Source organism: Parasteatoda tepidariorum, chromosome X1 (assembly GCF_043381705.1).
Source record: "Parasteatoda tepidariorum isolate YZ-2023 chromosome X1, CAS_Ptep_4.0, whole genome shotgun sequence".
NCBI lineage: Eukaryota > Metazoa > Arthropoda > Arachnida > Araneae > Theridiidae > Parasteatoda > Parasteatoda tepidariorum.
Window position 1 is genome coordinate 33741636 of NC_092214.1, and position 72089 is coordinate 33813724.

The following is a 72089-nucleotide window of genomic DNA, read 5'->3' on the forward strand; positions in this document are numbered from 1 at the left end:
TTAAGTTGGTTAATTTCTTAATACCTTCGCTGTTCTTCGAGTAATGCAGTTAGAAAAAGTTATTTAAAGATGGCTAAAAAGAAAGTTAATTTAGAAATTATTGCAATGAGATGATTTTTGTTTTTCTGTGCTTCAGAATTTGGGATTTGAATAATATGCTCCACCTATATTAGTTAAGTATAAACTTTCGTTTTTTTGTAGTTGTCTAGCGCAACTGATGACCACTTGACAATAGAGATAACAGAACATTCCAGATATTAGTCAATATATCAATTTACTGTTTATTATTATATATGTTTATTTTATATATTTATTTGAAAAACATTCTCAAAATTTGTTAATAAGTTAGGCCGTATAAAAGAAAATCTTGGCGTTTTTTATTACATCTGAATAATTATAACACAATTTTATAATGCATTTTGTTATTTCAATTTAATTTCCTACCCTAATATTAGAAAATGAGTTTAACAACTGGATAAAAACTTCAGAGTTGAAAATAAAAATTAAAAGATATCTTAAGTTCAAAGAAGGTGAAATGAATTCATATACAAAATTTTAGAGAATTTAAAATTTTATTATTTTGTCATGAAATTTCCAAGCATTTAAGAAGTAATAAATGTAATAATATATAATTCTACAGTATATATTAAAAATAGTATATAATTAAGGCGACAAGGGACTTTCAAATGAGCGCAAACTTGTCAAAAAAATTACTTTTCTTTTATGTTTTTGAAATCTAGATATTTAGCTGAACTCTTTTAAGGAAAAACTTTTTGAACAGGAGCAAAATTGATGAATTTATGGGAATTTCTATTTTTCCACGTCCCTTAGTTTACATTTACTTGTCTCCATCTAGCTGTTAAATTTCGTTTCGTTTTTCACCAATTCTTTTCGTTTTTTAAATTTTAAAAGTATTTTAAGTATTATTATTTCAGTGATAATGCTGTCAACATGATTATTAACTAAGGCTGTATCGATCTTGAATTGATTGTTTGCTTACCAATCTATATATTATTAGATAATAAGAATCAACAAAAAATGAAAAAGTACAAAAAGAGATCTGTGAATAAAGCAAATAAAAAGAAAGGACATATTCTGGCAATGCATTTTATCTTGTTTGCAGATTGCCCTTGAGTTTGTGCCAATATGAATTGCTTTTAGAAGTTTTAAGTATTTATTGATATAATAAGACTATGTTGAAAATTTCAAATATAATTCTTGTTTTCCCAAATATGCTTCTGCTTGTTTTTTTAAACTTTTGCTTATTTATTTATTTATTTTGAATTTCGAAGCATCTAATTATTTAACTAGTTCATAACATCATATTTATAGTTATTTACGTATGTCAAAAAAAGGAAATATTTGTTCAAAAGTAGATTTTGCAATAAATAACTTATAAAAGCCATTTTTCTCCAAATTTTCTTTTTGACAAATTTATGAATTTAAAACAGTTCTAGGGAAATGAATTTTCATTATATTGAAAACTTTTATGCTATATACTTATGAACGATATTAAAATTTTGTTGGAAAAGTTTTTTTTAGTTTAGTAAGTAGTATTATATTTATCTATGATATTTTATCACGATCTGAGGATTTTTTTTTCGAAAATGCTGGTGTCTTACTATTATTTGTTTCGATGGTAAACAATATAAAAAGTACTTCCGACAATTATTTTTAAGTTACCTAAAATGTATATTTTGACAGAATTTTGTTATTTCAACAATATTTCATACACGAGGAATGATATAAAGAAACATTATAAATATTTTAAATTTAATAATATATTTTAAATTTAAAAATATCCTCTTGAAATTTTGTATGTAAGTTGTTTTTAACTATATAAACTTTTACTGAAAATTTCAAACCAATCACTTCTTAATTTCTGAAAAAAAACTTAAGTGCTTTGTCGCCTTAAGTTTAAAATTTTATTTCTCAAGTTTTAGAACCACTGGGAACTGAAATATTGACGTATCTTTTTCTTCCCATGTTATATTAATGTAAAACGTAGAGCACGTTTACGTAAATAAAGTTTAAGCTTTTATATCTCAAGTTTTAAAGCCCATATTGATTGAAATATTGTCATACCTTGACAAGTATTAAATTTGTTTCTTTAAATCTCATACTATTAATTCAAAAAGTTGAACGTGTTTGTGATTAATTATCCATGTTTAAGCTCTAATTTCTCAAATTTTAGAACCAGTAGGGATTGAAATTTTGTCTGATCTTCAAAATGAATAAATTTGCCGATTTGAATGCAGTACTTTCAATGCAAAAAGTAGAACACGTTTACATACGCACATATATCTAAATAAACAAGAAGTTTTAGCCACGTTTATTTAGTTTGAAAATCTGCCAAACTTGATTAGAATACTGGAAAACATTTTTTTACATCTACATTGCAATGCATTTTACAGGAAATAACAGTAATTTTTAATGCATATTTCTCCATTTCCCGTAAACTTTATCCTACTCATCGTTAAATGTATTCTGTAATTAACGGTATTAACATTTGAGAAATTTTAATTATTCAAGTATTGTATGGCACGTATTTAGCTTTGCTTGGTACAAAAACTAATCTGTAATTTTTCGTTACGGTTTAGTACCTAAGGTAGGGGAACAAATCAACTTATCTAGTGCGTGCTACTTATGTTTATTCTGGCACGAATATCAGAAAATAATTTAAAGATCACGTAAACATTGAAAGAAATATACATCGTAGTTATACGCTTCCTTTGCTGCTTTATTTGTAAATACTTGAAAGAAGAATTATTTATGTCTAATATAGATGGAGTTCGTAAAAAAACACGCAATAGAAGCCGTGTTATTCCCATCAAAATAAACAAATACTGGAAGTGGATTTTACTGTCCGAATTATTAAAGATGGCTTAGAGTACCGCCTAACAACGAAATGCTGTTATATATTTATTTAGCTTTCACGAGTCATTGAATAAACCAGGTCAAACTTCTCTCGATTACTATTGTAAATACTAAATTCATTTATTAAATAGGAGGATTTATTCCTAAAATATAAAGTTTCGCTTTATCTAGTATGTGTTTGTCTTTTTCTGTGATATTTTGAGATAATGAACAAAGTCCAGGAAAAAAAGTTCTATTAAAAAACAAAATCGATAAAAGTCAGTACATAGTATGCAATTGTTTGAATCGATAAGGATTTTCATTAAAGGCTCTGCTGCCATAAAAAAAACTTTTTTAGTGAATAATTAGCTATTTTTATTGATATTTTAAGTTTCTTATACAGTTATTTATAATCATGAATGTTAAGTTAGGTTTTGTTCAGCTTTAGTCAGCTCGTTTTGTGCCATGCATGTAAATGACGTTAAATACCAAAATAGAAAAAAAATCCATAGCTTTCTGAAAATGAAAAGCGTTTTTAATCCTGCTTTTTTATATTTGAATTGGCTCTTCAAAACTGCAATCTTTGGATTTGCCAAACATAAAAAGATTTGGATGATTTTCATCGAGGTGGGAAAGTCCAACCAGTAAAACCAATAGTTGCAGGTTTGAATCCCACTCAGGGCCTGGATGGTTCTTTCTGTGCGTTATCATCTGTTGTGTGATGGATGAATGTGGCCCAAACATGAACAGGTGTCCATGGCGGTAAGGCGTGGGTAATGTTGCTCGCATCCATGACTGGAATAACGTTAAATATGAGGACAAGATCGGATAACGTTAAATGAGCACGAAAGTACAAGAAGTTCAGAGCCTGCAGTTAAGAAACAAATCTGTGTGGAGAAATGTCGCATACTAATTTAAAGTTTAAGAATAAATATAAAAATCAGTTGTAATTAGTGCATTATAAAAACATAAAAAATAATACACTAACGCATCTATACTAACTCGATGTAAACAATTTTTCTTTTCGTAGCAAATATTTTACATCTAAACTGTCGGAGTATTTGGAGAAATGAATGAAGCTTTTAAATCTGATGTTATTTTTTTCGTGTAAAATTTAGATCGACCAAATTAAGGAAAGAGAGCAATTGACTTCTTTCTAGCTTTGAAATTAGCAAATTTTTAAATCATTATATACGATTGAAATATTTATATAAGAATGCTTTTTTAATTATATTGGTATTGAAAAGGAAAGGAGCTTTTAACTTCATCCGCTAATATTGGTCGTATAAATGCATAAAATGGACAACATTTCTAAAAGCCTCAACCATAATCTTTCGAATTGTGCTAATAGTTTTGCCATGTGAAATCTTCCAAAATAATTTACCACTAAATTTATTTTTACATAGAATTCGTGTAGAAGTAATTTCATTTTTTTTAACAACCCATGTGTTTTACCCTCAAACTTTCAAAAAAAAGCATTATAATGCCTTAAAATCTGTGTTATTATTTTTAAAAGAAAAACAGCATCTTTACAAAAATCGAAAGCGTTGTAGCATTTTAATCTTTTTCTAAAATCTTTAATAAATGTTAAAAGCACCATGGCTAATTGTTGGTATTGACTAAAAAATTGAATCTAAAAAAAAAAAAAAGAAAAAAACTTTTATGATATATGGAGAAATTTTAAAAATTTACGTGATTTTCAACCTCAGAATTTTTTTTTACAAAAATGTAAATAATTCGAATCGGAAATGTATACTTTTATTTGAGCAGAATTGGGATATTAATTCGCATAAATATTTAAAATATTTGAAAGGAAGAAAGTCTCAGTAACATATTAAGTGGGAAAAAGTTAACATTTTAGTATTTAGAAAAATTAGGTTACAATTATTTCTTAACGAAAACAATGTACATTTAACTTGGAAAAAATATTTAATTTTCTAGCATTATAAAGTTTTAAGTTTGCTTAGGATTGTTGTAAAGATTATGCAAAATGAATCAATAAGAAATATTTTACAAGCTATTGTACAGACTCAGTTTGTAAATACTATTGTAATACTATTGTAAATACTATTGTTTGTATACAAGCTATTGTACAGACTCAAAACGGAGAATATTTTAAAACTAAATATTTTCTAAAAATATTCTATATATATCATAATAAATCAAGTCAAATTATTTTCAATTTAAGCCAAAAATAAAAATGAAAATCTGTTTCAGAACACATTAAGCGTAATGAACAAAACAAAATATTCTTACATTAACTATTGATTATAATTTGACGACTCAAGGAATTCTCGTTTATTTTAAGAAATCGCCTTAAACTTTTACTATTACCTTTGCTTTTAAGAACATAGAATATGGTTTTGAACTAATTTGTTCCCATGTGGTTAAAATTGATGAAAATGAGGTTAAAAGTTTATTATTATAAAAAACGCTAATGGAAGGTACAGAAGAATGTTTAGTTATGTAAATACTAATTGAAGAGTCTTACAAATGTAATAAGATAGTGCTATTCCCTTAATTCAAAATATCTTGAGATTATATATATATATTTTAACACCATTCCTTGACATCATACACCGCAAAAAATTCCGGATCAATTTACGCTAAAATCTTCCGGCAATCAGAGTGCAAGTACTTTTTTTTACCGGATCCATTTTTTCCGGAACATGTTAGGGTACAAAAAAATCTAATGTACTGTAATTTTTACAGTAATAATTATCATTTAAAAATGAAATCACTCGCATAATTGCCGTAATCTCACGTAATTACCGTAAAAATTACGGTATAATATTTTACGGTAAAATGGAATTTACAGATGTTGCTCCCAAAGTGCTGGTACTGTATACCGTAATTTGTTTTATGAATTTTTTTACAATGTAGTAGATTAAATCAAACTACTTTTAGTTCAAGTCAAAATAAAACCCGAGCATTTATTTTAGAATCATATAAAAATTTCAATAAAACAGACTATGCAAAATATTCTAGTATTGTAAATTATCGATCATACTTTTACGATAAGAGTTCTGTTTAGTATAAGAAATAGACTTATATTTCTACCATTACCTTCAATTTCAAGATCTTAAAATACAGTTTTGCATAATGTGTTAAGCCTTCGAATATGGCTGAACATTCGGTAAAAATTGTTCATGAAAATGAGGTTAAATGCATCTTATGAAAAAAAAAATGCACTTGGAAGGTACCAAACTCGTAGTTATGTAATAATTAATCTATGAGTCTTACGTTTCTTACGAATGTAGAAAATTTTAGTTCGAGTTCTGAAAATTCTAAGTGCTAAGTCCCCTTAACTAAAAATATTTTTAGACCATATTTTTAAAACCTTCCTCTTATATCACAGTAGATTAAGGCATATTACTTTTAGTTTAAGTCAGAATAAAACTCGGACACATTGTAAAGAAAATTTCAGATCAAATTACAGTATAAAGTCACTTCAAATGCATGGTCCGTTAAATCAATTTTACTGTAACATGTTCAGTAAAAAGAGACTTTATTGTGAAATTTGTCGATACTATTTACAGTAATTTGATCCAGTATTTTTTGCGGTGCATCTGCTTTAGAATCATATAAATTTAAATGATCAGACTATACATAATATTCGTTTTTGTTTAAAATCGAAAATCCCACCAACATTGTCTTTGACAGTTTTCGAATATCTAGTTCACTTTTTTAGGGTCTCTTGATGGAGCTTTAAATAATATTATAAAGCAAATGCTAATCATTTTATTCTACTCTACCTAGACGCCATTTTTTACAACAACTTTCACTTTAACCATTCAATTTCAGTAAGTCGTACTTTAAGTCAGAATAAAACCCGAACATCAGCTACAGAATCATATAAACATTTTAAATGCAACAGATAATACAAAATAATCTTGTATTGTTAACTATTGATTATACTTTTACGATAAAAAAGTTCCGCTTAGTGTAAGAACTCGCCTTGAATTTCTACCATTACTTTTACTTTCAAGAACTCAGAATACAGTTTTGGCCTAATTTGTTAAGCTTTCGAATATGGATGATCAGGTCGTCCCATCAGACGAATAACCTAATGCAAACATTGAACAAATTACTTTATGAAGGTAAGATGTATGATAACTCGGGGAACATTAGGAATATGCAGAATTGTATATCATCTAGGAGAGAGCGTCGTCTAGCCCGAATGACACAAAGCTTATAATACTACCAAATTTTACAGTTATTTAGGGAGCAATAAAAGGACGTAACTTAAAATTTATAGCAGAGTTCCGGAAATAAGTTCCATCGCTGTCGAAGGAACTCATTAAGTGGCTCACCCGAAAGAAAATTTATGTTTTACATTCCTAGAAATCGTTATAAAAACTTCCTTTTGCGGATCTCTTAAGATTCCATAATCGAAGGTTGAATAAAAGTTGAAGCACCGAGAAAGACAATTTATGTTTCGCAAGGTTGAGCGTCAGTTAGCTAGCCTAAAAAAGACGTAAGGAGAGTTTTTTATAGTTCGAAGTGAAGTGTGTATTTTTAACGAGACGCAGCCATAGAATAATGGTTATTGATTTTGAGTTTAAGTGACGTAACGGTCTAAAATTAAAACGAGAATGACACGAGTTTTCATTTTTTGACATCAATATTTTACGAAACCGTGAAGGAACACATTTTAGAAGTTAGCGATACATTTGTAAGATGAAAATTGGTTTCCATTAGCAGTTTTTAAAGTAGTCAGTTACTTTTAAATATTGATTTTGACATATATAATATTTATTTTGAATTAAGGGGCTATATATTTGTCTTAAATGTCCACACTAATTTCCTATTTCATATGCAATTAATTTTAAAATTTTGAGGATTTCTTAATATACTAGTGAGATATATTTATATACCTTGTTTCTAAAAAGGCCAATAACATACATAGAAAACACTGCCTGCATTTAAAGTTAAACTGAATGTAATATATGACCATTTGCATGTAATGAATGTAATATTTTAAATAAAAATTGAATCATTCAATACATCAAGACGTTGTTTTATACTTAGTTACATTGTAATGTAATTTTAACTACATTGCAATTTATACTTTAAGTGCCAATCCTAATTCACGAATTTCATATTTCATCTTCAATTAATTTTAAAGTCTTGTGTATTTCTTAATATACTAGAAAGATATATTTCTATATATTATTTCAAAAACGGCTAAATTTCATAATTCACAGACTAGAAATTAAAACAATAATTGACTCTAAAATATAGCCTTTATTACAGTAAAAATTGCCAATAGAGACTTTTGCTTAATGCAAAGGATATTTCTATGATCCAACAAAGAGTTGAAACTAATTGTATAATACACTGAAAATATTGTCTTCATTTTAAAGTTAAACTGAGAGGGATATTTGATCAATTGAATGTAATGAAAATTTTATATTTTTTGAAATAAAATTGAATCATTAAATACTTTAAGACGTTATTTTATACTTAGTTACATATTAATATTTAAACATAATTTTCTTCAGGGAATTCAATACTCTAAGGATGCATTGTATTTTCCTTTTGCAGAAACTTCTTTTGTTAGAGTTTTTATATTAAAGAAAAAAAAATCAATTTTTGAAAGCTTTATCAGAAATTACAATGGCTTGGACAAAATATTTTTAAAATTATTTGAACTTGAAAACCAGATACTTTTCTTTTGGAGAAAGTTCAATGCCCGACTTTAATTTACTCTTTCAAAAGAAAACTCTCGCGACTTATTCATTTTGTATTTTCAACAAAAGTGAAACCAATGTTGAGTCCAATCTGATGTATTACATGGACAACATTTCGTGATTTTCTCCGCTAACCTTGCTTTCATCTAGCCTTATTTTTTTCCATTATTTCTGTTTTCAAATCTTTCCACCTATTTTTTTCTTCCTTTTTCAGTATAACACGAATTGAAAATATAAAAATACCAGCTGCTAGGTAAATAGAAAGGATGAATAAAAAGACTAAATAAAAAAAGTCAAAAAACGCCAAAAAGCCAAAAAAGTCTTCCCCACACTCCCGGCAGTGTCTTGTAGGAAGAAAAAAAGTAGTCATTGTATTCTTCACAAGTTTGAACATCTCAAAATCTGGGACGTGGCAAGCTGTTTCTCAGTCAGCAACATGGAACAATACTAAACGAAGAGCAATTCCAAAAAACTAGATAAAAAAGTATCGAAACAAAAACAGATCCCTCAGTCCTTTTTCTGGAAATAACTGCATTCGAAGCGATTGATGCAATCTCGGCCTAGTCCGATCGAATTCTGCAGAGCGAACCTCTGGGTGCCTGAGGGAGATAAAAAGTTCACGAATCAAGGGATGTTTCTGATCTCTCTTAAACCGCCAAAGCAAAGAGAAGAGACGAGCAAAAATCCTTTACCCAACATTTTTTTCTTATAAACAAAAGAAATAACTTGATTTGGCTTTCTAGCTCTGAACCGGAATTTAGATTTAGGGATCTCCAGTATCTCATCTAAAGATAACTTTTTGTGAAGTGGACAATTCTAACTGGCTGCATTAAATAACATGCCTAGTCCTGATAGATTACTTGGAAACAGTGATCCACGGAATAAATATGCCGTGTAGTATAACCGCATAGTTGTTTTGCAATTCACCCATAAAGATTCTCTTCGGTTACTGCTCATTTAACGCGCGCCATTTTAAAGTTATATATTATTTTATTTCAAAAAAATTATCATATTATAACTCTTTAAAAATGTTTGTATTTTCTGGAAATAACTTGCATAGGCACCTTGGAAGAATTTGGAGGGATACTCTGAATAAAACCATCCCATCATTAAGCCAGAAAAATTGTGCATGGGTGCCAGTTTGATGTAACATTAATAACGTCTTAAATTTAATCATGTTTTCGTTTAATTTGTATATTTCATAGTGTAATCAAACTAATATGGTTTTACTTGAATGGTATAGTGGCTCCGTGGTATCGCAGTCGGTTAGGTGTCGCTCACACCGCTGGTTTGGGAACTAGGAATAGTGTCGATTCTGGAGGCCCACAAAACACCCAACGTGCATATGCAGCAAGATGCACGTTAAATTTGTTGTGGCTGAAAATCCTCTCTATGGTTCTGGTTAGAAAGTTTGGAGAGACAGGTAATAGCCCAGAAGTAGGACATTCCTACCTCGGCCTTAAAAAATAGATCCCTAAAAATTGGGCTTTGTGCTTGGCCGTAGTTGGGTAATGTTTGTGAATAGTATGGTACAATATGACATCGTATACGAAGTTGCAGCATATTTAAACAATGTTGCGGTTCAAGAAGCTGTAAAACTTCTCACACCATAAATTAAATTTTAAATTGGTACTCATGTGGATTTTATTGAGCAGCAAATTTATACAACAGTGTAGTATAACACGCTGCCAAATTTCTAACTATATATATTTGGATCAATTCATAATTAGTATTGCTATATTTTATTTTTATTACTAAATGTCATTTTGTACTGCTAAATGTCATTTTGTACAACTAGATTTCCTTTTAAACGTCTAAATCTCTTTATACTACTATATTATATTTTGAAATAACGGGAAAGTCTTATTTTCTACGCTTGTTAAGACTTTTTTCAATTAAAACGCCGATCTCAAGAAACCTTGCAAAAAACGATTTTGAAGAAATCTCAACTTTGGAAAAATTTAACAAAATGTTTAATTGTTAAAAAATTACGTTACATTAAAATTGAGCTCATGTTTTCTCAGGCCATGCCAACACTCATATAATTTATCACATTCGTACATTTTTACTACTACAGATTTTAAGCTTGAGTTTATTCAGGACATTTTCTAGTTACTGAGACGACCTAGATTTTTATCCTGAAAAATATACAATTTTATAAAATTTAAAGAAAGACAAATTGTTTATTGTTTCCATTTCAAAAATTCAAATATAAAGGTTTAAGTTTGTAGAATTTAAAAAGAATTTATTTAATCTTCTGCTCGGATAATAGAATAGCTAAGTAAATAATAAAATGTGAAAACCTCCGGCAAAGAGCTGAAAAGATAATGATTTATTCCGGTACTAGATGAAACTCGGACCAAATGTGTAGAATTAATTTTGAGGTTTCGAAGACAATCATAGAAACGCGAGATCAATTTTGCTCCATTAAAACTGTTTTTTGTTATTTTTAACTATATGCAATTATCAAAAATTTATTGCATAAAGTTAATTGCTTCAAATTCCATAATGAGCTCTCTCTAAAGCTATTCATTAACGAGAGCTTGAAAAATACTTTTTTTTATACTTTTGCTGTTGCATAAATTTGCATTCCATGCCTTTAAGAAGCGCACTAGTTCTTCTGTTATGTTAATCATTACTTTCAAGTTAGAGTGTTTTGGAATTTCATTATTCTGCAAGATTGTTTAAGAAAATGCGCTCTTCATAATGGGACTCGGGTGAAAAATAGCAACTAATTGTTCTTAAAGTTCAACTAACATTTCTAAAGCAGCAAGAATAAGTTTTTGAGTTCTTGCTTTCGCTTCAGTTGTAACGGTACTTCGTGTAATTGTACTTTAAGTTTAACCAGCATGAGCGGAAATTAGTATAGTTAATCTAAGTCAGTAATTCATTATAAAATATAAAATTCTCATTAAGTTTTAGAAGATTATTTTATAGTTTGAAAGTACTAAGTAATTCTGCGATTGCTTAGAATTGTAAACATATAATTTGATTTCACAGTAATACAAAAATTCTTTAGCAATTTTTTATATACTGGGACATAAATTGATTACTTTTTCTGAAGAATGGTAATTCAATTAATCGTTAAAATATTTTGCAAAATTTTTATCTGCTGCCTTTAAAAAACTTATCGTACAAAGATAAAGCCAGTAAAGATATTTTTAAATGTGAAGACAAACACGCAGTCTCTAGATTATACTATGACTTTTTTTTTTTTTGCTGTGGAAAATTTCTTCTCCAGGCTGCAATTTTTAATATGATATTTTTAGTCTATTTTTGTCAAAATGTACAAGTTTGAAACGTTATATGTAGCAGTTGGTCACGTAAATGCTGCATCATCAGGATAAAAATTTCATAGAAATCCATCCCTGAAATATCACGATAACTTTAGAACTAGAGAACTGATTAAATGAAACTTGGTAATATGATAGTTTAATACAATACAAATGAAAAAAAAATTATTAAACAGCTCTTATGCACGTGCTCCAAAAATTGAAAAGTTTGGAACAGAAATTACAAAATCGAACCAAAGAAATAGGCTATTGCTGGGTTTGGTCTCCTTTTAGTTAATTTTCGATGTCATACATACCTTGACCTAGCATTATGAATTCATACAGGAAATAAGCCAATTTTGTTATGCATGTATCAATTGCTCCGTTTTGTTCAGTAACATTGTTTTCCTGACCAGGATGCTTGTCAGAAGGGTAAAAGTTGAAACTGCCATCTTTAGAGNCAAAGTGCAGAGAAAATTCGTGATGTTCAACATCTCAGGGAACGAATAGTCAATTGTGTGGCAACCGTCCCCCCAGACATGCTCGCCAGGACATGGGAAGAGGTAGAATACCGTTTAGACGTCTGCCGTGCCACTAACGGGGCTCATATAGAACTTAACTAAGTGTTAAAAAAAACTTGATAATGTAAGCTTTTCGGTCATGTATAAAACATGTATGTATGTTTTTTATTTCATTAAAATATTTTGCCTCAAAGCCCCGGAGTTCTTTTATAGACACCCTGTATATAACATTTTTAAACTTCAAAATTTCGACAAAAATAGACTAAAAATGGAATTTAAAAAAATCTGTAGCTTTAGAAGCAAATATTATTTCAGATTTGAATTTCTCAATCTCGAATTGGGAAGGATCAAGAATTTCTATGAACGCAAAAAAAAATTTATTTCAGTGCTATGGAAAATTTTTTTGCAATTTTAGCAAAAGTCTACTACGTCCATACTTTAAAATATACAGGATACTTAATAACGGTTGTCACCAGGCTTCTTCACTTTCAAACTGCAGAATCTATATTACCAAAGGTGAGGCTCAGGTAAAATAAAATTGCTATGAACTGCAACATGAAACCCTTCATGTTTTCAGCCGTTGGAAAACCATGGAGTTAATTTCCCAATTTTGAAGATGGTATAGTACGGGAGAAAAAGTTGGAAACTTGGAAAAAAATATCGTTTTAGTACGAACAGACACTTTGTGGTCATAAATGATAAGAAAATAACGATGAAAAAATTTGTTTTTTTGCTCGTTATTTATTTTACACTGCCAAGTAATGAATGGAAAAAAAACTAGTTATTGCAAGATATCTTTAGTTTTGATTGACAAAGATTTAAAGAGCCGACCAGGTGGCCGAGTGGTTAGCGTGTCTGACCGCGGAGCCATTGGCCGCGGTTTTGAATCCTGCTCAGGTCATGGGTGTTTCTTTCTCTCTCTCTCTCTGTTCTATGTCCTTTCTCCTTTGTGTGAATGTGACCCGCCCTATAAACGGGTTTGTGGTTGTGCGACGTGGGCGACGCTGATCCACCGCCGTGGCTTCGCCACAGGTGGCCACTGGGTAACGAGAAAAGGGTAGCAGTTCCTGTGGCCACTAGGACAATCCTCCAGGGCCCGCCATTAAAAAACAAGATTTAAAGAAGATTGAGCATCAGCAACTAGGGTAAATTGTGACAACATGTTACTTTGGTTTCTTTCTAAGATCGTATCATCAAGTCAAGGCGTAAGAAATCACGAACCTTAAATATACGTCTTAAGTGAACTTTTTTAAGCATTCATGACCTTGGTGTCATGACCTCGTATGAAATCGATGATAATTTCTTCAACTTTTTAATACGTTTTACTCTTTATATCGCACCATTTTTGATTTAGTAAGACTGATCGTACATTTTTCCGTAAGGTAGCTCTGTATTAGTTCATAGTAACTTTGTTATATCTTACTATACTATACTTTATACTTCAGTGCATAGTCACATTATACCATTCGCTTTAGATGTAGCCAAAGATTTTCGAAAGATTAGAAGCGGGTAAGAACTAGTGAACATTCCATATAGTATTCCAATACGGAAAAGCTAATGAACTAGTATTCAAAATTCAGAAAATTTTCGTAATATCACGATAACTTTAGAACTAGAGAACTGATTAAATGAAACTTGGTAATATGATAGTTTAATACAATACAAATGAAAAAAAAATTATTAAACAGCTCTTATGCAAGTGCTCCAAAAATTGATAAGTTTGGAACAGAAATTACAAAATCGAACAAAAGGAATAGGCTAATGCTGGGTTTGGTCTCCTTTTAGTTAATTTTCGATGACATACATACCTTGACCTAACATTATGAATTCATACAGGAAATAAGCCAATTTTGTTATGCATGAATCAATTGCTCCGTTTTGTTCAGTAACATTGTTTTCCTGACCAGGATGCTTGTCGGAAGGGTAAAAGTTGAAACTGCCATCTTTAGAGCATCCCTGACCTAGTTTATAAGATTGAGATTTATAGAGACTTAGCAAGTCTTAGTCTTAACTCTTTAACATCTAAGCAAATGAGCGCTATGTAGCATGCGTGGTCATGCGTTAAAATGAACACAGCGTCACTTGTCTCCTCTGAAAGGGCAAAGGTAGGGTACTTAGATCTTACACCAGCCACAGCGTCCCATTCAAAAACATGAAAGGGTATCCAATACAATACCTGTCCAGACCATCAAGGCGTCGCTGCCATAATTTTCGACATCTCGAATGTTGGAGGTTAGGACGCAGGTCTTTGGTTGTCTTTGGCTAGCTGCACATAAAAGTATAAACTAGGGACCCATTATCTACCCTTCAATATTTGATAAAAGATAGACTGGCTGGAATAAGAATAAGAGGAAAGCAAGCAATTCCAATAAATAAATGAATAAGAACTGTAAAGAATCGAAATGAAAATCTCAAAGAACAGAATGTCAAATTCCCAGAACAAGTTGTACTAAACTCAAAGCATAAGCATAATCAGCTTGTTTGCAATGTTATAAAACATCAACCCAAGCCTCCGATTTTTCAAAAAGTAAAATCATAAATTTGATTTATAAAAATAACTGAAGTTAAACATCTAACTGAGCAAGTTATTAGCAAAACACAGATATATCAGACGAAATTGAAGAGGCGGTGGTAAAAATGATTTCTTGCCATTAGAGAAAGGAATACCAAAGAATACCAAACAAGTTAATATAGATCCAAATTTAATAATTTGAAGTAAATGAAAATCGATGGAAAACAGCATCAAGATAGAAATAAAGAAAACCTTCTTCAAATATTATATCTTGAGCTTTTTACCTTCAAATACGTATAGATTAAAATTCGATTGTTAAAGAAAGTGACACATCATGTATCTTTTTGAGGTGATCAATTTTTGCAAAAAGAATCATTTCAACTCCAAGAGCTGAAATGATTCTTGAACCGTTCATTTATTTAAACAAAAAATATCAATGAAATCAGTTAAAAATTATTCGCTTCGTTTTTTCCAATTCAATAAAATTTTTCTGTAATAAATAATTAAAATGCAACCAATACAAAAATTTATATTGCTGTTAGTTCTGATTATATCCACACCCAATTACCGCTAGAATCTCATTTCCAACTGTCAGGCTATTCTAACTGCACTTTTTATGCCACCAGAGAACATTCAACGTAGTCTTCAGGCATTAGAATTCGCAAACCTCATCCTGCAAACGTTCGGAAATATTTAGTATTGAACTAGACAAGACAACAATAAATATGATGTGCTTAATTAACTCTTGAATCAAAAGAAATTCTACTTTAGAAATCCAAATCTGCACACAGCCTTTGTTAACTAAATATGAAATGGATCCTAATTAAATTCAGTTCTTTTTTTTAAAAAAAATATTTTAAAGAGAAAAAATGAAAAATAAAACGCAAACAAACAAAACATTTTTTGTGAGGAACGAAACATTACAATAAGTGGAAAAGAAGCTTATTTATGATTGATTTTGCTGCAGGCTTCAATAAATATTAGACCAAGAGTAACATAATTGCATAACTAGCTTTTATGAACAAGACACTCTTTCAAAACCTTGTAATTAGCTTTGAGTTTTTTATCCTCATCTGTTCTTATTTATTTGATGGTGATTCTTCATTGTTTGCAAGACCCTCCAAGAGATGAAATAATTCTATCCACTAAAACACGCACCAAAATATTTCTTTTATTAAAACAGAGCAGATCAATGAAATTAACTCAAGAATATTCTAAGTTGCCTTTTCCAATAAATATTTCTTCTGCGTTAATGAATAAAAGACGATCGCAGAAAAGGCTCTAACGATTGATAGTATGACGTGTTTAATTGGAAATAAAATTTCTGAAATTATTTTCATCTTTCTTTGAAAAAAGTAAACGAGAGTCACAAATTAGTTTTTTTTTCTTTTGTTCCTTGCTTTGATTATATATTCAATGCAGTCAAATTACTTTTGTTCGTCGGATCCACTCTAAAATCGTCTTAATACTTGATTGGATTTCCTTTTTATTTTTAAATGAACCTTGGTGCAAACTGGAATTTAGAGGCATTTTTCTTAGTGGATATGGGGTTTGCCCGGGGCTTGTTTTTACATTCCAGAAAGTATTTCTAAGAATAAAATTGTATTCATCATTTATTTGTTATGTATCCGATAAACATCGTTTCAATATCTTATGTCTATTTCTCTTAAAGAAATAAGAAACTTTTACTTCCATTAATGGTTCATCTTTATCTCTTTCAAGAATGAAAGAAATAAAAATGTATACGAATTACAAATTTTATTTTTAACCGTAGAAAAACAACAGCGTATTTTAAAATACTTTTCTGATTGTTATTGAAATATATGGCTTGAGGCAATATAAGTCATAACCCTTTCTTTTCACACTGGTGAATTTTTTAAGAAAGTAACATTCCTAAATATAGGAAGGGAAAGAGGCAAATTCTGTATCAGATGGATAGAGAAATTAATTATTTATCGTTTGGGGAACCTGTTAGAGAATATTTGTGTAGCTCAGCATTGATTTTCAACAGTCTGTTGTTTTGAAAAAGAATAAAGTGAGACTTCAGAAAGAAAAGACATCAAACACCAAACTTTTCTTGGCATTGTTACACGCAGTAGGTACATCATACGCATCCGAAAGTTTTAATAGAAGGCAGCACAATACAGTGAAACACCTTATTGCCTGCATGAAAATACTGAATGCATTCCTGTACTATCTTAAAAATGTAGCTTATCCTTATATTGCCCAAACCCTATTAAGTTATTTTAATTAAACAATAAGATATTTTGCATGCTTATGGAATTCATTGTAAATTTTTTGGACAAAATTACAGAAGTATCATTGGCATTTGTGAACAAACAAGATCAATTATAAGACTGAAAGGATACTAATAACGCTAAGCGGAAAGAAATTTAAATGCTTAATACTGTTTAGTTTAATTTTTTCTTTAACCACAGTTTTCTAAAAGAGATTGATTTTCCTGAAAATAAATACAAGGCATACAAAACCAGAGTTTGAAAACTAGAAAATTTTTCGGCGTTTCAGAGCATTTTTTCCCTTTGGTATTTTAAAGACATAAATGAATGCTTTTAACAATTAGTATAAATAAATGGAAAATTTTAAATTTTGGAACTACATAAAATATTGTTGCTGTTGTAGTTTGACAAGTGCAGAAAAGTACATTTCAAATGGGACCGAAGGCATGGAGCACAGCCCTGGCCACGTCTTCGACTTTTTCAGAATAAAGGGTGCCATGGCAGCAGTTGAGGTCGATGACTAAAATATTTATTAATGTTAACGAAACGCTTCTAAGTGGTGCAGGGGTGGCAAATGTTATATGTTTCATATTTCCAGGAACGTTTGTGTAAGTGTGGTATAACTTAAGCGTAAGTTATAATGGACATTCAAAATAAAATTTATTAACTTTATTCATTTAGAAAAAAAGACATTACTAGTTTCTTAAAGCCTAAAAGGTATACTTGAGGCTTATTCATTTTTTTCAGCTTTTACATTTGTAATTAACTAAACGAAGAAAATAAATGGCTAGATTTGAGAACATTACACATTCAAAACTCTTTCGAAATAGAATCTGTAGTTCCAGGTACTTATTCTACGAATAACGTTGAGAGTTTACCTCGATTTACTTGTTTTAAAAGGAAAATCTATTTTCCCTACATATTCTTGGCACCCTTGATTCAAAATTTTGAAAGTTGATGTTACCAAGGCGTGTCTCAATATATGCAGTGACTTCAGTACATCTGAAATCGAGAATGACAATTCGATAATTAAGTTTTGTTCACATAAACTTAATTAATAGCTCAGCTACAGACTTTGGCGCCCGCGGTTTTCAATATCCTCGCTTATTAAGTGCTCGAGTAATTAATGGATCGTAATTGCTGTGATTGTCGATGTGTCAATGGCAGCAGAGAGAAACGTTGTCAAGAGGCCTCTTGCAAATCTTTGAAAAGATTTATTTCTCTCAATACAAGCTGACAGAGTTGATTAGACTAATCCTTTCGCCGTAGGGAACACTGGAAGACTATTTGCATCGCCGAAAGTCATTAGATTCGGCCGAACTGTCAATTTTTTCCCCTTCGTCTTAAAATCGGGTAGTGAAATAAATTTTTAACTTGATTCAAGTGAAATGAATCATGTCTGTAATGAAGGATATAAATTTATCCATCATCTGAAATCTAACCTTAATACTTTTAAGTCAATACCAACTGATAAATATGCCACTACATTATTTAGAGTTGCGCAACTTGATTCTAAATATTGCGCTAGTAATCGAGTTGGTTTTACTCAGATCGACATTTAAAACGAATTAATAATCTAAAATCTAATCTTTTAGAAAATGTATCACAAAATTGTTGTAATGTAAATTTTAAAAAAAGAAAAGATTACTGCACTGAGAAAAAGTATGATTAAAACTACCAGAATATGGTAGAATTTAAAATGTTTCTGACTCTATGAGAACACCAAACATAACGCTAATTTTTACAGAAGCGCATTACTAATGATTTGGATGCACTTAACAATAAATATTTACCACTACCATGCTGTTTGGTAGTAAATGGGATAAAATTTGGTAATTTAATCATTATTTCCAAGAGCAAACTATTTATTTAGTTAAATTTAATTTGCAGTTTTGTATTTTTTACTAAATGCGTAGTAACAAGAACCATAGTTTTGAAAACCAGAATATCCGATGAACCACATTACAAGCGGAAAAATTTTCAGGTTTTATTACCAGAATCAATTTTTTTTTAAACAGAAATTCTATTAAAATACAAATGCTGTAATTTTACCAGAATTTCCCACACAATGCTTGATGATATTTTGAGTAAGGCATGATAGGATGAATGAAATTTAAATATTGCGTTTTGAAAAATTGAGTTGAAAAAAGTGAAATTGACTGAACATTTTGGTTAAGACAAATTACAATTCCTTAAAACATTAAAAAAAAAACTATTATATTTAGTTTTCTAAAAGAGCATTCGAAGAGATAATATTTGTTTCATTTTTTCCCATATCTATAACATTGACAGTGTTTATTCAAAATGAATGTGTGACTCATGAAACAGTTTTTTTCCATCTGTATTAAAAAAAAACGATGAGGTGTGATGAAATAAAATCACACTAACCCCTGTCAGTATTTCAGTTCTGGTAATATTTGCCTAGGAACTAGCAAAATAAGTTTCTTCTTTGAATAAATAAATAAACTTTAACTCCCAAGTACTGTAAGCAATTACTTATAGTATACTTTTGTACTAATTGTGTGAATCGCTGAATAGAAGAAACTTAGCTAATTAACTAAATAAAAATTAAATATTAATTTTTATTTTTGATTAAATGATTATTTTTAACTCTCTATAGTTAACAAAAAAAAGCATGAAACTGTATTTTGATCAAGCATAATTAAACCACAACCTAAAAATGATACAAATCATACTGAAATTCTCATCCAAAATTCTTTATACTCAAAATCAGACTTTAAAAAAAATTTGAGCTTAACTAAACATAACAGAATCGAATGTTTAAATGAATCAATTGCGGTAAATTAATCCCCTACGAAACACAATTTAAAGAACTCACTTTATTTTATTCTTAAACTCTAGCTCCAGTTCACCCAAGAGTTTACTTAGCCAAAATTAAACACTTCAATTTGTAGACTTAAACATTTTATCTCCATATCTAATCGCAAATATAAAACTAAGAAAAATCCAAATGGTGCCATTGCATTGAACATTTAAACATTCTCTCCGCAACTTAAGAGACATTTTATATCGCAATTTATTTGCTTTAAATGCTATTGAAGTAAAGAATCTAACAAACAGGATGTATTACTATTTGGAATTGATACTTTTAGAATCACATCGATGTTGTAATTAGTTCACGCTTATCCTCTTTTTAAACAAGATTCCTTGATGCCATGATAAGGTTTCCCCGAACTGATCACAATTTATTTCTTCCTAGATTGAAGATCCCGCCTCCCTACAAAGACAATAAAAAGAAATAAACTATTGTTTGCTGGCAAAGTAATAGAATTTCTTTCAATTTACTTAGCTATTCTTATTACGATGCATCAATTCTTACACATTCCGTAATTATCTTCTAGAAGATAGAATAAAATTAAGTAAATTCAGTACATAGTTTTTTAAAGATTTTTACAGACTGCTTAGTCTTATCGTGTATAACAAGGACTTAAGCTTATGCAAAACTAGATTTCATAAGCTTTATTTAATGCTTATAACTAGAAGAGGTCGTTATTATTTGAAACAAACACCTTTGAATCATTTCCTTATTTTATATAATTTTTTAAATCAGCATTTAGTTATACTACAGATAGTTATGCGGTATTTTCTAGTAATATTAAAAGTTTCTTAAATACTATTTAACAACTAAATGCATGGTCTATTATTACATAAATAGGGGAATTCCTGCTTTGATTTTCGAAACATATTTACGTTTATTTTAGTAAAATGCTTAATAATTTTCGCTTTGAAATTATTCAAAATAGTATACAATCACATAAATTTTACCAAGAAAAGCAAAAGAATACAGGGATACTATATAGCTATCGTTCTAATCAGTATTGAAAAAAGGTTTTACACTGTTAAGCATCATTAATATTTCAAAAACTGGTTCCTATAAAAATTAAATGAGGACATTTTGCTCTCAAAATATGCTTAAAATAAATAAAACTAGGCGTGTTTTATTTATAAAGACAAGTATTTTTTAAAATTTCTTACATTATTTGTTCGTTAGTGAATCATCCTAGTCAATTAACCAGGGCTAATTAATCTAGTAGAGAAACTATCCTTTTTAAAATAATTTTCCCTCTGGACTTCAAAAGAGTCCTGTTTTAAGGAAATTTATTGATTCTAGCCTTCTTACAAAACCTATAATATTGATTATAGCAATGTTTTAGTTTGTTTTATTAATTCTTATAATATAACTGAGCTTTTATTCCATCTGAAATAACATTATAAATAAAAAAAAATTCTGGATTATTTTTTAATTTTGAAAAAAATTATATGTTACCGAATAAAGTAAAAGTTTTAAGAAAAGCAAAATCTCTCTAATAGTGATATGAAGAAGCATATTAAATCGTAATTCTTACGTTATTGTTATAAAATCAACTGCTGCCTTTGACCTTGCATGATTCCAGTAGAAAAAGTTACTTTGTGCTCCAAATGTGATTGTCTCAACTTTGTCTTTCCAAAACACAAAATAGACAATAGACAACACTTTTGTGTTGATTATGGAATCTTTCATCATTTCGATACTCTGTCTTTGTTTCAACAATTGCTTAGTTTGTTTTCAAAAATCAGATGTAACATGGTGCATATAGGATACCATAACTACACAAAATCTTCTAGAAAACTTAGATAAATTAGAGTAAGCGAAAGCGGAGATCATCCTTTACTTAATTTCTGCATCTACTTTTTTCTCTGGTGTCTATCGAGATGTGACTCGAAATATTGCCTCCTTAATTTTTCCTTGCAAGTGTTTGCTTTAGGAATTGTTGAAATTGTATCAGAAATTTTCACATATTTCAGGCATCGTGACTTGAACTATTTATTAAGAATGGCCTTAATCTAAAATTATTCTTCGACTTTTTAGCCTGATTGATTGTGCAAGTCACCTTTGACAACGGTAACTCCAGATCATTTTACATATAAATAAATTCTTATTGGCACCTGCATTTCTTTTTTTCTTTTTTACTTTCAAAATTTAAACTTTAATGAAGCACGTTCCAATGAAATTTCAAAATAAATTGCTGGGATAGAACTGCTTAAATATAGTTGGCAAAAATGTATGAATGAAAAAAAACAACAACATTTACTGAATCTTACTCTAAATAAGAGGTTGTCGAGCATTTCACGAAACAAAACTCCTCCATACAACAATTTTGAAGTAGATTTCAATGTAATACTGCCCGTTTAGTATGCTATTAGGAAGGGAAATTTAAAAGTATAACATTGAAATAAGAAAACAAACCAACATACGAACCATAAAACATTTATAATTTATCTAGCATCATTTAATTTAAAGATTATAAAAAATGTTAACAAAATATTTGAAAGATACATATTAAGAAAAAAATAAACTTAAACATATTCTATTAAAATGCAATAAATTTACGCAATTTATAATCTTTTATTAATTTCTTTAAAAAATCAAAACTCAAAATGCTGGAATGAGATATCAAAAAACCCACTCTGATATCTAAATTATACTCGTAAAACTAATATAGTATTCAAATGTGGATAATCACAATCTAAAAACGCTTGCCATTTTGGAATGTTCATTTCCTTTAAGAAATATAACATATTCCAACAAAAGTCGAGTATACGCCTGGTATAACTTTTCCCCACTAATCAAAATAAGGGAAAATGTGAAGCTTAGGGTTATCCAAACATTTACAAAGCTGAGATGCAACTACGAAAGAGTAGGAACAACACCAAAACACCGTCGAGAGCAACAAATCGTAAATCTGTGAAGTGTGTCCTAGAGTAACGCCGTAAATCTAGGACTCGTGTCAGCTACGTTCTGTAAACAGAATTATTCTCAACCGATGTGCCCTTATCCCCTTACCATGGATAATGTATAAGGAGTGTGCTTGAAAGAGCGGAGCGATCAATTCTCTTACCATAAGGACTTCAGGGTACAGGAGAGATCCCTATTCTGTACTAGAGTCCCTGAATTGGGAATAGTTCATGCGAAATCGTTACCGTTAGACAACAATTGAAATTACTTTGGAGATTGTCTTATGTATTGATTTTTCACTCTGCTTCAGACTATAGCCTTTACCTACAATTATAAATTATCTAATAAAAATTTTTAAATTTCATATTATGACCTTTTTACAGTAATTCTTTAGTCTTTATATATATATATATTATTATCATTTGAAACAAGCAAAATTTTTTATTATGTCCCTTTATATATTTTGCGTGCAATAAGCAAATGAAATTTTAAAAAAGAAATAGTAAACCTGCCTAACAACTTCGTAGTGAAACCATTTAAGGAGCTTGGTGCAAAAGCACAGTAAGACCAGATTGACAAATCTTCAGCGAAAATAAATGAAATTAAAAATGGTTAACTACTTAGCAATGCCATTGAATTAGGTATAGTAAGTTAACGAGCTAGGCATGCGGATTAAGAAGCCCGTACTGTAACCCATTTCAATATTTTTCAAAGACCTGTTTCAATAAGTTGACACTGCTTTAACAAAGAGAAATTGTCACCAAACATTCAACCTTCCACATAGTTCATTGACCATTGTTAATGGAATATATCAGTAATCTATTATTCATGTAAATAGGGAAAAGCAGCGATTCTGGTAGATTTTGAAAATTACTGATAAGCAGATTCTAAAAGCAGGTCACTATAATAAAACATGAACTTCCTCATCCATCTATTATTATTCGCATTTATAATATTTTTTTAAAATATTGGTCAAACCAAAGAATTTCGAGAGTTATCTTTCAAATATCTAGGCTTTTAATAGGACTGATCAAACACCCTCATCAACAAAAATATACCATGTAATTTTAAACTCAAAAATGAATTGGGTATTGATAACTATGGAAAAGATTTTTTTTTTACATATATTTAAAGTTTTGCTTTAAATTTTCCAATATAAACTTCAGGCTTATTATATGGGCTTATAATTTGCTTTAATACAAACTTTTCTTTTTAAAAAATTCTTGTATTGAATTTCTTCTATTGAAATAACAAGGAAAAACGGAAAGTAGAAAATTCCCTCTCATTTCACCAACCAGCCACGTGGTGTCATTCTGAAGCCAGAAATTATCTGACAGTACGCTCTCTCCTGCATTCCACCCCTATATGCCATTATTGTATAAAGCATTATACGTTAATAAGCATATTTATTTACAAGCTCATATATCAAATCAAATATCAGCCGACTCACTGATACTTTAATTTCCCGTCACATATTATTTCCTCGTTTCACTAATTCACTCACTCTTTATTACTTATTCTTTCATTCAGTCTTTTTCTCACCTTCATTTACTTATTTATTCGCTATATCAAAATCCACTGACCATTTGGCAAAATTAATAAAAAACAAATGGTTACCGTAGAGGTAGAAAATATAAAATGACACTCGTCTATTGTAAATGGAACAGAGTTATAACCCTAAAAAATTTTTGAANACTTTAAAATAAATACATATACCGATTTTTAAAACCATCTATAGAGGGGAATTTAGCGATAAGCTTCTTTTATCTCATTTTCCTATCCCTAAACAAACCAAGCAGATATTTCCAACCCTGACAGATAGTGCGCCTGTAAGGTGTCAGTGGGATCAATATGAATTTTCTGTCAGGATTGCTCATCTGCTAAAGATTACTAAATTTTTTTCCTTTTTTTTCTTTTTTCTTTTTTTTTTGTTTTGTAAGCAAGACGAAGAGTAATGAAAAATAACACATTTTTCGCTACTAAAAAATATTTTTCAGTCATTTATTTAAATAATGGAGTTTATTTAAGTAATAAAAGGGAGGAGTTTGGGAACCATTAGTTAAATTGCCTGCGGAACGGATAAAGTGAATCAAAATTATTATTATTACCGGTTATAGTGAATCAAAATTTCGGTCCCTTGAGGGTTCACTATAGCGAAGTTTGACTGTATCAAGATTAAGATCTCCTCTATTGATCCCTCGACTCGTTTGCAATTCCGAATCCCATATTAAAAAGTACTTTTTTTAATATTTCTTTTCAATATTCCTTAATATTATTTCAATATACTCAATTATTTAAGATTTTTACCGCAATGTGTACAATTTTTTAGAACGGTTGGAAATTTAAGTTTACTTTTATTAACATTTTGCTAAGTTAAATGGGGAAAAAACTTACATATCATATATATCAGGAAAAACTGAAGTAGCATTTTACGAAAACCGAAAATGTTTCTTACTTTCCAAACAAATTGCTTAAAAAGCTGCTATAATAAAAAATTTTAACATTTGAAATATAAGAATTCTTATCCACTAATAGCTTCCTTTGTTTGATAATAATAAGGTATCGTTTCGTAAGAAATTAATTTTTACGCAAAAAAATTTTGTAATTGATAATTGTTTTTTCATGGATATTAATAAAATAATATAATTTTTATAATTACTTTTTTTTCGTCTTTAAACCATTGTCTTCAATAATACAAGGAAACCAGAATAGTATTCTCTTTAATATGTATTATCATATATATATAATTAATAAAATATATTATAAAACAAAACTGATTATCCAGGCACGAATGTATTAGAGATTTGATGATAATTTGTACAGTAACTCCATAAACATAAATTTCGAAATGAGATTTCTAATTGATTTAAGAGACACAACTAGTTACAAAATATTTTTTTGGATCTTTAAATCAGCAAAATTGTACTATTGAAATTTACTCAGCTAAAAGATTTCACAAATGGTAATTTATTATAATGAATATATTGCTAATTAATGAAGATTTTCTAGATCATCATGATTATTTTATCCTCCTAATTATAATTTATACAAAAATTATAGCTTTTTTTAGGTGTTATTGTATTGCAAAGAAGTTTCCTAGCTGCAACAATACCGTAAATTAACTAATTCTTCAGAGTATTATAAGATTTTAATGGATTCTTAATACATTTTCTCTCTATTGCATCAATTTTAAAAATAATTCCAAAAACCTATCAGTTTTAATTATCTCTTAAACCTAAATTCTTTATTTCTAAATGACAAAAGGATTAGTTATAAAAAATTGCCTTGTTTTATTATAAGATAAAATTAATCTTATTCAGATTAATTTATTAGATTGAAAAATAAGAAAGCAATCTTCAGTGATAGTCTTTTTTTTTAAAAAGAAAGATTATTTTATTACCGCAATATTATTTGCTTTTTCACAAATAAAGATGATTCTTTATTTTAGGGATACTTATTAAATCTAGGTCTAAATTATTTTATTTCTTGGATGGAAGCTGATATAAAAATATTACCGACTTAAATTGAGTTTTTAACCATTAGTCATTTATCATTAAATTATAACTTTGCTTTAGCACTGTTTATTATTAAGAATAGTGATATTTATCTTTAACAATAAATGGCATTTTCATTTACTTATTCAAATTGAAAACATTGCATACGTCACAATTAAAAATTTTTTTTAAGTTTGCATTGTTTATTTCAAAAATTATAATTTTCTCTCTTAAATTCTTTTTGATTAAGTTATTTGATATGATGCTTCATTAAAATTAGGTTGTCAGAATTATTTTTAAATACACAGTACCAAAAGAAGAAAAAAAGGATCCCCCTGAATAACTTTTGATCTAATGATCGGATCTTCACTTTCTAGGACTCAATCGAGAGGGTGACTTCAAAAATGATAATTAATAAGCGAAGACGATATTTGAATTTACAAAATTAGACTCAAAAACGTACTTTCTCTGAATAAACCTACCTTTTTTTCCAACGAATTCGGGTTTCTGACCCCCCAAAATAAAGGGAGTAACCGCAATCTTGAAAATATGGTCCCAATGGTTAGTTCAGGAGAGCGAATTATGAAATTGTAATTTTTCATTTCTCCTGACCAAACTACTGGGACCATATATCCCAGATTGTGGCAACCCCCTATATTTCGGGGATCTGAAATCCGAATCAGTCAAAAAAGGCATGTTTATTCAGAGAAAGTAAGTTTAAGTGTCTGATTTTCTAATTTAAATATCGTCTTCATTTAATAATTAGTTTAGTTGAGGTCACCCACTCGAGCTATTAAGGATGAGTCCTAGATCTAATCATTAGCTCAAAAGTTATTCAGAGTGATTCGCTTTTTTATTGCGCACTGTACATAAAAAGTTCTAACTTGGCCGATTTAAAAGTGGATTAAATTAATTTAAAAGAAACTATTAAAGTTAGATTAGTTTTGTCTTTTGAATTATTAATACTAATTTATACGATTGTTCAATATTGTCTATACGTATAAGTTCTTGGGCTTGTCATTATTCAGGTTTTCAAAGATAGCAAACACACAAAAAAGACATTTTGCGTCAATTTCCAGAGCTTTAAATAATAACAAACCAATGTAAATCTAAAAACACACAACCCACCAATATCAAAAAGTGGCTGATTTTTAGGTAGAAAAGATTTTCCAATGGAAAATGGATTGTCTCTAACAATTATTTGTTTTTGAATTCATATTTCTTTCATATATTTTTAAATATAAAAAGGTTTTATTCAAATATCATTTGCTTAAATAACTAGTACAACCATATAGTTAATCTTATTTAAACTTATTTAAATAGTCTGTTAGAAAAAAGGAATATTTCTAGCAAACGTAACATTTGAATTTGTTTTCTTTTTAATATATTTTTAATTTTTATCAATAGATTATTATTCAAATATTATTTACTGTAATAACTAGAGCAAACATAATTTATCTCATTAAAATATTCTGTTCGAAAATAGAATGCTTTCTCGAAAACATAACGACATTTGAATTTCTTTTCTTTTTAATATAAAAGTCTATCTCGGTCGCGCACTTAATTTTATTTCGGCAAATAGAGAAGAAAACCTTGTGTCTTTCTTTAACGCACTTACTTATTCAATCTGGTTTTACATTCCGTAAATGTACAACTGTGCTCCTTGTGAAATAGAATTTCTTTGAATATTGAAAAAAAAAAAGAGAGAGAGAGTGTTCGAAAGTTGAATTTACCAGATGAAATACGATTCACCCCCTAAAGAAAAGAAGCAGAATCAGCGGAAAATCAATTCCATTTGCTCACTTTGATCCCATCTGAATATGCATGAAACGGTCCTACCGTCTCGAATTTCAAAAGCATAGTCAGCTATTTCATGACATCACCTGGAGTTAAGGCGCCGAAGAAACTAGAAATGGACCTTATTTCTGCCTTGTTTCTCTAACTGAGTCTTCTTTCTTCACTTCACTTTTTTTTCAAACGACACGATTCAAATCCTGAGCTCGTTAGCTAGAGTAGTTATTCATACAAAATGTTTTCCGAAAATCAAAATGGCAGCAGTTTGAAAAGGAGTTTTAATTAATTCAAATTTAAATCAGGGAGGAAATTTGTTGCATAAACTGAAATTCTTTAGTTTATATAAAAAAAGCACTAAACATCTGATCAAGATGGCATTGCTGAATATTTATTAATGGATTCCCAGAAAGTTTGAATTTTTAGATACCGTATATCAAACCCAGTATATATAACTTATTTCTGGAAATTAAATAAATTGAAAAAATATAAATTTAAGAATGTATTAATATAACCGAAAATATATTTAAATTATTGAAATTGATACCTAAATTTAGCAATGAAAACATGTTTTTAGAAAGAAAGTGTTTTTCTTTTTTCAAAACGTTGACAGAGTTCCTAGAAATTTTTTTTTTCTAAAATACGAACTAATGGGATTGCTTTTAAGTATAGTAGATTTCCGTTGGATACCCTATATACACATATCTTATATCCTATTTTGAGTATCCTATATCTTATTTTGGACCGTTTCAGATATATCTGAATAAGCATGAAATGGTCATACCGTTTAAAGCCTCAAAAGCATAATCAGCTGTTTCGAAGAGTTAAGGGGCCGAAGAAACCTGAAATGAACCATATTTCTGCCTTGTTCCTCTAAATATCTTCTATCTTATCTTCTATTCTTTTTTTTTTCAAACAAGATTCAAATTTTGAGCTAGTAAACTAGAATAGTAATTCATACAAAATGTTTTCCGTCAATAAAAATGGGAGCAGTTTGAGATGGAATATTAATTAATTCAAATTTAAAGCATAAAGGTAATTTGTTACATAAATTGAGATCCTTTAGTTTATTTTTTTTTAAAAATCGCAAGCATTCAATCTAGATGACACTTTTGACTATTTACTAATCGATTCCCTGGAAAAAATTTTAGTTACCGTCATGCACAGTAAGTAGAACTTATTTCTGAAAATGAAATTAATTGATAAAAAATATATGTTATAAAATGACCGAAACTTATTTAAATCCACTGAAATTGATACTTAAATGTATCATTTTGAAAAATACATGATATTATAGTATTATTATATATTTTAAAACAATGATGGAGTTACGAAAATTGCTCGTTTTTGTCTATGATAAGAGCGAATGAGATCGCTTTTTAGTAGAGTAGATAGGTTTTGGATTTCCTACACAGGAAAAAAGATTTTTTTCCATTATTCTTTGCTATTCTTATTCTTTGCTTATTCTTGTTTGTTCTTTGCTTATTCTTGTTTGTTCTTTGCTACTTCAGCTATCATTTATAAATAATCATACACCTATTTCTATCTTTTTTTCAGTTGTTTCAGTGAGTGTTCCATGTTTATAGGATTTTTCACACAAAAAATTAAAGTAAAAAAACATCGTATTTTTCGGATAGTTTTTTTGATGAAAAAAAAAAAGTGCGTTTGAATTAAAAAAAGGGGTTAAAAAAAATTTTTTTTTTAAAATCTATATTAACTACATATAAAGATTTGATAGCTTTCAAAGTGTATATAGTTGAATTAGTTAAAAGCCCATTTTGCTCTTTCGTCTCTTTATCATATTATTTCACCGAAAGCATTTCAGATTTTTTAAAAAAAAATTCCCCAGGTTAAGGAGTGATGTATTCAAATATGTAATAATTTGTTTTGAGTTTACTCGAATGGCTCTAGCGTTAACAAGAACACATTATAAATTAAAAAATAAATATGATTCACTCGTAATAATGCAGACGTTAATCGTGTGGATTTCGGTTATAAAATTCCAACTTCAAAAACCACATTGGATCTGCATTTTCTTTAAAATTTATGTAAAATAGAAGAAATATGAAAAAAGTGTATGACTCTTCCCCGCCGTAAGTTTAAAACCGAAATTCTACGGGTGAGAAAGAGCCAATATTTTGACACCATTTGAGACTGGGACTTGTGTCATGCCTTTTTTAATTTCTACGTCTTGTTTAATGTTTTTTAGAGACAAAAATAATCTGCTCTAAATGAGGACAGGAAGATAGAGTTCACCCAAAAAATAATACTTTGAGACTTTCAAAAAGTATTTGTTGTTCCGATCGGTGCTACACACGAAAAACTTTTAAAATAACCCATCATTTGTAGATGCATCACATTCTGCTAGATCTTATAAAACTGAAAGCGTCATGTTACTTTTCGAAACATTCCTGAACCTTGTTTCGAGCATCTATGACTTTTTCTAACGTGCCAAAATGATGTCCTTTCATGAGAGTTTCCAAATATGAGAGCCAAAAGAAATCTGCAGAGTATTTTGCACCTTTAATTGAGCTAAGAGGGAACGTCGTCATGTTGAAGTTTTTGATCTGGACGAATGGTCATCTAGCTTTGCCACTTTGCCTGTATATTTCGAAGCTGTAGTCAAAGACCAAATACTGATCTACTGTGATGAGAATTTCTTAGATGAGGGAGTCATTTTTCCATAGTAGTCTTGCCGAGTCTCATACGTATCGTTGTGGCAATTTTTTTTACAGAGGAAGTGCTAACAATTTCATTATTTAATAACATTCTTTCTATGTATTTCTGAATTGTTATTGTGTTTGGTTTAAAATTCTCTAAATTATAACCACTTAAATAAAAGTTTTTCCCATCTAACTTTAATGAAGAGGGTGGTTGAGAATGCAGGTGTTATTTTGTACCGAATAAATTAGTAGCAGCAACAAGAAATGATACACAACATAGAACTACTTTTCAGTAACTTCAAAGGAACAAAAGATTTTTCCAGTACTTAGAACTAGCACTTTGAATATAGAAATGAATTAAAAAAAACTTACAATTAATAAAAAAAGGAAAACTGACAAAAAATTATGATACTGCTGAAAAACGAGAGGATCTATGCCTTTTCCCTACGTACACCCTTCACTACACTGCTCACACGAAACTTATTAAGAATTGTTTGCTCTTATAAGTGCTGAGCTAACGAAAACGAGTTTCATTCTAACTACCATACTCCGGATGGTCATCGTGGCAGCAAATAAGTAAATTGTCTCCTTCTTACATCGAGGCTAACGCATCCGAACGCATTACGACTTGTGTATAGCAGATTAAAATTACTGATAATAATTTTTGTATGCCATAGCTTATTATAAAAAATGAAAAATAAATATCAACCTATATAACTCTTTAAAAGCCTTAGAAATAGAAAATTCCATAAAATGTTATAATCTAAGAAGAAAAATTTAATTTCAAAATTTTAACTATGCAATCATAGAGCTACCTGACTAGACATCTTTAGAAATCTTTCCATTATTAAACTGTCGAGGAAATTGTAGGCCTTAAAAATATTTATACTTCAAACAAACGCAATAGTTTCTATCTTCTCAATTTATAATGATATTTCTATGTCATAAAAAAAATCTAATTCTCTATCAGCGTTGCAAATGGAACCGATAGTTCACTTTTAGTGAATGGGTTTCTTTCCATGATGCAACATTTCCTAACTAAATTAGCTTTATAAAAATAGCTATACTTCAGAGGAATAGAAAATATATTTTGAAGTAAACGCGTCAAAAATAACAAATTCCCCCCTGCAGAAAAAAAATACTAAAGGTTTTATGCGATTTCTGATTAAATGTAAGTTTTCTAAATTTAACGTGTAATCACACATGTAAATGGAGAGATTTTCAGATCGATTTTTCTCTTACTCGATTCCATTCGTTTCGTGTGCCATTTGAGAGATCTGGAGAACATAAAGAGGTGATTAAGGAAAAAATACATTAATGGCCAATTATGGTATAATTTTACGTAACAGTAAAGCAAAATTATTAACAAGCTTTATTCCCATTAGATACAAAAGTAGCTACGTACGGGAATAATAAGTAACAATGAACTGTTAATATATTAATGATTTTAGAAATATATACATACTTAGAACGATTCAGTAATTAAAACGCAAAAAGATTGATTGATGGTCTTAAATTTATCATATTAAAGTAAAATGGAGATTGCTCCAATGTAATATTTAAGTAGACTTTTTATTTATTGAATTTTTGTTTTTCTTCATAAAGTAATGAACACGAGGATTTTTCCAGTGTTTGAGTAGAGAAAACCCCATTTTTTTTTCAGAATGTTTGTAATTAAATAAAACATACTAAATTCAAAAATGTTCAGCGTCAACATTTCTTAATGGTAAAGATATTTTGAAAACAGGACATTTGTGAAAAATTTCTGTGGCGAGTTGTTAAATATCCCTCCTGTTGGTGAATGGTGGGTATCACACTTTCGATTTTGAAAGAAGGAAATAATATTGTTGTTGTTCTCGTCTGCCATTAAGGCAAGGGGTGCGATTTTCCTTGTTTTCTAGCAGCGCCATCTATGCACAAGATTCAGACTTATACCACACCCATACATCACATCCGTTTATAGTGAGGACCTATTAATACATCGCAATTTTGACCTGAACTATAGAGCGATCAATCTCCAATTCAGTACCTCATGAGGTATTATTTGTAGTGGGAACATGGAAGACTTTGTGACCAGATAGATTTAACATGCACCAGTCACCATTTACTACACGGGGAGGAAATAGTATTTAAATATTGTTATAGAGGTAAATTCTATTCTTAGGTCTCCTTTGCCGATTGGCTCAATTTGTGGAGCTCTTCTTGTGTGGGTCTTTAGTTTTTCGTTCCGAAATTGTTTGGGGCTTACGTGCTGTCACGGTGATACGTCAGAAGTTTACGAACGGACCTTAAGAGCTCAGAGCGTCGAATTGAAATAGTTATCGAAATGAATATATCGTTTCACATGTACTGTTTTAAACGATCATTTATCCGAGAAACTGATTTTTTTTCTTCTTTTTTTTTTTTTTTTACTCGCAGAATCGAATAAGAGTGAATTCGAAAAGGTAGAACTAATAATTTAAGAGAAATGATGGTTTTATGTGCAGAAAGCACATGTTTGACTTGTCCTTATTTGTGCATATCATATTGTTAGCTATGCAAATGATGTAATGTAACTTATGTTTCCTTACGATGAATCAAATGAAATCTAACACAAGTCACTAAAATTTACAGTTTAGATGCCCCAAGTGTTTTATATACAAAACTTACTGTTTTTAACTTTTAAATATATACACTTTTGCCATTGCAATCCAATGGCTGTCTAGACAAGTTAGGTATTCTTTCCTTTAGATATTTTTTATTTACTTATTCTGAAATAAAACCATAGGGCAAATAGTTTAGAAAATGTAGGAGTTTTATTCATAAAATATTAATCTGCACTATGATTCAATTTGAACATCAAAATTTTCAAGTTTAATACCTTTGAATGGTTTCTGCCGATTTGCCCTGTATTATAGTTTAAAGTTCTAAAATTTTATTTTAACGTTGAACCTGTTTTTTAAAAAAATGTATTTCTTAAAAAGTAGAAGCGTTTATGAAATAGAAACGTTTTATTTTTCTTTCTAAGGAAATATAATATTTATTCCGTTTCAACATGAAAAATAACTTACGTCAAAAATCTTTATAATTTTCAAATTTATCAGTCTAGTAAACGTAAACAATTTTGACATACTTACACACATTAAACTGTATCCACTATTTTAAAGTCTTTGTCAAAATAATATCACTCAAAAAAAAAAACTTTTTGATTAATCTTTGAAAAGAAAAGGTAAATATGTTTCGTTACTCGAAAAATGATACTTTCAAGAGGATGTCATAAATCATTTCAATTGCTAACTTCAGCTGAAAATTTGTAATAAAAATAAGTATAAAAAAGGATTTTCTTACCTTAAAATTTTAACGCGTGTAAGGATTTTTTTAAAGTATACCTTTAGAAGAAGGAAAACCCTTTGTTAAAATTTATTTTTGCTAATTAATATTTGTCATTGCTTTTACTTTCACGCAATTTTAGAGATTGATTGCAAGTTGAATTTAAACGCACACAATCAGAATGTGACTGCACTGCGCCAAATTTACGCTTTTGCATACTCAAAGCAAGTGAATCTGAAGGAGCTATAAACTGAAACAAAACAGATGTGTATATGCATATATAGCTCTGTGAATACACTTACAAGTTTGAGTATTAGGCAAAACGTCTAACAAGTAAGCAAAGTTATTTGTAAAAGAGTTCCAGCTATATTTCATGATACTCAGTAAGCCTGCGCTGTAAAACAATATTATAGCGCATCTCAACATCAAAACTGGTGGCAACTATTTACACCAAATTGGTGTAACTCTGGTCTTCAGAGTAGTGAAACACCAAGAACGTTTTTTTTACACAACTCGGTGTAAAGTAGAACTTACCATATGTAAGTAGAATTTCCCCTCCCCCCATTTTCTGTGTTCAGTAGCACTAAAATTTATAATTACAATAAACTATGATACAAATTTAAGTCAGTTATTTTTATGATGCAGATATCAAATAAGAATTATCAATTTAGGAGGATTATCAAGGCACGAATTCTTAAAATAATCTTTGTCTCTTAATCAACCATACGCACAGCACAGAGAGAATATTAAGAGGAATTCAAACTAGGCTTATTAAAATAGAAGCAAATATTAATTAAACAATTTAAATTTATTTATTACTATTAACAGATTTGTGTATATCTTCTTATGCGAGCATAAATTCTTTTTACTATGTAACTAAAAGAATCCGTGCTCTTTTATAACAGTTACCCCTGTTTTCGAGGAATGTTTGGCTGCGTGCAAACTTTAACCTTCTCGTGCTGCATTGTAAACAATCTAAGGTTGTCTTCGGACAATTTCCACATGCACGTCAAACTTGGCGAAAATAATTTTCGGAATTTTGGAATTTTTTTTAGTTTGTTGAAAGCTATCTCAATAATCGATGTTCAACTTTTAATTCACCCTTCTAGAGTCTATATCACTTGATCTGATATTAAATTGAAATAAAGTATTCATTCACATAATTCTTGAAGTTTTTCAATACTGAATTTGTATAGGTACTACATCACAATTTTTACAATGTAAAACCTACTGGATAAAACTCTACATGTTTCTACATGCATTGAACTCTACATGTTTTCCAACTCCACATGTTATTCGATTCTACACTCTCAGATTTTGATGAATATCAGTGTATTGGCTATGAATAAAGTAATTGGCTGTGAACAGAAGAATAAAATAACTAAGTGAATTTGATGAAGGGATAAGATGCGTTAGGTGCATACAGTGGTTCCATGAAATATATACACACTTAGAAAACCTTTGCCAACAATGTGGCATATTATTTCGAAAATAATGATAAAAATATGTACTGTAGATTTTGTTTATTAGATTATTTTCCATGATAAATTCATTCTTTTTAACTTATCATGTATTTCATGTTAAATTGAATGAAATATGTCATTTCCTGTACTTTAACTTCACGTTTCTAATACTCTAATGGATGGTTAACTGATCAAGACATTGTGGATAATTCCATTTTTTTATAATATTTTGTTCTCAATATTTCATTAATTTTCACAAAAAATATTTTTAGCACTTGTAAGAAAATTTAAAACATACATAAACAGTAGTTGTATCGCTATTCTTAGTACTTTTTTCGATTCAATAAAACTATGGCCATCTATTCTAGACTATACACATTTGGAAACATTCTCATAAACTTCATAACTCTATTTTACGAACTTCAAATTAGGATAAAGAGTTTGCGTATAAAGTTTTATGAGATATTGTCTTAGTACAAAATAGTTCTTCAGAAATGAAGGATTAAAAATAAGTTTTCAAATTTTAAGACTCAAAATAATCGACCGATTTTGCTCAAATTTTGCATTTTGACATTTAACATTGCATAGCTTAAAATGGTGTACAAATTTTATTTTTATATCTTACAATTCAATTTTTTTAACTACTAAGAACTGACAAAACGAAAATTAAATAATTATCAAAACAATTTTTGCTTGGATATCTTCGCATAAATGAATTTCTTAATTGTGTGTAAAATTTCGTTCAATTCGCTTATAAAGTTCTCAAAGTGTGAAAAAATACTCAAAAACGAAATTAGCATTATTCTCAAACGGTTATTTTCCTGACTAAACTATTGAAACTATATATTCTAGAATGCAAAAATCGGAATCCGTCAAAAATTCATGCTTATTCATCGAAAGTGAGTTTTTGTGTCTCATTCCTCACTTAATAATTAGCACTAATTAATTGACATATTTTGTGGTCGTTCCTTTGAGCTAATGAGATTGACACTTAGTTAACGAAAATCCAATTATTCGAACAGAGGTTAGAGACTTAGCTTTTTTATTTTTTTTAAATTTTGATCACTGTACACCCATCTTGATTTAGAAATTTATGCAGAATTGTGTACTACTTATTGTATTGCAAAGGAAGCCATAATGTATGCAAAATATATTGAACAATAAAAGCACAAATATTTAAACCAAACCTTATGTCTTGTGTTTAATACCATTATGATAAGCCAAGTAAGAAGGAAAACTTGTTTTTTTTGTAATTATTGAAATCATTATTCAAATTATTCATTAAAGGGTAATGAAAATTTTAAAAAAAACTAGTTCACGCAATTGAAAATTTCTATTCTCTAATGTAATCTAATATTTATTGAAATTCAGCATTATCATATGCAGCAAATATGATTTTAAGCTAAACCATTACATAATGGGTTATGCATAAATTTTTATTGGTAATAAGAAAACTTCTCTAGTAATAATTTCAGAAAAAAAGTTATTTCTCTGTTGTGTATTTTATTGAGAATTGCGGGTTAAAATTAAGCCGTTTTATTATTTTTTTTTCAAGTTTTCTGTAAATTATGAGTAATTATTTTCCTTTTCCTGGAACGATTATAATTAAAATCAGCTCAATTTCTTCTCTTTTATCTTAAAAATAAATTTAAAAAGCTTATCTGATCTAGTAAGTTTTGGATATTTTGGAAAATAAAATTGAATTATCTTAAAATGTTAACTATTATCAACAAATTATTTTACTTTAATTTTTTGAAAATTCTTGCTATATATTAAGATTAAAAGACTATTTATTAAATGCGAAGAAATACATTTATTATGTTAGCTTTTAAAATAAATTTATAATTTCATGTTGCAACTTAATTTATAATACAGAACGTTTGATTTCACGATTGGAAATTTTCTTAATTTAAATTTATCAATCTTGCTCTATTGCGAATAATCAAATTAATTCTCTGAATTATAAATTGAATGCATCTTGTACAACTATATTTCCTTAAAAGAAATAGGCTTTCAATGAAAATATAACTTTCATACCTTGAGACGATCAAAAGCACAAGGATATTTAAAACCAAATTAATATTACGAATATTTAGTATGCTTTCCTTATAGTTAATTAAACTTTTCATAAAAGTAGTGGCATTAAAGTATTTAATTCATCTGACAAGATAATTTTATAATAATATTTAGTATGACTCAAACATCTGTTAAACAACCATCACAGTTCAATTTAAAAAAACTTAAAACATGTTTTAAACATGTAGACATGTTTCAAACATGTAAAGTTACATGTCTTAAAACATGCAACTTAAAACATGCAACTTAAAACATGTAAAATAACTTAAATCTTATTTTTTGTTTATTGCAATCCAAACGCAAACCCATAAACACGTATCGCAAATGCAAAATAAATTTTGCAAGGTTTATTTTATTTACTAGGTTTTTACAAAAATTGAACTTTTCATAAAGGTAGTAGTATTAAAGTATTTCATTTCCTCCGACAAGTATTATAATAGTCTGTATGATGCAAGTATCCTTTCAACAACCACCACAATTCAATTTTAAACAACTTGAGACATGTCTTCTTAAATCTAATTTGTCTTTATTGAAAACCGAGCTCAAACCACATAGACAAAATAAACTTCACTCAGTTTATTTTGTATATTAGTTTTGTACAAAATACTTTTCCAATTGGGTACTCTGTAGCTCACTAATGGTGATCTTCTGTATGGAGATTCCACTCCCTTGTCGAATAAAGTTAACACAATTTTAATTGAACAATAAAAAATAGAAATTGAAACCACAAAGATAATATTAAAATCTGCATTTGAGATCTTATTTGTTTAGAATAGCATTTAATATGATTTCTTCACAATTAAAAAATACTTAAATCAAATCTTTAATTTGGTGGAAAGGTGTCTGAAAGTCGGGAAACGCACAAATTTCGAAAAATATACATTAGTTAAAAACTCTAAAAATGCACTGGTGAAATATTTCCAAAAGATGCATTTAATGGTACTAAACTTGACCCCCAATATCTAGGAGTGAGTCTGCAACAACAGCAAAATCTTAAAAGGACAACAAAAAAAAATAAATGCGGGTTTGAACGGTCCAAAAAAAATACCTCAATTTGAACTACAACTTTTAGAATTTTGGTTTACCTATAGCACTGTAATTGCAAAACACATCATAAAAATCATATTATAAAAATCATATTATAAAAATCATATCACAAAAATCATATCACAAAAATCATATCACAAAAATCATGTCAATCATGTCATAAAAATCATATCATAAAAACCATATAATACAAACCATATAATAAAAGCCATATAATAAAATTTGTAATTATATATGTATAGAATGTATTTTGCGAAAAGTATTTGGTCAGGATTTGCCTAATTGATTAACTATAGGAATGCAGAAAGTTGGAATAAATTTCATGTATTTCTGTAAAATCATAATAGGAGGAAAAACCAGCACTGTGGTATAACACATCCTAGGAGTACGAATAAATCTATTTTTCCAAGATAAAACAAAAGCAAAAAATTAAGTGAATACGAATTTCTTATAAAATTATAAAAATAGTATCAAAAATTGATTATGATAATATAGTGTAATAAATATTACTGATTAATAGATAATAAATTTTGATTTCTTAAGCAATAAAAAGAAATATATCATTTGACAGTACATTTATAGTTAACAAACCTGATGAAAAGAGAAAAATATTAACAATTTGACAACTTGCTTTCGGAAATGTTTAAAAGGTATGAGCACTTAAAGTACAAAAGAATTAAGAAGCAGATATAAAATGTTTTCAAGCTGAAAGAATTTAATGTGTTAGTTGATTAGTTGTAGAACATCTTGCTTAAAGCTCACATGTCATTTTTATAAAAGACTTAACTGCCTGAGGATACAAGAAACTTCTATTTAAACAGCAATTCTATATTTTTCTTTATATATACGTTGATAGAAAAGCTCTATTGACATCACTAACTTTCTTTTAACAATTTCATTAGTCTAAATATAATCTTTTTTTTTGTTTGTTTTTGTAAATTTTAGCAATTTATCCGTGCATTGAATTTGACAGAATTGCTTCGAACTAATGACATGATGAATGTTAATTTTTTTTAAATGGAACCAATCATTTAAAAACTATGACAATTAACACTCGTTTTAAGGAGAAATAAGTCAAATGCAGCATGAATTCAATATATTTCTATAGGAAAACAGACCTTTTTCGGGTAAAATTATAGTTTTAAACGAAAGTAAGATTTATAATCACTAAATTACTTTTTAAAAAAAATAATTATTGCGAAAAGTAAATCGGATTTTATTACTACGTTGCAGTTTTTATTACTGCTGTCTGTAAACATAAAGCTGATATAAACTGAAAATATAGCATACCTAGAGGAATATAACTACATATAAAATATAATTATTATATATAAAAATGATGTTATGGCAACATTATAGTTCATATCTGATTATAAGTTTCTAAAATCTGTAGTTTGTATACAGCTTGCTTACATTACAATTTATAGTCACTATGCATCAAAGTTTATACAGCTCGTACTTCATGTGTATTTTATTCAACTATTAAAGTTTCTATATAACATAAAAATACTCCATAATCACCACATATTATTTATATGTTTTATCTTTTTTTAAACACCTTATATAGATAATATATTGGATATTTTTTTTATCTCACACACACACCAAAAAATATCGAAAAATAAGACTTAGTTTGTTTTAGTTACATATTATTTTGATTTTAAAAAAAAATTTATTTGGGGACCTGAAATACAGTGACAGTTTAGAAGTCTAATTTTATTTTATTTAATTTTTCATAATCACTTCACTGCATTTTTCGCAAGTGTTGGTAAAGTTTTTCTACGCGCTGAAGTGAGCTATTTTTAAATTTTATTATAATTTTCAAAAAAAAAATACTTTAATTTTATTCCTTTTTTTTTAGTTTCATTAAAAGCATTAAAATTCAAAATTTGTAAAAGCGCGTTTTTAAAAGTTTGACACGTGCTTTAAACCTCACTTGTTATGAAGAGCTTTGACTAAATAATGCACTGTTTTAAAAACGAAAAAAGATTGATAAACAACTTTTTATGCGTACCACTGATTTCATTATTAAAACTTTGCAAGGCACGCGTAATAGGATTTATTTTGTAGCGTGAATCTATTTCTTCCATTAATGCATTTTCGTTAGTAACTAAATTAAATATTAATGAACATGAAAACAATCACGCTTGATGTGCTATTCAATGAGATATCATTATTCAAACAGCTACATATTATTTAAGAAGCCAGGGTTTAATCTTTTATTGTAATACAATTGATGCTTGAAAATGAGTAAACCTGAGCTGCATAGAAATAGAATGTCAATTGTTATTCTAGCATTTACAGACAAAGTATAATAATATTTTTGTATATAAATACTGCTGTTTAAGAAAGTTGAACACGAGTCAAAGTCATTGTAAGCATGATTTATTTATGTATTTTTAATTGAGCGTTGTTATATATGCAACGTTGTTATTTATGTATTTTTAATTAACGTCGAGAAATCTTATAGTTTCAAGCTTTTCCTTCACTTTTAGATATAAGGTTAAAGTCAAGAAAATTATAAATGAAAAGAAAATTATTTTGATCTGTCTAATATTTATGAAATAAAACAAGTGTGAGCTGACTTCAAAACGAAGATTAAGGACTGATACTTATTTTATAGAAAACATTTACAAAATACATTAAATAAGCAAGTATAAATAAAAATATGCAAGGTATTCCGAAAATGTTGCGTCAACGTCCAGGAAAGGTATAATACATCATAAGGACCAAGAGTTCTACAGGAACCCAAGTTCGAAAATGTCATCGTCTGCCGCTAGGAGCGCTTCCGTATTATGAACTGTTTCTTCGTGTTCTTTTAAACAGGTACTTTAATTTACTTAAAATATCTTAATTTAATTTAGGCGTTATGTTTTCGATAAGTATTGTTGAAAACTTCAGTAAAAAAAGCTCAGAAATTGCTATGTTATCGAAATTTAAAGAATTAGTAAAATTATTCCAAAACCATCAAATAACTATCATACTGAGTTTATTTGAATTTAATTTTAAACAGCAATTTCAGAAACCATAAAATTAAGATAAGTACTCGTAGTACTCGTTCAAATGCAGATGCAGGAACAGTTCATAATAGGAGAGCGCTCCTAGCGGCGTACTGTTAGTGTTTCCAGGCATGGGTTTCGATGCAATTCTTAATCCCTCTGATGTTACCCTTACCTCCCTTAATAGTTTGTCACAGTATTTACGGACACCCTGTATATGTTTTGAACTCAGGGGGTGGGGGGTTGTTGGCTTTAGAAAAACAGGCATGAGAAGTGAATTTGGTGCCAAATGACATTCATATTTGCAATTAAAATTACACCATTTTTCGCGACTATCATGTTCATTTCTTATTTTATTTTTCTTTAAATACTATCTATATTCTCTCAAATACTTAAAAACTTCAAAACTGGTTTGAACTTTCAATCTTAGACTCAAAGCGTCTCATAAATTGCTAAAAAAATAAATAAGCAGAAATGTATATAGTTTTTAATTACAAAAAAAAAACTCCAATGCCCCTACAGGGCTTTACGTTTTTCGTGTATTTAAACTTTTAGTTAACAATTTGCTTGTTTTCTATTGTGATTGTCTAACGCTCAAGCAATATTTTTTTTTAAATAAGGAATTCGTAGGCAGTGACATTGCATTTTGATCTTTCGTTAAAGTATTTCTTAACCTTTTTAGTCCAAGTAACTAATAAAATTTTCACTTGCCTTGTGAAATATTTTATTATCAGCATCAATCCCTTTCGAAGTTTTTTTTTCTTATTTATTTAAAATTCTTAAATGTTCTAAAATTGATTTTTTTCTCCACACAAAGACAAATAGTTGGGAATACCCATTGAAAAGTAGTTTTACACACAAAAAGAAAGACTGCGTTCTTCTTTAAAACATTCTTTAAAATTGTTTTTACACATGTAATTGATTAAAGAAAGCTTGAACAAATATTTAAAGAGGAGGTTGTGAAAATATTTGTAAAACTTGCCTTTCTTAGCTAGGATTAGAAATTCTAAAACTCCACAATTAAGGTTATCCATAAATTAAAAATTTAGCGTTATTTTTGACAGTATTATTTAATAAAAAAATAAGCTCTTTTACATGAAATTAAAATATGACTTTATAAAATTATTTCTGACGTTATTTAAATAAGGATTATTAGAAAAATCTTATTTTAGAAAACAGTTTACTTTACAAAAGATCTAAAAGGCGAAGTAAATGTGTAAATAAAAAAAAATTCTTATTTACATCAAACCTAGAAATTTTCGAATTATAACCATATTTTTTTCTTACTAAAAAGTCTCTTTCACAGCATGTTATATTTAAGATATGGAAATTATAGTTCTAAATTTTAAAAAAGAGTGATAATGGTAATGACTTTAGTAAATTAATAGAATTGAACTATTTTCTTTACCCTTACTGTATTTAAAGTGATTCTTGCAGCACTTTTCACATAAGCTATCGTCATAAACAATATTTTACAAGCCAGGCGTAAAAACATCGTTAAACATACTTTTAGTTTAGTATATCTTTTTAAATATCAAAATAAGCAATTTAATATCATAATAATATTTTTTTTTTATCTCTAACTCTTTGACGCAGATGGGACACCTATGTCTTTTTATATTTATGTTTTTTCGGGCGCTCTAAATGCAACAAAAATACACGTTGATGTTTTTTAAAGATAAAATAACAGTGCAATAGTTACTAAAAAATCTGTTAGACCGAATTATATTTTAACTAAAATTAAAAATCTAAAAAAGCAGATAGAAATTTTTTGCATTCATATTTAAAAATTTATCAATAAATGATTTTGAAAACTAAAGAAATTTCAATTTTGAATAACTGTCTTTCTTAGATCTAAATAACTACAAATAAATGCGTATTTGAAAAATTATTGAGCAGTGTTTGGATGAGTTTACCTTTAACACAGAAAAAGACCAGTGTTTGCTGTATTTCATAACCATTAATAATTAAAATTCCAAATATAATGTTTTTCACTTATTTTGACTTCAATACGAAATAAGGAAAAATATGTTTAATAAAGATTTTCATTGGTCCGAATTTTCCATTACGGACTACATTAGAAATCCTGAAAGGGTAGGGGTAACCGTTACAAATCATACCTCTGGTGGGTACTGATTCAGGAGTTTCCTTATCTTCTGAACATTAGTAGTCGTAAACCCAAAAACTGAGTCGGTTGCTCAACGACGAATATAAAATGTATAACAAGGGAAAATTTAAAATGACAAAAAAAAGACTGATGAAGATCAAGTGAGGAGAACTGTTAATGTCAATGAAAACTAATCAAGGGGAACAGGAATCATATCTCCCTAAAACAGCTAATTTTCACTGTGCAATAACTCTCAGAGAGAACCATTCTTTTTCCGAATTTTTGATTTGATAAAATATACCAATCCTCAAAAAGCAACAAAAGGTGATCCAATGTACATTTTTTTAAAAATGGACTTAAGCCATGCTTTCTCTTTGATTGTCATATTTTTTTTCTACTTTCAGGCAAATTAAGGTTTCCAAATATATATACTATACTAAACTATACTAAACTATACTAAACTATACTAAACTATACTAAACTAAACTATACTAAACTAAACTATACTAAGCTATACTAAACTAAACTATACTAAGCTATACTAAACTATACTATACTATACATATATATATATTATGTGGTCCTATTTTTTTCAAAGGATTGAGCAGATTTTAAAACTAGGCGTATGGTGTACACTTCTTCATTTTTAATGAGGATTATTTGATAAACCCTACTCATTATACTATGCCTTGAATAAATACTTTCTCCCTTAATTGCACAACCACACCTCGAATTTATACACCTTTTGCGAACGAACATTTTTAGTCAAGGCATCATTCAGCAAACTTCCTTTTATAATGAATAAACTGGAAAAAAATAATTGAGACTTTAAAATCCTCATCTTATAATATTTTGTTAACATTTTTAAAGGAAACTCTTAAAAAAAGTTTCCAATTAAGTATCTTAAAATAAATCTAGCTGATGGAAACCATCAATTTTACTCTCTGTGTATTGGATTGAATATAAAATAAATAATTAAAACTTTTATAGCTTATTATACTAATCAAATATTTTATATATTTAAAAGGGGATATTTTTTAACCAAATGTGGACGCTTTATTTTTTACCAGTTTGTTCAATCATAAAGAAGATTTCCAACTGTAAATAACATCCATGTATCTTACAAGAAGAAGAATCTTTTCAATTAATTAAATTTTCCAATTATATTACCTGAACAATTATGTACTTTTTATACTCTAGGCGGGTAATAAACTCTTTAGAATTTATCAAAGACATAAAAACTCGGTTGATTTTTATGACTCAAAATAAAATCAGCTCTTAAATGAAGAAATCATGAGAATTAGAAGAATGCTGTCATCCGTAATTCACGCCAAATCCAATTAACTTTCATTTGGTTCCGGTAGCAAAAGAAAGACACAAACAAGACATCGGAACAAGGAAAAAAAATAATAAAACGAAAGTTAAAAAAAAAAGAAAGAAAAGTCACCGTTGTCTATCTTGTTATCAGCCGCCCGGAACAGTGCCGTAGTAGACGGTTCCGAATATCTGTTAAAGTGAGTTTCGAACACATGGGGGTCGAGGGTTAGGGTGGTCCAAAGAACAAAATACAAGGGTGGTTGTGGTGGTAGAGGGACTTAATCGTTCCACAGGGCCTGGCAAGCAAAGATCAATGAACAAGTTTGTGGGACGCAAGAGTCACACATCTCACGTAGCACAATCCAACTAGAGGAAGTTTGCTAGCAGAGGCATCATTATGCCCGGGAAAGGGTAAGGAAAAAGATTACGAAATAGTCTTTGTTTCGTGATCGAGTTCAATCAATCACGAAAAGGAAGAATTCATCAAGTGCTTTACTTTTGTCTTTTTGTTGTCCCCTTCGCCCATTTCCACTGATTGTAAAGATAGAAAGAAGACATCATCTGTGCATCTGTCGATTTAGTGAGAATGTTAGTCTAGAATCTATTGGGGTTACTCTCTGCTCAGTGTTACTAAGTAACTGGAAATTGAGCCAAGGCATGGGAAGGGTATCGATTAACTTTGAATCAATATGCAATCTGATAACGGATACAAAAGTTTTCGATATTGATATTCGAAACAAACACTCGTATTGCATTGTCAGATGTTTACTCCTAAATATTATTTACATGTTTAAAATGATAATGAGAATTGCTTACGAGAAGTCACTTACAGAAACAGGGTGTTTAAGTATGTGCTTTCGATAGTACTTTTGAGCATTTAAGTACAGAATAATAAATATTATTTTTCTGTCGTAATTCAAAGGACAAATTACCCAGGAAAATACTCACTTTATGTCCATTTTGGAGTTTTTTACTTCATGCCTATTGTAATTATATTCATAATAATAACTCACATTAGTAACATTAATAATCACGTTAGTAGTCACATTTATAATAATAAGACTCACATAAATAAATACCGATATTTTTGTCTTAAAGAGAATTTTGTAGTTTTTAATACAGAAAAGAAAATAATTTATTTCAAAATATGACTTTGAAATTCGGGCAAACGTATATGAATTGAAATGTAATAATTGAACGTAATTTCGAAGCTAATTTCTAAGCGATTGAATTCTCTTAAAAATGTGTACCATATAGTGTAAAAATTACAATTTTACAATTGTTTCATTTTTAAGCTTTACTATTAGAAATTATTCACGTTGACCCATTGCGTTAACATTATGTTGCTTATTTTTCATTCACTACACACATAAATGTGCCAGCTTATGAAATCGATAAAACATACGGCTTATAAGCTTTTTTTAATTGGAAGGCAAACTAATTTTAGAAATACACTTCATAGAAAAAAAATGAGAGAGGCATTTAGGGTAAGGGCGTTAATAGAACCTGTCAAATACCTCCATACAACAGACGTTATTCGACCAAAGAAGCCCGATTTTACATTACATGTTAGAAATATTAATTAAAGTTTTATTTTTAAATTTGCGTCACGTTCAAAAACATTTAACAAATGATTTCGAATTGATCAAGAGAATAAAGTTTCAAATGGAGAAACTTGCTAGTTCATATTATATTTTAAAGTAATGAGTTTCAGTGTTGGCAAATAAATACCAGATAAGCGCTAAAGTCTGAAATTGTGGCATTGAAGATCACAGTTTCGTTGCCAGAAGATATTCAGTGCTTACAAGAAATTGGTATATAAGAATTTCATTAGAGAAGGACAAATTTCATTAACCATCACGTTGAAGTCCTAACATAATGGGTCCAACTAAGTAAACGACTAACATACTCATCAGATAAGAAACCAATTCATAAAAAAGATAGTTTCCCTATGCAAAATGACTTATGGATAGATAAATTTCAAAGCAAAATCAAATTACCACTACACCTGTAAATATTTACGATGATAAATAACGATACTAATAAATATTTACGATGAAAAATAAAGATAATATCAGATATTTACTATGATATTAGATATTTAAGATGATAAGCAAATTCCATTTAAAATGCGGTCGTGATTTTAATACATTCATGCTGCTAACATTTTTGTCTAATAACCAACTAGTTCAAAGAAAATACTATTAAGGTTATTGAGTCAATAAAAGAAATTTTCCCAGAGGGTTTATAGATTAATTTCCCTTTCACGCGAGCTTTGATTACATGCATGAGGAAGAAATTGGCTTGAAATCTTTTATGAGTATATTTTACATTTGCCTAATAAGTATGCTTTAAAAATTCCAAATGAAACCATCTTCTGCTTAAGAAACTTATTAAGTCAGAAAAGGCAAACACTGTAGTTGTCATTAATGAGTAATTTTATTAGATTCTTTACCAAGTGTCCAATCTCGGAAATAATAATTATGAGAATTCGTGTATCTCTTTGATCGTTGAAAAAAATAACGTAAGAAATCTTTGAGTTCTCTTTAGTTTTAGTTTAAGAATCAAATAAACACACGTTTCAACTAAAATGAAACGCAATTTCAAGAATTTGTTCGCCGGGTTTTGAAATTGGCAATGTTTGTAGTACTTTTATTTCTTGAAATAAATTCAAGTATGTTTCTTTGATGAACCAATTACTTGTGGTTATTTACTAGAAAAGTAATAGAAAATACACTAAGTCTGCAAAAATATGTTTTTTTTTTATTTTGTTTCGTAATGAAGTATATATTTTAAAGAAAAACGTCGATAGATTATTCAAATATTCAGAATTTATATACTCTTGCGTGTACACTAGGAATAAATTTGAAACAAAACATGTAAGACTTAAGTTTAAATTAATTTTTACGTTATTATGCAATTAATAAATTTAAGCAAATAATTTAAATTTTTCATAAAAATTAATCTAATAATTTTTTTTTCCTTATCCTCGACTCCTCAGCTATCACCCCTAAGAGAGTCTTAAAAAATTGAGAATGTGCTGAAAGCTTATGTTATCGTTAACGAACAGCATATGGACATAAAGAAACTTGTACCAATCATTTATCCCTTTTAACTATCAATTTTTAAAGATATTTGTATCTCTATAATACAAAGTGAAAATAAAATACAGTTTTTTTACCTTTTTAAAATGAACGAAAGAGCAGTTTTACCCAAAATGGCGTTTGACCTTCTACGTTGAATAGTATAGGCTTGAAAATGATTTTGTTAATGGTAAAAAGATAAATATTGATAAACAATCATTCAAGAATAGCATTATTTTTCTAATACACATAAAATCATGTTTTAAAACACGCTGGAATAGATTAAATAAGTTTCCAGTTTACACTTCTATGACTAATTAAAACCCATGTAAAAATAGCTTAAAAAGTTATTGATTCAAAATAGTATTTATCACTTACCTGAGAAAGCGTTCGGCAAACCCACAATCGTTTAGCAGTACCTATCTTGTAATCTGGACTGATTTTCGATAAATTCCTCCAGTATCCTCCATTTTCATTGAAAACGCTAATTTTATAACCAGATGCACTACTATGTATAAAAACTGCGTAAGCATGTTTAATCATTTAAACAACTTGCATTGCATTCATTTGAGCTCTAAAGTATAAAGATAAGGTTTGAGCAATACGTTCTCTAATTCCAATAATATAGTTATTAATAAAACTGTTCCAGTTAATTTATATCCTTAAGGTTAGAATTTTATAAGAAGACGGTATTTTCTATTTGAAACAGAAGTAAATGTTTAAAATAAGCTTTTTATTTATTTATTGGCTTATTGGTGCAACATACAACTGCTGGCTTGTGTGTTCAATTAAGGCTTATACGCCTTTGTCAAGTAGAGGGGCAGATAGCACAATACACTAAAGAACAACAGGAAGATACGTCCGTGGTAACAGCTGGATTTGGACTCGCTACCTTCTGAACTGAACTGTATAAAACATCTGGGCACCAGAGGCAGCTTGCGGCCCTTTTAGCATTCATCTTTAGCTTGATCTTTGTGGTGCTTCGATGAGGTTGTGGAATGCAAATGAAGTAAAGGAGTATTCATGTGGATCATTGAGGTTCTGACTGTGTTATTACATGCAGTAGAGTGATAAGATTATATTGTAAAAATAAGAACTTTAGCTACCTTCACACTTCGCGCAGCATTTTTATCGGGCGATACCACTCTGCCGGAAAGGCCCCTTTTTTATTTATTTTTTGCTACACATGCATATGCTGGTCTGTGTACTCGTTGCAAAGCATGGCTAGCCTTTGCAAAATTAAAAAGCAGATAAAACAAGTTAAAGAAGAACATGACATCTATACATCCGGGGTCACGCCAAGATTCGAGCCCGCTATCTCTAAGCTACAAAGTGTTTGGTGGAATGGCTTTATTACTCAACCAGGGAGGTTCCTCCAAAAAAGCTCACTTAAAAAAAGGGGTTCATATATTATTTATCTGTTTTTACTCATACATATGCATACGCTTTGAAAAGTACAGCTTTAAAGCGCTTGTGAATGAAGTTAAAGAACAGATGTCACAAACCAGAAAGGAGCATAACAAAGATGCATATTGAACTGCACCGGGAGTCAAACCCTCTACTTCCACGCTACAGAGCGTTTAGTAGCACAACGGAGTCACTGTTCAGTAAACCCCTTAAAATTTTGGGTTCATGGTAGGTAGGTGCTTTATTTACGTCGCACTAGAGTCGCACAATGGGCTTTCGGAGACGATCTGAAAAACATCCCTGAGGATGATCCGAAGACATGCCTTCGCAATTTTGATCCTCCGCAAAGGGGACGGCTCCCCTGCTTTGGTAGCCCAACGACCTGCGAACGAACTCGAGCACTTCACGGTAGAACAGTTTAACGAGGACCGATACCGCGTACCCATGGTCCCAACGCAGGATGATCAAAGTGATCACTCACCTGCTTAACCACAGTCAAATATGCTTGACTTTGGTGCTCCACTGGAAACCGTGTCTTTAAGATCAGTCCACTGCGGGACTTTCGTATTCATGAATTTTAGATATGATTCGTAGTGTTCAATGTATGCTATACGCTTACAGCTCAGTATTTTCAGTATAAACTGAATTGTTTTGTTGTTAACAGGCTTCCTTGAAATCATTTAGTTAATCGAAGGATGAAAAGGTGTAGTGCAGTTTGAAATGAGAGTTTGATGAAAAATCCATCATTTTAAAACAGAAAAAGTTAATGAGTAGAGCTTGGAAAAACTACCTGTGCATAGTAATATACACCGTTGTTTAACTTTATCCCAACTTATTTAGTTTAACCGTGTTCTTATAAACTGTTTCCTTATAGAAGCTGAGGTACTTCGTAACTTTAAGGCACGAACATGCAACCTTCTTTGTCGCAATTTGATTCCTTAGTCTTTGAGACCCCCAGCTTAGTTATGTTTTTAAAGATTTTTAATCGAACTTATAACCTAGCTTGAAACAGTAAATTTTTTATTTAAAATCACCATTATCATCAAAATTACTATTTGGAATATATTTATTTTGACTTTCAACTTTCTTAAGTTGAGAAAGTAAGTAACGTTGATCAAAGTGACCACCAGCCAGCTTATTGACAGCAGTTAGTGATGCTTGACTTTGGTGATCTACTGACTATCGGGCTTACGATCAATCCACTGCAGGAGGGACCATTTGACCTATTCTCACAAGTTCAAAATTAGTTATAAAGTTTGTTATAAGATCTTATTTATCTTAAATGGATAAATAAGTTAAATAGATAAATAGGTTAAGTAGATAAAGTGCAAGACCAATGCATGTGTCCAAAAACTAGTAAATACCATTTTTTCTTAAAGATGGACATTTTTATTACAGTATTTTTGTTGTTTTTAAGAAGTATTTGGAATCTCCAAACTAAATAATGATCCTCAAGCTACGCAGGAAAAATAAAAAGATGTGTGTAAGGAAAAACAATCATTACAATCGTTCGCCAGTAGCCCGTTATTCAACTATAGTGCCGAGTATTACTAATAAAATAAATACGGATAAAGTGCTACTATTACCTATCTAGTAGTTAATAATTCAGCAATTAGAAAACTGATGCTACAAGATGCCTATTTAAAAATCTCAGAGTTAATTTAGAGAATTACTTTAAAATGGAGATGATTTTTTGGTTAAAAATTTATTTATATTATTATTACTAAAATTGCATTAACGCGGGATTTTAATTATTTATGTTTATAAATTTTTATAAAAAAGGATTGGAAAAAAAATTTGAATTAGAAAAAAAGGAGCTAATTTTTAAAGTTATGAATATTATAAGTGGAAAAGCGCGGATTAACTGAATGGAAAAATATATGTGGGTGACAAAGGGTTATATTTGATAGAGTTTTATGACATTTAACAAGAAGAAAATGAAAGTTTCTTAATCCTTCAGAAGAAACTTATCTAAATTAACTTGAATGCTAGACTCAGCTTATTCAGTCTTACCTAATTAATTCTGCTTTTAAAAACTCCTCAGTTTATTTTATGGAAAACAGTCTCTCGCTTCTTGCTTAATAAATACCTATAGAATTTTAATTAAAAGTATTTGCACAATAGCAAAATCTCTATATTTAAGTTTGGTTTAGTCAATCTTAAATAAGTTGTAAAATCATGAAAATATTTCATAAATGATCTAGTCTAATAAAATTTACAGTCTTACATTTTTATTTGTGCTTAGACTAACAAAAATGACATTTAAACCAAGCGTGTAACTATTAGTTTAATTCACCGGAAAATTAGTTAACGTAAATAACGATAATAGGATTTCAATTGTACATACAATGTCATTCATATAAAATAGAAATAAATTCAAACGCGTACATTGAACAATGACGATATCAATGAAACATTAATATTGTGTGATTAATAATCAGTTTTATGAGCAATTTATAATCAGTCATTTTAACGGTGAAACATTTTCCCGTTGACTAGAATAATCAGATTAAGAGCAGAGTTCTATTGGATGCAATGACAAATCGAAATTAAATATCGTTTCCAGTAATTAATTTCTTACAACGAGGTGAAAGATGACATGTAAGTCAATCAAATTTAGTAAGGCCAATTTATATGTTGTTCCTTACATTTTAGAGCAAATCTGAAAATAATTATTTTTAAATTTAAAACAATTAATATGAAAATGTTTATTTAAGACAAAAAAAAATAGTAGGATTTATTTGTGAGTGTAACTTATTTTGTCCGCTATAAGAATTCATCAGTTATTTTCTGAAATAGATAAAATATACAATCAATAGTACAAAATATGGATTGTTATTTAACAAAAAACTTATGTAATACTAATAAAAGGGAAGGGCCTAGTACAATGCGCTAAAAAATGAACCACCCTGAATAACTTTTGATCTAATGATCGGATTTTCACGTTCTGGGATTCAAACTTAAAGGTTGGAGGAGGTGACCTCAAATATGCAAATTAATTAGTGCGTACGATATTTTAAGTTATGGAATCGGGCACAAAAACATACTTTCTCTGAATAAACGTAGCTTTTTTCAATGGAATAGGATTTCAGATCCCCTCCCCCCAAAAGCAGGAGGGAGCCTCACTCTGGGAATTATGGCTCCTGTAGTCAGGTGAGCTGTCCAAATTTTGGACTCGTAATGTTAATTTTACTTTTTGCTCATTTTGCCATATCTTGAGAATTTTTTAAGCAAATGAAAAGGAAAATTGCGCACAATTACTAATTTCGTTTACCCAAAGATAATTAAATTCGACACCCAAGCCAAAAAATAAATTTCACTAAATATTTATTATATAATATAATAATATCAAAAACCTAATTTGAATTGCAAGGTATTCAATTTTTACATCATTTTAAAGTATCTAATTTTCCATGGCAAATTACAAAACTTGAGAGAAATCGGTCAAATAGTTTCTGAGAAATTAAATTTTAAAAATACGGCTTTCTTTTTGACTCACTGTACCTTAACACAGTTTAAAAACAAACATTTTTCTTTTTACTTTGGTAAAGAATATAGCAGAAATTTAAGTAATATCTAATTGCTTACCATTTAGAGAATCTATAAACACCTTAAAATTTAAAATATATTATTTTATAAGGGAGTACGAAAATATTTTTTGCACCGATGCAAAGTATCCCAGAGAACAACATCGTGTTATACCTAAGGACGCAGAGTGTTGTACTTTGGGATACAGGGTATTGTTCCCTAGGTAATTTAAAAATAAGCAAAATATAGACAATGAATCTTCTTTAATGAATATAAAATACAAAACATGATAGAAAAATTAAAAAAAATTTCTTTATCTACCAGATTAGTTCATGGGCATGTCATATACAATGAGATTCAAAGAGAACTTGAGTGATTGCTTCTGATGAACTGAAGACCCTGTTGCTGAGGGTGAAGGCAATTTACATATTATTTCTTCATCATCTATTTCATGTATAGTTTCATTTCTCAACAGGAGGCAGTGCTCGTTCCCGTTATAACAAGAACAAGATTCCGTTTATTCCTGTTTAAATAATTTAGTCAAAATGTACGATACATTGAGGAAAACAAAAATATGGCCTGTAAAAGTCTTTATGGCTCAGATTAACAACATACTGTTAAGTAGAATGCAATTAAAAGTTCAATACACTATCCTTATTTTTAACACTAATCATTTCGAACAAAATAGAACAAATAAATTAAAAAATAACAATTTATTTTCTAATGAATTTTTTTCCTTTTATTTTCTGGCTCCCACAAATCTCACTTTAAAGTTCTTAGCTACTCTATACTAATTATAGGTGGTTAAGGGAAAAATCATGTTAGGTTAGTTTTTTTAGTTGCCAATTGATGATAGGGCAGTGGTGTTTATTCCAAGGATAGTGCGCAAAAAGGTAAAACAGGGACCACCAGAGAATAACTTTTGATCTAATGATCGGACCTCCACGTTCTAGGACTCAATAATAATGGCTCGAGGGGGTTGTTTCAAATATCCTAATTAATATGGCCAGACGACAGTTTAAGTTATGAAATCAGACGCAAAAAGTCCCGAACATTGGAGTGGATGATTAAATTACAGACGTAACTTTTCAGGCTACCTCTTCGTATTCAAAACACTAAGCAATAAAGTGCCTTTAAGTAATCTTAAGTTCAATATCACTGTAAGAAATTTTTAAAACTTATTACAGCGTAGTGAAAACAATATAAAAATAAATAGACAAGACAAATTTAAAAATTTGTTGCTGTTGTAGTTAAGGTTCATTTAGGTCGCACTAGAGCTGCACAATTAGCTATTGGTGACGGTCTGGGAAACATCCCTGAGGATGATCCGAAGACATGCCATCACAATTTTGATCCTCTGCAGAGGGGATGGCACCCCCGCTTCGGTATCCCTACGATCTGCACGTGAAGTCGAGTACTTTACAGTCAAACATTTTATCGAAGACTAATACCGCACACCCTCGGTCCCTACGAAGACTGATCCAAGTGGTCACCCACCCACACACTGACAGCAGTTAGTGATGCTTGACTTCGGTGATCTGATGGGAACCGTGTCTTAACGATTATTCCACTGCAGGACATAAATTTAAAAAGAAATGTACTAAGTAATTTAGGCGAATGGGTAACATCGCGTTTCGAAATTATTCGGATCCATAAGTTTGTTCTTTATAAAAAGAATAATTTTCATAGAAGCAAAATAAAAGAAGGAATCAAGTGCTCTGTCATTTTTCTTAAGTAGACATGTCTATTTTTTTTTTAAATAGTTATGTTCATTTTCTGAAATACGCATAAGCTACGTTAATTTTCTTAAACACACATTTCAAGTTCTGTATATTTTCTTAGACACGTATTTTGATTGGCGTCTTTTTTTTAAAATTTTGAGCTACGTATATTTTCTTAAACATGCATTTTCTATATTAGGTTTACAAAATTTTTTAATCCATATTAGGTTTACAGAATTTTTTAATCCATACTAGGTTTACGAAAACAGATTGTGGTAAAGGTAGCGATTTGTTCTTTTAAAAAAAGAAACTAACACCAATATATATGCTTGAAAGATTGAGAAGATTTTGCAAAAACTACTTTAAAAAATATATAATTTATGACAATTGCGAGTTACGTTTATTTGTACTATGTAAATTTATTATAATTTTTAATCTTTAAAAGTTTTATAAGAAATAGTTTAAAGGCACGTAAAAAATAATAATGAATTGAGTCTTTTTCTTTCATATACTTGTTTTAACTCACATTAAGTGTGAAATCAAAGAAAAATTGTTTCGACAGATATTACTAAGTTGAATAACATACAACAAGAAAATTCTGGTAAAAATACTGTACTGTATGGTAATGGCATTTCTCAAAAGAAAAACAACATAATAAAACGCATGGTGTTATCCCATTCATTAGATAATTTTTTCGTTCATATGATAACGGTGCACTGGAAATTTTGGTGTTCAAACTAATAGTTCTTATTACTACACATTTAGTAAAAAATACAAAACTGAAGATTAAAATTCAATCTGATAAATGGTTTCTAAGCAATTCTACAATGTATCATGATGAAATGTGTGCGATGTTACCAAATTTTTGCCCATTTACCAAATTTTATCAAATAATTTAAAATCATATTATATTGTTAATTTTTGTCCTCTTTTTGGATATATCTTTTCTATGGATGATACATATTTTTTTAAAAAAATTCAACTGCCTACATAATTTCCGAGAAACAGTTTTTAAAAGAAACACAAGACGATGCATCACTTACTTATAATACATTTTGGCATAACTTACCCCATATAAAAGGGAAAATGCTACTTTGTGACACTTAATTCTAAAACACATGAGATGTAGATACAATCCCCATCATTTTAGATATGTGGATTATATAGGCTGTCCAACAATTTCCTTAACTTTCAAATATCATCACAAAAATAATGTACAAATATATCGCACATTGAATCAAAAAATGATTATTCGTGAACAGAGCGTGTGTTTAGTATTTTACTCAAAGCCAAATTATACCAAATGAGTTAATTATATCAAAATCGACATCAAAACCTCACTCACTGGAGGTTGGTGAGAAGCAAATTCAAAATCTCCAGCGGAATCCTAATTTGTTATTAAATATTATGATCTTCAGAAAAAATATCCCAGTTTGACTTACAGATTGACGCTCTTTGGTTCATTGATGGCTCTTTTCTTGTAAAATGAAAATGGTGTACATTATTTTGTAAATTGAGATAACTCGAAAAATAAAAGTGAGATATAACTCGAAGAATGAAAGTGAGATTGAAAAAAATGAAACAAAACGTGTTTGATGTTAATTTAAAAAAGCTGTCTTTTGACATCAATATTAAACCCTACCACGGACCCCACCCTTAAGAGTGAAATCCTCGGGAGTGGGGTTAGGGTTGAGCTTGGAGTCATAAAATAGATTTTTCAAAATAATATGCACGAAATTTTATTTTTTCGATCTTGTTTTCTCGAGATAGTACCTCCATTTAAAAAATAATTTACACCTAATTTTCGTTAAAATTCAGAGTGGCTCCTTTTCATTTTGTACACTATTTTCCGAGGAAAAAAAAATGGGAAAAAAACCTTCAAGTTATATTGAAGCTTTTTCTTTGCCATAAAAATGGGGCTTTCTATTAAAAATTGCAAAATTGTCTTCAGATTATCCCCAGCTGGTGAAATTGGGAAGTTGAGTTTGGTATCACTGAATAGCTGTTTTATAAAATATTAAGCAGCTTTTCTAAATCTGATGTGCATTTCTCGTGATATTTGTCCATTCCAGTAGTTCCAGTGTACACAAAACTTTACTAGGTAATTTCTAAGTCAGTCATTAAAAATTAGATTGTATTTTTATAAGAAATGAAGCAACACTGAAACATTAAAGGGAAACATCAATTAGCAATTTTAGAAACACCGCATGAGATGGGTAGTAAAATTTTAATAAATAAAAATATGCTAGAAAAAATTAAAGTTGATTATACTTTTCGTAAATAGAATAAGCTTTTCAAGGTTACATTATTTCTCCACACTTAAAACATCTCCATTATCATGGTTACAGTAAATCTTTCTTTTTTTCCTGGCAAATATAGTTTAACTTCTTAAAGAAATGTATTGCCATATGAAAAAAGCAAGATTTGATGAAATCATGGCAACGGAGATGTGAAATGTGTAGAGAGTGGGGAAATGTCGTAACTTTTAAAAGCATATTTTTTTTTTACAAAAATTGTATATGTTAAAAAAATAACATCGCACACACATAAAGTCACACCTAGCAAATATCTTCCTCACTCACACCCATTATTAGACATTTCAGAAGCAAATATTTTCAAAGCAGTTGCCACACTTTCAAAAATAAATTGCTTTTAAAAATTGAAATATTATCATAATAACTTTTGTGAAAAAATTAACATTATCAATTATGAAATATGCTATATGGCAAACATTTTTCATAAATACTACATGTACTAAGTAATGTTGTACATTGTATTGCTATTGAATTAGGGATAGTAAGTTAATAATGAGTTAGTTCTACCAATTCATTTCGCGCCAGAAGTCTTTGTGGCCCATTCGCGATTTTCTAATCTCGCTGAGATTAAAGACCCACTTTCCTGCTCGGCATTTTCTGAAATAATTAGATATAAAAAAAAACTTATTGCTTGATTTTTTTAACTCAAGAAACAAATAATAAATTCAAAAAGCATTGCAATTGCAACCAAGTAAAAAATTCTGAAAAAGAGAATGAGTTTGTTAAAGGTCGCTGGATTGTAAGCACGCGCAGTAGGGCTTGCTAAGTGCAATCGTCGGCACACTGGCTACGAACACCACACTAGGTCAGAGTTGTTTGTTCTTTGCAGACTGTCCGGTCGCTAATTTTATCCCACTATTCGGGAGTTCTCGGTTGACATCAAGGACTGTTATTAGCTTACTGATGACGTACCTTACTTGATATACTTAATACAATGGTACTTCAGTGCATTCATAATAATTGTCAACATATACAAAGAAACATTTTAAATACAGGCATATAATAATTATCTACATATACACCAAATAATTGCTATTACATGCGGTTAATAATTTTCAACATTTATTCAAAAGCTTAGTAATAAATATTTTTTAAACAGTATGATTTTATTTACATTTCCATTATTAGTCAAACACAGTGTTTAAAAAAAAAAACATTCTCTTCTGCATAAGATAACTTCATACGGGTGGTTAATTACCCCTTAACCTCTTCGTAAGAACACTCATAGGACTCTCTTTATGTAACATTTTGCCTAAAAAATTTCCTCTGAAAAAATATATTTGTGTTGATGCTATTACAATGCCCTCACTTTTCAACGTTTTGGCCTTCACCTAAATTTCTAAAATTACTTTTCTGACTGAGCCTTGCCCCTATCACTTTTTTAACGATAACCATTACTCTTACATATCTTGAATATCCGGGTGGACCCAAATTTCGATTGTTGACGCTGCTTGCGATACGTGATCAGTTTGTAAGGTTTTAATTCTTACTCCACATGCTCAGGAAGTGAAAGTTATTTTTTAATATTTTAATTGTTCTTGATTTATTTAATCTTGCATTTATGCAGTTTACATAATTCGAATAAAGTGATTATAAAGATATCTATTACGAACAATTTATTTTTAAATTGCAGATCGTGCGGAGAAAGGACACGTGTCTCCTTTTGAAGGTAAATCTGAAAAGACGATATTAATTTGATGGTTCCAGCCCCTCCTGAAAGAGATGTTGATTGAGAAGATAATTTTTTAAGTAAAAAAGAGGTTCATGTTCGTCTTCTGCTGTTTTATTAAAGCTCCCAACAGGTAGAGTTCATCTAGACGTGGAAGAAACTTTGAAAAGAAGATCCTAAGTTGTTTTTGCGATACGGCCCCTTATCTTCCATAGGAGAGTCATTACTCCTAAGCACGACAACCTGCTGCCGTGACCAGGATTTGAACCTGAGACATTAATCTTAACCATATCATATCTTAAATTTACTAATGGTCGATACAATTTACAATGGTAAGTTTTCAAATTGTGGAAAATAATTATGTCGATAACTGATAGAAACCGACAAAGTGACTACAGCAATAAAATATCATAACTGATGGAAAAGTTTGAAAATTAAGTTGTATGTTTAGTTTTGACAAAAACTCGCATGTTACCCATCCCTTTCCTAGAGTCTTCTACATTTAAAACTTTTAAATAAATATGAATTACTTAAACTATTATTTTAAGAATAGTTTAAATACATATTTTTAGTTACAGTAAACTTTATTTGAAAATTATTATCGTTTGCAAGCCCATATACAATAGAATGCGTAAAAATATCCATCACTAACATGTGCTACTTTAATTAAATTTAACATATCACATCGCATTACAAAGTATATTCTTTAAAAATGTATTTACAACAAAATTTATTTTCAAAGTAGAAGTGTATAAATTGAAAACTATTTGATATAAGAAACAAATTTAAGCTCATATATATCTTATCGTCGAATATTTAAATCTTTTCCTTGGAAGAATCGAAACGAAGATTCAGGTTGCGGACTCATTTAGAAAATCTCTCACCATTAAAGATTTGATCATTTTTTAGATTAATGCCTTTAATGCATTTTGGCAGTTTAAGAAAATCAATCAAGAAGAATGATTATCTTTCTCGTTTCATAAAGCATTTGCTTTAATAAATTTATTTTCACTCTTTTATATTCAACTTAAACTCATTTTAAATGTTTAGAGTATACACTTTTCAAGATTTGCTTTAACTATTATGTACTTTGAGAAATCATTTTACGGCAATCTTCTTTTAATGAGAGAATGGTTAGAATTGTAAAGATGTTACTGCTTTTAGTAAAGATTTTACTGCTTTTAGAAAAGATTTTACTGCTTTTAGAAAAGATTTTACTGCTTTTAGTAAAGATGTTTGTATGGAAACATCTTATTTATTTAATCAGACATCAAAACTATCCGTAATCGTCTGGGAAGTTTATTAAAAGCTTTCAAAACTTGTGGATCACGTTAGTTTGGTTTGTGTTAATATTGATTAGGATTTTGAGAATTGTTCCTGAAAAACTGAATTTTTAAATATACGATTTATTACAAATTCAATTTCTCAGGAATTATTTCAACGATTTAGTTCAAATTTTGTGTTTTGTTATGCAGAATTACATATTTTAAAATGATGGAAAAATTTTTCGATTATACTTAAATAAAGTAATAAAAAATAATTATTAGGAATTATTTTTTGAGTCAAATTATCTTTAGATAAATAAATTTTAGAATTTTAAGCAAAAGCTTTTTAAATTAACTTAAAAGGTTCTCGAGATATGACGAAACATACAAACAGTAAAACCAACCAACTTTCGATTGCTCTCTCAACCAAACTGCTGGGATTACTTTTCCCAGATTGCTGCTGCCACCATATTTCAATATTTGAAGACCATGAATCTAAATCCATTGGGGAAAAAAAGGCATGTGTTTTCAGTGAAACTACATTGTTGTATCTTGTTTTGTAGCGTAAAATATTGTCGACACTAATTAATTAACTTATTTGAGGTCCTCCTTTATACAATTAAAGTTGAGTCGTAGAACGTAAAGATGAAACGTCAGATTAAGAGCTATCCAGAGTGTACCTTTTTTTGCGCACTGTACAACATATACGAGTATTTAACTGCAAAATCTTACACAGTCCGTAATGCTGTATAAACAATATTGCAGGCAGCCTGTTATCAGTTTATTTCTCTAAAATAATTTCTTTATTTTGATTTTTGACATCTTTTCCTAATATTACTATAAAGGCATCCCAAGCCATGAGATATGCAATATTTTAAAGCAAGAAGAGTAGAAGCAGTTAAGTTAATTATTTTATTTATAACTACTTAAACCACTACGTTGGGCTCATTTGACTTATTTTTACTTGCTTTCTAAAAATGAATAGTAATAAATTTTCCGGTAACATAATTAAATAATTGATCACAGAAGAGGCATTCCGTAATTAGAAATTACAGTGCAATTGCAGAAACAGCTAATATGCTAATTTTATTACCCTAATTTGATAATATATTTGAAAGTAACTTTGTGTTAAATACTATTCCATGAAAAACATTTATTTTATAGTTTATTTTATCTGGCATCCACACAAGTATAATTAAAAACAAAAATCGTACTATTATTAGGGATTCAATTTTCAGAGAGAGATACAAAAGATCAGTAAAATAAGAAGATATTTTAACCCCTAAACTTTAGTTGGCCAGTCTTAACATGTTTAAATTTCATATCCGAGTTTAAGAACTGTTTCATGTTTCTAAGAAAGGAATGATGTACCTTTAATTCCAAGTTTATTGCACAAAAATGTAAACCTTTATTAACAATGCAACCTTTCAATTTTTTTAGGTTAGTCTTCTATTGTAAAAAATTACTGCACAATAAAAAATGGATACTCACATTCCTTGAAACTTTCTTCATTTTAGACGAAACTGTTTCCTGGTATATGCTCTGAGCGAACATCTCATCTAGTGACGAAATAACTAACGTCACTTCTTCGAGGAAACGAATTTCGTGTATAATAAAAAATATTTCGTCATTTTATTTATTTGAGCTCCTTGGCTACCATACAGCCGGCCGGCTTATTACGTCACTTTATTCTCAATCACCTAGTTTCCAACCTAGTTTCGTCACTCTAGTTAACAATCTCCCACAATGCACTATGATGAGGTTTCAAGTTCAGGAAACATTTTCGCCATACGTTTGAAAGTTCCAGTTTAGTCACAAATCACGTGTGAAGAAATATTTCTCAAAATTATCAAAACATAGCTCAAAAATGCTGAATCGTCAAAAGTGGGAGTTTTATGTCTGAGAATGTCACTAGTCAAAAATGTAACAATGCAAAGGCACCAGATCGTACTTATCTCTTTTTCACTAGGATGTAGTTTTACATGTTGGAAAAGGATGCATCAAAATTGTTAAAGAGATTAAATCGTCCTAAAAATCTGCTACTTTTTTACACATATTTCACACTTTGCAGTCTAGTTTCTTTCATGTTATCGCCAACCAGATGGCCCAATACAATACTTGTGAGTTACATCTAACATTATATTCAAATAGTATGGTCTCCAATTCGCAAAACTATCCTATTTGAACTGTCAGTTTTAGGCATAAATGAGCTGGATATTCCCACTTGTACATATTTATGATTAGTAATACTACAGGAGACGCTTAGAAGTTCAGCTAGACTGTTGTGACAGCAAAATAATTAATCTGGTATGCACGAGAATGTGCTCCATTCCATGCGGTAACGATGCAATGCATGTCTTTAAAAGTCTGGCCAAATCACTCTCAGGAAAAACTTTCATTTTTGGCGATTCAGTAATTCTTTAGCTGTGCTTCGTTAATTTTAAAAATCATTTCTTCACGGAATCACATTATTTTTGACGGACACGTGCTCTTTCAAATGTATGAGGAAAACGTTTCCTCAACTCAGAACCTTATTGCAGTGCATTATGGGAGATTTGTAACTAAAATGAAGACTAGACGATCGAAACTAGATTGATGAAATAAACCGACTAGTATGTATTGTGAGCAAGGAGTTGACATCATACCAAGAAGATCCTGGGTTTGACCCCCGCTTCGGGCATGAATATAATTTATCTTTTCCGTTTTATTTGCTCTTCTTGCGTTGTGGGTCAACGTTATGTACCTATATGGTGCCCACGAACAATAATACCATCCGTTGGATACCATGAGGCACTATGAATTCCTCGTGGTATTTTTGTAAAAAAAATGACGAAATATTTCATGCGTTTTTCGAAACTCGTTTCCTCAAAGAAGTTACGGGAGTCATTTGGTCATTTTGACGTAATGCTTGCTCAGAGCATATACCATTAACAGTTTCGTAAAAAAAACGAAAAATGTTTCTTGATATTTGCGGGCTCATATTTTACAGTGTGAAGAACATTCAATCACGAAACTGATTATGTTCTCAAAACTCCTCCTTATGTTCATGGTTCTATAAGACTCAAGAAAGAATTAATTATACACTTTTAAATGTAAAACAAAGTATACTTTTTGTTGACGCAGTGGACTTTTCAACCACAGAGCACCCATTCATCTGAAGTATAAAGCACCGAATCTTGTAAAATCAGGAAAAAGTATTGTGATATAGCTGAAAGTTTCTATGGTACAAATCTTTTCACTAGAATTTAAATAATCTTTTAATATTTTTAAAGAAGGTTCTTTATCAGAGTAGTATGGACATGCGCATCTATTTACTTAATTATCTTAATCATAGTAATAATTATAGTAAAAATGATTTCTTCAATCTTAACCATAGTAAAAATTATTTAAAATCTCCTTACTGAATTCACATTCCCACTGTCCTTTACACTTTCCCAACTCGTCTCGGTTGCACAGTTACGGGATATTTTAGCTCCAGCTTAACATTTTATTAAAAGTTCGAAAATCAATGCATATAAATTATCTTAATTTGATGAAGAAAATCGAAATTTTATTCTATTGATGTTCTTTTTATAATAAAAAACAGAAAGTGCCAAGTTTTTACGGATCTAGGGCTTAAGTTCATAATAAAGGGTCCAATTATTAACGCATAGATCATATACCTTGTTGTTATAGGTTGTTTAAGTTTATATTCTTCCATATAACATTAAACTAAAATGTTAAAAATTTATTCTTTTGATTTCTACACATTATTTTGTTTTTGTTGACTTGAATATTAAACAGGAGGCGAAAAACAAAGTTTGTAAATAAATTTTAAACTGAAAAAGTTCTTTCTACTATTATTATTAATGTAATTTATCATTATTTATCTCTTTATTAAGTCAGTAAAAATATTTAAGTAAATATCCATTTTCTAGCTTCGGTATTTTTTTATTAATTTATTCACAAGATTATAAATGAAAGATTTATATTTGTTAAAAGAGTGATTCTTTCCTTTTAAAGTTTTTCATTATTGCAGGAAATATATTTTATCTTAATTACTGATTACTATGCAAAGTGATTTATTTTTAACGGTCGAAAATATTGTGCCTCATCATCTAACAGAATTTTTTTTGAAATTTTAAGTAAGAATTGAAGAATTTAAGTATAATTAAATCTTTTCCTTCTTACAAAAAATATTTTTTCAGATCTTTCTGAAATACGATTGGAAATTAAAAGCGTCAAGAAAAAAAATATTCAATTAATTTCAAAGCTTCACATTTCTGTTAAGACGTATTTTATTTCAATGATGATTCAGAAGCATAAAAAAAGAATGAAACTTTAATTAATTCAAGAAAGAAAATAAAAATCTTAAATCATCTTAGAAAATACAGAAACTTTTCTAAATGAGAGAAGAATAATCGCAAGAAACAATCGTATAACTTTTTTTTTTTAGTTTCCAGGCTTCAGTGCAAGGAACCAATTTTTAAATTCTTACATCTAAATTTCCTTTTCACTACACACGACCAAAAACAGAACTAAATATCCTTTCTCAACTAATAGTAATTTCTTTTTTCCCTCACCAACAACGACTGTTTATTTAGCTCAATAAAAGAGCCTTTAGAGAAGAAACTTAAGCCCATCTCTTCATGGCTGCGTGGTTCCGATGATTAAGCCCATAGCTGCTAATCAATTTTTTTTATACAGTTTCTTTTTCTTTGGCAAATAAAGTAATAAATATAGTAAGACATTCTCCAAGTCACTTAACGAAAGATTTCGACCAGAAGTTTCGAGCCTGGTCAAGTTTCAAGTTCCCTTGGGAACTCCAAAGGAAAGGATATTCTGTAACTGATGGTTCCAGACGTTGTCGTACCCTAAAAAGAAAATACTGATGCGTTTATTGTTGGTTTTGAGGATACCCTTTTTTGTCACTCCCGATTCCTATTATTTGGTTCTTGTTTTGTGAAAGCCTAAGATTAGGAAACTCTTGAAAAATGATGTCTGTTACAGATAATAAAAGAAAATTAATGACTCTGTTGGTAGCAATACTTAAAGAGTAGTTGGTAACCACAGAATGAAACTTGATAGATTATTTCATTGGCAGATTTTTTCTCTCTTTAACTTCTTTGGACAGATTAAATATTAGCTGATAATAAACGCTTTTTGTCAAAAAGTATATATTAGTTCGGAAATCCAACAGGAAAGTAAATAATGATAGGTTGAACGTTTGATGAATTAAACTTTAAAGTAAGATATCAAAAGTAAAAAAGTAGTTAAACATTTGTATTAAAGAAGGATATATCGATTCATAATTATTTGATAAAACTGTTTTGGTGGAAAATCGTTTACTTCCTTCATTTTAACAAGTCTTAATATTAAATATATAAAAAGGAATAGCGAAATTTTAAATTTAACTTTTATTTTGTAATTTAAACTCTTAGAAATTGGCCTTCCCAGTTTGGGAGCATGTTTTCTTTAAAAAAATTAAGCTGGTAATTATTTCATTCTTAATATTTATTTTACAAAATTAAGACGTTTAAGACATTATGAAATATAACTAATTTTTTCTCGAGCTGAAAACATCAAATTGGAGTTTTTCGAAACTTAAAATAGTTGATAATAATAGAAAATCTGCTAACTGCAAAAAGTATCTGCACTGAGGGAGCTGAAACATTTTGCCGTAAAATCCATTTTTACCGAAATATCTGATGTACCGTGATTTTATCAGAAGTAATTACCGTAAAATCCCTAAATCACTCTAATTAAATAAATATTACAGTAGAAATTGCGGTATAATATTTTGTGTTAAAAATGGGTTTTTTGGTAAAATGGATTTTGCGTAATGATGGATGATGTTATCCCAAATTTCAGTTCTCTATACCGTAATTTGATCCGAAATTTTTCACAGTGCACATTGTATAAACGCAGTTATCCTGCACTTTTCTTTATAAAGACGACTTTCTTGACACTGCAAAATTATAAATGCACGCCCCTTCAACAGAGTATGTGCTAACGTACGTAAACTGCTTGATTTTTCTCATCCAATCTAATAGGAGTTTATTTTTCAAGGTTCAAAGCATACGAAAAATAAGGCGTTCAATAAATTTGCTTGTTTATGAATATTGAACAAGCCATTGTCTCTTTAAAGCTACAATTTATTTTTTGCCTTAGTATTGAAGTAAGTTTAATACCTTAAAGTCATGAGCTGGTAAAATCTTTCATCCGTACATAGATGCTAAGATGTTAAGAAGTATATTGTATAGATGTTAAGAAGTACATAAGATTTAAGCACACCGCGGCAATAAATCCAACTTGGAGTAAATCGAAGTAAGAATCAGGCGTTGCAGAAACAAACTAGTTCATTATTAAATTCCTATTATTTTTAATAAAATTTTGCTTATTCTTACTTGCATATTTAAACTCTGCAGGAATTCTTTTAAAGCTTTTAAGCCTAACCCACTTGGATAAACAAACCGCTTCCTCTGGATAATTTTCGTCTCACTGGAATTTTCTTGTAACATTTCATCTACAAGCCAAATATTTTGAAAGAGCAAATGCAAAAATGACTACTGTGGATTTCAAGGTCACCTGGAAAAAATAAGGAATTACTTTAAACTACGCACTGTAAAAACTGGATACACAAATCTCACGAAACTTTTCCTGGTCCGAGCGAACATTTTGTCAAAGTGACAAAATACCCATTGCCACTTCTTCGAATTTCGTTAAAAGTAAAGAAATCTTTCGGCATTCAATTTTATTCTTTAAAAAAAAAGTACCGATGGCATTATAGGTTAATTAACGTCTTCTTAACAACACAAGGACAGAACAGAGAGATACATTGCATCCATACCCGAAGCAGGATTTGGAGCCGATATCCTAACACCTTGACCACCATACTAACTGGTTCACTTATATCGTCATTCTACTTTCAATCATCCAGTCTTAATCTTAGTTTCGTCATTCTGGTTAAAATTCCCTATAATGTTAATGCACTGAGATGAAGTTCAAAGTTAAGGAAATATTTTCGTCATACATTTGAGAGTTTGCGTTTCATCACAAATCGCGTGATTACGTGGCAAAATTATTCTCAAAATTAACAAAATACAGCTCAAGCACTACTGAATTGTCAAAATTGAGATAGTTTTATATCAAAGATTGCGTATTTAATAGCTTGTTTTTATTTTTTATTTTTTTTTTTGGATTGTTTATCTGTTTAAGGACTATCAAATGCACTGAGGAATTAGTCTGGGACATTTTGCAACTGTTCATCTATTTTTTGTATCTCTCTCTGTATATTTTAGATAGGTTCAAGTTTTCCTTGATTCAAACACTCTGCCTATAAATAAAATACAGAAGAGTAAGCTTTTTACAGGCTTTGCCATAAAATACTCTTGCAGTAATGTTTCACAACATGTTTCGCTCCATTGGAATTGAAATTCTTTGTAATTATAAAATAAGTTGTTTTTAGTTATCAGTTAAAATAGTAAGCGTGAAAAGCTCTTTACCGCTGAAACATTATGATTGGTATTTCAAATTAAATTTTAAAATGACTCATCGTTGAACAAATCGGTAAGTATGTGGTGAAATTTATTATTATTGCACAACTTTCTCTTTGAATATAAAGGACAACTTTGGTCAGGACAAACAACAAGGGAAAGGATGCCTTTAGGCAATGCATGCGACCAACGGGCAAAACATATTATGAAATGCTAAACATTAAACTTCTATTCAGGTTTTATTTCAAAGAAGATATTGAAAAAAAACTCTTATTATAATAAGAATAAGTTATAAGAATATTATGATGCTAACCAATTTACTTTTTTTCGTTGGTTCAAATATCAGCAAAAAAAAGTTTTGGTAATCATAAATTAAATAATCTTTCTAGAAATTCAACAATATGCTTATAACATTATTTTTTTGTAAAATAAAATGATAGTAATAATGGCAAAGATTTTTACAAAAAAATTAAGATTTTTTAAATTTTTTCTTTGTTTAAAGAACAAAACTTTTAAATGATTATGAAGCTCATTTTTACTCAAACAATTTTGGAATCAAATTAATTCAAAGTCTAAGTAATCTCCTAAAGTTAATTTGATTTGCTAATGTATTATCTCCCATTCGTTTTATAGAAGAAGAAGTGTGATTTCTCAATAAATTTGATCTTCAATATGCTCTTAAATATCTCATAACTCAATTTATTATGTTTAAGGATTGAAGAAATGGAAAAAGCTGGGAAGGAAAAGTAGGAAACCCGTCAAACTGTCTGAACCATAAATTAAATTTAATTTTACGTCTTCTATTTTTACATTTATCAGTTAAGAAAGCTCTTATTTCAATTAAACAACTGAAGTAAAAGATTATAGAAAATGATAAAATAACTCAATCGACACCTAAAATGTAACAGTTTTTAATCAAAAATATATTTTGTAAATGAAAAGTCTAGACAATTAGAAAAGGCAAGGTTTCTGTAAATTAAATAAAAAAAGAGAATAACTTCGAAAATAATATGTATGAAACTTTGTTATAGTTAATTAATTTAGTCCAGAAATTTATCTATGGTTTAAAATAATAGTGCAGAAGATTTCCTCAAAGAGCTGCAGAAAACAAGTTTTATATAATTTAAACGAAATTTTTTAATTGCTTCTACTGTTGTGCCATTTTTATAACTCGTAAAGTGATTTAAATTTAAAACATACAATTAAATTTGTGATCACGTTTTTGAAATTAAACCCGCTGTTTTCAATAAATTTAATGGAGCCGTGGTGGCTTAGGAGATAGAGCACATGCCTTCCAGTGAGGTAACCCGGGTTCGAATCCCAGCTATGTTGGGCCGATACGAATTCCGCAACAAACTCGCACCGACCACAGTGATGACGTAAAATATCCTCAGAGGTAGGCGTATCATGGGTTAGAGTCTATTTGCAGTCAGGGTAACCATCGAAGGTTTACGTGGTCTTTCCTCACCACGTGACACAAATGCGGGCGAGTTTCATCAAAAAAGTTCTCTTCGAAGGCAAGTTTGTCCCAAAGCTTGATCCAGGAGTTCTCCTGTCTTCTGTATTGAACTCAAAGTCATAAGGTCACGGAGTTGAATATAGATTGTCGTGGTGACGTCGAGGTAACAGATTGGCAGGTATCTGACGAGGAAATAATGAGTGACCATAGGCTCCTAATTATGTCAGTAGCTTTGAAAAAAGCACCCTCTCTTGCTTCGAAACACATAAACTATCATGAATTGGATCTCTTTACATTCTCATCATCCTTTAAGAGACTTGTGATGGAGACGAAAGACACTCTAGCACAGATAACCACTACATCTCAATTGGACGTTTTTCTTGAAGATGTAACTCAGAAGATTACCAATATTTGTCATAGCTCAAAAAAGAAAATCTGTAAGAGCCATAAACATAGCCCTAAATGGTGGTCGGTTGACCTCTCTATACAAAGAAAGAAGCTGAGAGCAAGAAGAAGATTTTTCAAGCTGAAAAGGATCTTCAACTTAGAATTAAAAAACAAATTGAATACAAAAAAGAAAAAGCTATCTATAAAAGAAACATTAAAAAAAACGAAAAAGGAGAGACTAAAGAATTATCTTAAAAATATTACAACCCAAGAATGCTTTGGTCCTGGTTATTTGATAGCCAGAGACAAGTTTAATAGCTATCATGACTTTAAACAGATATATAAATCAGATGGAACTATCACTACCACTAAAAAAACCACAGTTGAAGCTATTCCGGAATATCATTTCCCACTGGATCAACACCCCTCCCCTTTGCTGGAACCTGAAAGTTGTAACAAAGATCAACTATTTACTAAGAATGAAATTACAGTTGTTGTTAATAATATAAAGAACAATAAAGCTGCAGGTTCCGATAACATCCCCCCAGAAGTCATTAAATCCATATTCTACTTGGAACCAAAATGGTTTATTGAAATCCTTAACAAATGTCATTCGCTAAATTATTTCCCTACATTATGGAAAAAAGTTAAATTAGTTCTTCTCCCTAAACCTGGAAAGGATTTACACCAACCTGAAAACTATCGTCCCATTTCTCTTCTTCCGGTTTGGGGGAAAGTGTTGGATAAATTAATAGCAAATCAATTAGTCTTTCACCTTGAATCTAATAACATTCTACATACAGATCAACATGGTTTTCGGAGAGGTAGATCGACTACCACAGCTATGAAGTCCTTACTTGAGAAAACTAAGAAAATAAAGGATAATGAACATCACGCACTGGGCATTTCCCTTGACATCAAAGGTGCCTTTGATAGCGTCCTATGGAACAAAATTATAGAAGAATTGAATTCCTGCAACTGCTCCTATGACTTGGTTAAGTTGATTTTAAGTTTTTTGGACAACAGAAGGATCTTGTTTGATAGCCAGAATGAGAAGTTGGAGAGGCCTCTAGCAAGAGGAGTCCCAAAGGGTTCAAGTCTTGGACCGATCTAATGGCTACTTATAGCGAACACTCTTTTAAATATGAAAAGGGAATCTAATGAGCAAATAATCGCATACGCTGATGACTTCCTTTCACTTCTCAGCGGAACATTTCTTGATAGACTTGGACCCCAAGCCACTATGATTTTGACGAAGTTTGAAAAATGGGCTACGTCTCACAATCTTCAATTCAGTACCAAGAAAACTGTCGCGATTGTATTTCCCAAAGCCAATCGGGACTCAAGACGACCAACTATAAAACTCTGTGGGGCTAACATTGCAACGAGGGAAACCATAGATTATCTGGGATTTAGATTGCATTATCAGCTTTCCTGGTTGCCTCACCTTGACTTTATCTATTACAAAGTTACTAAATTTCAAGCTAAACTAAATAGAAACTATGGGGTCGACTGGGGGATTGGCCCTGATGTTCGGAAATTCATCTACCTAAACAGCACTCAGAAACTTATCTTCTATGGAGCAGAAATTTGGTCTTCCCAACAGGTAAGAATCCTTAATAGATTGAAAAAAATGGAAAGAACTTCTTTACTATCTATCACTAAGGCATACAAGACTGCATCTACTGACGCTCTCCAAGTACTTGCTGGGACAATTGCTCTAGATATGGCAGTAAACATAGAAGCTCAACTTAATAACATTTTTCAACATGAAGAAGAACATATAATCTATAAACCAATACCTACACCTTATATTTATCATCCGGCTGACGAAGTTTTACTTAAATATCAACTACATTTACCTACTTATAAAGGACTAGAATTATTCACAGATGGATCGAAACTTTTAGTTAACAATGAATTTAAGACAGGATGCGCTTTCGTGGCCTATTTGGAGAGAGAACCTGTTGAAAGAAAAACCTTTCGCATCTCTGATCACGTTTCCCTGTTTAAGGCTGAATTATGGGCCATTCTCCAGTCGATTTGTTGGATTAAAGAACAAAGAATTACAGACAATATCTCAATTTATACGGATTCCCTGTCTAGCCTGCAAGCTTTGGAAAGCAGCAACTCTAAAGAGTATTTAGTCTACTTAATTAAACAAGAATTCGCAAACAATATCATTTTACATTGGATAAAAGCACATGCAGGCCATATGGGCAACGAAGAAGCTGATAGGTTAGCCAAATTAGCCTGTGAGAGATCAACGGTCGACCTGTTTGAAGATCCTAGCAGGCGGACTGCAAGAAAAACTTTAGAAAGCGAAAAATAGATTGAATGGCAGGAGAGATGGAGTGACAGCTTTACAAAGGGAAGGCACACATTCGAGCTCCTCCCGAAAGTTCAAATCAGGAAAATCATGGGGAATTTCTTTTTAAATCAATTCCTAACTAATCACGGCTGTCATGGACAACATCAGGCCAGGTTTTTTGGGGGAGCTCAGCTGTGCAGTACTTGTCAGCTTGTTGAGGATTGGGAACATATTTTAATCCAGTGTACAAATTTTAAGCACATTAGAAAGAAATTTTTTCATTAAAAAACCACCTGTGAGTTTATAAAGCAATATTGGTCAAACCCTAAAATAAAAAAGGGAATTGAGGAAATAATAAGAAAATTGTTTAGTAAC

General features: G+C 29.8%; 1 long non-coding RNA gene across 1 annotated transcript; it reads right to left on the reverse strand.

Annotated features, from left to right (window-relative positions):
* Positions 1–19015: 19015 nt before the first annotated feature.
* Positions 19016–39333, reverse strand: LOC139427059 (uncharacterized). Its single transcript, XR_011638214.1, has 3 exons — positions 39263–39333; positions 22185–22289; positions 19016–20329 (listed from the first exon to the last, which is right to left on the reverse strand). It is a non-coding gene; the product is annotated as an uncharacterized lncRNA (long non-coding RNA).
* Between the last annotated feature and the right edge of the window lie 32756 nt (positions 39334–72089).